The sequence below is a fragment of the Pelobates fuscus genome, chromosome 6, assembly GCF_036172605.1.
Source record: "Pelobates fuscus isolate aPelFus1 chromosome 6, aPelFus1.pri, whole genome shotgun sequence".
Taxonomy (NCBI): Eukaryota; Metazoa; Chordata; class Amphibia; order Anura; family Pelobatidae; genus Pelobates; species Pelobates fuscus.
In genome coordinates this window covers 245748098-245820186 of record NC_086322.1, presented here as the reverse complement: position 1 = coordinate 245820186, position 72089 = coordinate 245748098, and the positions used below count along the sequence as shown (strand labels likewise).

The window sequence follows — 72089 nt, the reverse complement described above, 5'->3', positions numbered from 1 at the left end:
TCTATAACAGTGAAAAAAATATTTTTTTTTAAATGCACGCTATTGTGACACCAGAAATAAGTGGCAATGTGCACTGGCAGAGGTTGGCAGAGTACACGCTGTAGGCCTGACACCTGCTTGAAGACAACTAACTGCTATTCAATCTATAACAGTGAAGAAAGTTTTTTGGTTTTAAATGCACGCTATTGTGACACCAGATATGAGTGGCAATGTGCACTGGCAGAGGTCTGCAGAGCACACGCCCCTGATACACACTGACATAGAGCAGAATAGAGACTGTTCCCCGTCCTCAGAGACCATGATACACACTGACACAGAGCAGAATAGAAACTGTTCCCCCTACATAGGGTAACTTGGCAGGTATGGATTGACACCTGTCCTCAAAGCCCCTGATACACACTGACACAGAGCAGAATAGAGACTGTTCCCCGTCCTCAAAGCCCATGATACACACTTTTTTCCATTGTCACAAACCACTTTGCCGATATCCAGTTGCTGCGGAGTCAGCCACTTTTCCACCTGTGCGTTCAGGGCGGACAGGAGTGCTTGTCCGGTGTGACTCTCTGCTTTTAAGCAAGTCAAACCCAAGACAGCGTGACACTGCCGTATCCGGGATGTGGAATAGTACCTGGGGAGCTGGGGGGTGCCGTTGATGTGGAGCAAGACGCAGCAGCAGAAGAGGACTCAGCCAAGGAGGTTATGGAAGAGGATGGAGTAGGAGGAGTAGAGGAGGTGGCAGCAGGACTGCCTGCAAGTCGTGGCGGTGTCACCAACTCCTCTGCAGAGCCATGCATTCCATGCTTGGCAGCAGTCAGCAGGTTTACCCAATGCGCAGTGTAGGTGATATACCTGCCCTGACCATGCTTTGCAGACCAGGTATCAGTGGTCAGATGGACCCTTGCCCCAACACTGTGTGCCAGACATGCCATTACTTCCTTTTGCACAATCTAGTACAGGTTGGGGATTGCCTTTGTTGAAAAGAAATTTCGGCTGGGTACCTTCCACTGCGGTGTCCCAATAGCTACAATTTTTTTGAACGCCTCAGACTCCACCAGCTTGTATGGTAAAAGCTGGCGGGCTAATAGTTCGGACAAGTCAGCTGTCAGACGCTGGGCAAGGGGGTGACTTTCTGACATTGGCTTCTTACGCTCAAACATGTCCTTGACAGACACATGACTGTGGGCAGATGAGCGGGAACTGCTCAAGGCAGGAGACGGAGTGGCGGATGGTTGAGAGGGGGCAAGGAGGACAGCAGTGGTTGTTGTGGCTGAAGATGCTGGACCAGGAGGAGGATTGCGGCTTATAGTTTGCGTGCTGCTTGTACTCATGTGTTGATCCCATAGGCGTTTGTGATGTGAGATCATGTGCCTACGCAAAGCAGTTGTACCTAGGTGGGTGTTGGACTTCCCACGACTCAGTTTCTTTTGGCACAGGTTGCAAATGGCATCGCTGTTGTCAGAGGCAGACACACAAAAAAAAATTCCACACTGCTGAGCTCTGCAATGACGGCATTATGGTGGTGGACACAGCATGCGTTGATTGGCGTGCTGTCGGGCTGACCCCAGGTGCCGATGCATGCTGTCTGACTGTGCCACTAGCTCCTTGCGATGACCTCCCCCTGCTTCCAACTCGTCTCCTCCTCCTCTCTGTCTCCCCATCTGAACTTTCGCCCTGTTCTTCTTCTTGCCGAGCGGGCACCCACGTTACATCCATGGATGCATCGTCATCGTCAACCGCTTCACTTGTATCTGACAACTCAGCAAAGGAAGCAGCAGCGGGTACAACATCATCATCATCACACCGTACGTCCATGTGTGTTATGCTGCCTGCCTGAGACATATCCCTGTTATCTACATCCTCTGGCAATAATGGTTGCGCATCACTCATTTCTTCAAACGGATGTGTGAATAACTCCTCTGACATACCAAGTAAAGCGGCTGTGGTGCTAGTTTTGGTGGTGGCGGCAGGCGGGTGAGTGGTATCTTGAGAGGTGCCTGAAGCTAAGCTGGAGGAGGATGGTGCGTCAAGGTTCCGAGCGGAAGCTGTAGAAGATTGGGTGTCCTGTGTTAGCCAGTCAAATATGTCCTCAGAACTTTTCAAATTCAGTGTACGTGGCCTCTGAAAACTGGGCATTATTCTAGGGCCAAAGGGAATCACAGCACCACGACCACGATGGCCCCTGCGGGGTGGCCTGCCTCTTCCTGTCATTTTTGGGGGGATTAGTGGTACTATGCGTGCAAGCTACTGTGAGACCAGATATGAGTGACAATGTGCAATGGCAGAGGTCTGCAGAGTACACGCTGTAGGCCTGACACCCGCTTGAAGACAACTAACTGCTATTCAATCTATAACAGTGAAAAAAATATTTTTTTTTAAATGCACGCTATTGTGACACCAGAAATAAGTGGCAATGTGCACTGGCAGAGGTTGGCAGAGTACACGCTGTAGGCCTGACACCTGCTTGAAGACAACTAACTGCTATTCAATCTATAACAGTGAAGAAAGTTTTTTGGTTTTAAATGCACGCTATTGTGACACCAGATATGAGTGGCAATGTGCACTGGCAGAGGTCTGCAGAGCACACGCCCCTGATACACACTGACATAGAGCAGAATAGAGACTGTTCCCCGTCCTCAGAGACCATGATACACACTGACACAGAGCAGAATAGAAACTGTTCCCCCTACATAGGGTAACTTGGCAGGTATGGATTGACACCTGTCCTCAAAGCCCCTGATACACACTGACACAGAGCAGAATAGAGACTGTTCCCCGTCCTCAAAGCCCATGATACACACTTTTTTCCATTGTCACAAACCACTTTGCCGATATCCAGTTGCTGCGGAGTCAGCCACTTTTCCACCTGTGCGTTCAGGGCGGACAGGAGTGCTTGTCCGGTGTGACTCTCTGCTTTTAAGCAAGTCAAACCCAAGACAGCGTGACACTGCCGTATCCGGGATGTGGAATAGTACCTGGGGAGCTGGGGGGTGCCGTTGATGTGGAGCAAGACGCAGCAGCAGAAGAGGACTCAGCCAAGGAGGTTATGGAAGAGGATGGAGTAGGAGGAGTAGAGGAGGTGGCAGCAGGACTGCCTGCAAGTCGTGGCGGTGTCACCAACTCCTCTGCAGAGCCATGCATTCCATGCTTGGCAGCAGTCAGCAGGTTTACCCAATGCGCAGTGTAGGTGATATACCTGCCCTGACCATGCTTTGCAGACCAGGTATCAGTGGTCAGATGGACCCTTGCCCCAACACTGTGTGCCAGACATGCCATTACTTCCTTTTGCACAATCTAGTACAGGTTGGGGATTGCCTTTGTTGAAAAGAAATTTCGGCTGGGTACCTTCCACTGCGGTGTCCCAATAGCTACAATTTTTTTGAACGCCTCAGACTCCACCAGCTTGTATGGTAAAAGCTGGCGGGCTAATAGTTCGGACAAGTCAGCTGTCAGACGCTGGGCAAGGGGGTGACTTTCTGACATTGGCTTCTTACGCTCAAACATGTCCTTGACAGACACATGACTGTGGGCAGATGAGCGGGAACTGCTCAAGGCAGGAGACGGAGTGGCGGATGGTTGAGAGGGGGCAAGGAGGACAGCAGTGGTTGTTGTGGCTGAAGATGCTGGACCAGGAGGAGGATTGCGGCTTATAGTTTGCGTGCTGCTTGTACTCATGTGTTGATCCCATAGGCGTTTGTGATGTGAGATCATGTGCCTACGCAAAGCAGTTGTACCTAGGTGGGTGTTGGACTTCCCACGACTCAGTTTCTTTTGGCACAGGTTGCAAATGGCATCGCTGTTGTCAGAGGCAGACACACAAAAAAAATTCCACACTGCTGAGCTCTGCAATGACGGCATTATGGTGGTGGACACAGCATGCGTTGATTGGCGTGCTGTCTGGCTGACCCCAGGTGCCGATGCATGCTGTCTGACTGTGCCACTAGCTCCTTGCGATGACCTCCCCCTGCTTTCAACTCGTCTCCTCCTCCTCCTCGTCTCCCCATCTGAACTTTCGCCCTGTTCTTCTTCTTGCCGAGCGGGCACCCACGTTACATCCATGGACGCATCGTCATCATCAACCGCTTCACTTGTATCTGACAACTCAGCAAAGGAAGCAGCAGCGGGTACAACATCATCATCATCACACCGTACGTCCATGTGTGTTATGCTGCCTGCCTGAGACATATCCCTGTTATCTACATCCTCTGGCAATAATGGTTGCGCATCACTCATTTCTTCAAACGGATGTGTGAATAACTCCTCTGACATACCAAGTAAAGCGGCTGTGGTGCTAGTTTTGTGGTGGCGGCAGGCGGGTGAGTGGTATCTTGAGAGGTGCCTGAAGCTAAGCTGGAGGAGGATGGTGCGTCAAGGTTCCGAGCGGAAGCTATAGAAGATTGGGTGTCCTGTGTTAGCCAGTCAACTATGTCCTCAGAACTTTTCAAGTTCAGGGTACGTGGCCTCTGAAAACTGGGCATTATTCTAGGGCCAAAGGGAATCACAGCACCACGACCACGATGGCCCCTGCGGGGTGGCCTGCCTCTTCCTGTCATTTTTTGGGGGATTAGTGGTACTATGCGTGCAAGCTACTGTGAGACCAGATATGAGTGGCAATGTGCAATGGCAGAGGTCTGCAGAGTACACGCTGTAGGCCTGACCCCCTCTTGAAGACAACTAACTGCTATTCAATCTATAACAGTGAAAAAAAAAATTGTTTTTAAATGCACGCTATTGTGACACCAGAAATAAGTGGCAATGTGCACTGGCAGAGGTTGGCAGAGTACACGCTGTAGGCCTGACACCTGCTTGAAGACAACTAACTGCTATTCAATCTATAACAGTGAAGAAAGTTTTTTGGTTTTAAATGCACGTTATTGTGACACCAGATATGAGTGGCAATGTGCACTGACAGAGGTCTGCAGAGCACACGCTTTAAGGACACTGACTGCTATTAGCTTACACTGGAAAACTTTTTTCTTTGTAAAAGCGCGCTATAAAGACACCAGATATGAGTGGCAACTGTCAAAGTACACTGGCAGGGGTCTGCAGGGCACACGCTGAAGGCCTGAAACACCCGCTTTAAGGACACTGACTGCTATTAGCTTACACTGGAAAACGTTTTTTCTTTGTAAAAGCACGCTATAGAGACACCAGATATGAGTGGCAACTGTCAAAGTACACTGGCAGGGGTCTGCAGGGCACACGCTGAAGGAAGGCCTGACACACCCGCTTTAAGGACACTGACTGCTATTAGCTTACACTGGAAAACTTTTTTGCTTCGTAAAAGCACGCTACAGAGACACCAGATATGAGTGGCAACTGTCAAAGTACACTGGCAGGGGTCTGCAGGGCACACGCTGAAGGAAGGCCTGACACACCCGCTTTAAGGACACTGACTGCTATTAGCTTACACTGGAAAACTTTTTTCTTTGTAAAAGCGCGCTACAGAGACACCAGATATGAGTGGCAACTGTCAAAGTACACTGGCAGGGGTCTGCAGGGCACACGCTGAAGTCCTGAAACACCCGCTTTAAGGACACTGACTGCTATTACCTTACACTGGAAAACAGTTTTTCTTTGTAAAAGCACGCTACAGAGACACCAGATATGAGTGGTGGCACTGACTGGGCAAATGGGCACAGTATCCACTGTGAGCCTGACACAGAAGCTGGCAGGCAACTAACTGCTATTCAATCTATTACAGTGAAAAAAATGTTTATTTTTAAATGTCAAGCATAAGCTATTGTGAAAACAGATATGAGTGGTGGCACTGGGCAAATGGGCACAGTATCCTCTGAGCCTGACACAGAAGCTGGCAGACAACTAATTGCTCTTCTTCAATCTATTATAGTGAAAAAATATGTTTTCTTTTTAAATGTCAAGCTTAAGCTATTGTGACACCAGCAGTGAGTGAGTGGTGGCACTGGGCAAATGGGCACAGTGTGCACTGTGAGCCTGACACAGAAGTTGGCAGGCAGGCAACTGCAATTACATTACAAAAAAAAAAAAAGCAGACTGATGTTCTAGCCCTAAAAAGGGCTTTTTGGGGTGTGTCCTTACATCAGAGATCAGATGAGTCCTTCAGGATTGTAGTGGACACTGAATACCCTAGCCTAGCTATCAATTTCCCTTTCTAATCAGCAGCAGCTACACTTTCCCTCCTCTCACTAAGCATGCAGCTTCAGAATGAATCTAAAATGGATGCTGGGAGGGAGGTGGGAGGGTGTGGAAGGGAGGGTCTGCTGCTGATTTGCTGGAATGTGTCTGCTGACCGTGAGGCACAGGGTCAAAGTTTGCTCAATGATGACGAATAGGGGGCGGATTGAACCGCCCATGTGTTCGCCCGCGGCGGCGAACGCGAACACGCTATGTTCGCCGGGAACTATTCGCCGGCGAACAGTTCGGTACATCACTAGCTACCACAATAAAAAAAAAACAAAAACATAAAATACAGTGTTGCCTACCTCATCCTCCTCCTCCACCGCCACGGTCACCGCCTCCTCAACCTATGGGTCACTTAGTATATACTAGGTACAAATTAGCAGAGGCTTGTGAAGGCCTTTTCTCCATGCATCAGGACTGCAAGAAATGCACTGCAGGCCGCAAATGTTTCTTTATTTGTATGTCTCAATATTTTGTGGGCTACCACAATGAAAAACAAAAACATAAAATACAGTGTTGGCTACCTCATCCTCCTCCTCCACCGCCACGATCACCGCCTTCTCAACCTATGGGTCACTTAGTATAAACTATGTACACAATAGCAGAGGCTTGTGAAGGCCTTTTCTCCATGCATCAGGAGTTGAGCTCAGTTTGAACAATGAAAGAGAATACTCTACACTCCAACCCTCTCTCAAATTGATAATTATGTTGATCCTCCTGACAGCCATGCTTTAGATTTTGATTTATGTTCTTCCAAAGCTAAAATCAAAGATTCCATCTAGTACTATGTTATGGCTCAGCTGTATTTAATTTTTTTTTGTTATTTTAAGTGACTTCCCTATCCACAATTGTTTGCAGGGCACTTGTCCTACTCGTACCCCCATTTTACTTCCTTTTGCAGCTCTCTAGCCCTTTCCAGGAGTTTTTTAGAGGCATTTTTAGGTCAAAAGTTTGGGTCCCCAATGACTTCAATGGGGTTCGGGGTCAAGTTCGAGCCCAAACCCGGACTATTTTTTCCAAAGTTCGTCCGAACCCGAACATCCAGGTGTCCGCTCAACTCTAACCGTGAGTCATACCTACATCTACATTCCGGTCCGCCCCCCACGACGCTTGGAGTCTTAGCCGGGGACCGGAACGCACGTAGACTTACGGTTACTTTCAGCTGAGACCACCCACGGGCTCCACGATAGCACACCTCGGGGAGCGTTTAATTGCATGGCCACGTTTTTTCTCTCTCTCAGCGTTCCGGCGGGTGAACGAGGTGGGGGGGGGGGGGGGGGGAGAAATGTGGTGGAATCTCAGTAAAAATAAATTTACTAGGACAAGATTGCCACGTGGTATGTGCACTTGCATATGTTGATGTATCAGTTAGTCAGTTACACGTAGCTAAGATACAATCAGTAGTGTAAGGAGCAAGTGTAGGAATACAGGATATACGAGTATTTCCCCTCCTCCATTGTGCTGGGCAAGCCATGTGGTCAAACAGGAATTTAGTCTCTATTCGGTTGATTAGATAAGAGTATGTGTAGGTTGAACTGATTATGGGAGGAGCTACATGCCTATATAAGGGACCTACACTGCATGATCAGGACTCAGACTTTGCTGTTTTTTGGTGACATTAGTCCCTCTGAGTCCCAGTCGGTGAATCGAATAAAGAATCTCTTCCTTCCTGAAGAAACCTGTGTCCATCTCTCTGTGCTTGGCTTCCGTCAGTTTCTCCGGTATCAGAAACACACAGTCAAACAGAATAGAGTAATGTTTCTATGAGCATGCTGGCAATGTATAGCTGTAACATACAGAACTATTCATGTATCTATGGAAAACGCAGCGCTGCATATCTGTAGTAGGCTGAATGTCTATATCTGTTGCATGCAGAGCAAAATAAATCCTTGACATACTGAGCATGTCTGAAACGGGCAGAGCTGTCACGTTTAACATTTGTTATGAAGGAACACAACTGCAGATTTCTTAGAGCTTGAATATTTATTAGAACAATTATAAGATATTGTGACTTTAAGTCCAGAATTACAGGCACTGTAGCTTTAAATAATAAAAGGTTTCTTAAGTCCAGAATTACAGGCACTGTAGCTTTAAATAATAAACGGTTTCTTAAGTCCAGAATTACAGGCACTGTAGCATTAAATAATAAACGATTGCTTAAGTCCAGAATTACAGGCACTGTAGCTTTAAATAATAAACGGTTGCAATTAGCAGGTTCTGAATCCTTTAGAGTCTGTTTGTTGAGTTAACAAGTTAGGTGATAAGCAATTACAATAGTTTGTTCTGAAGCAAGACAGGTGCAGCTAACTTGAATAGTGGATAGGTTGAAGATAGCTGTAGCTGGGTTGATTGATAATAAGACTTTGGTAACACGAAATAAAGGCTTTAGATATGTAACTCTTATCACACAGGTTTAATGTTACTTAGCTTCCGGTAAAGAGAAAACAGGTTCCCAAGTTCTCCTCAGAGGCGGTTATATCCGATGATATGTGTGTAGAGAGTTCAGGCTTTAGTCGAGGATGAGGAGAGGTGAAGGGGACGTGAGTAGTCTTCCAGTCCGGTCCGGTAACAGATGGCTTTCACAGAGAAGTTTGTAGCCGGTTCGTGAGTGCGGTACGTAGTTCAATAATCCAGCGTCTATCAGCTGGTGCGGTCGCATTAAGTAAGGAGACCGTGTCATAAGGGGGTGTGGCTAAGCTCCGTGGAACCCGGAAGTAAGAGGATACCAGAATTAAGGCATGACAAGAGCTATATATGTCTATAGAGCATGCAGAGTAATATATATCTATAACATGCAGGCAATATGTGTCTGCACCATGCAGAGCTGTATGTATCTGTAGCATACAGAGTCATGTGTTTATGACATGCGGGGCTATATGCCTGTGACAGGCAGAGCTATAGGTATCTGTAACTTGCACAGCCATATATATGTTACATGCAGAGCCATATATATATATATCGGTAACATGCAGAGCAATAGATATCTGTAACATACAAGGCTATACATCTTTAACTTGCAAAGTTTATATACGTGACATACAGAGCAATATATATATAACATACTGAGCATATATTATGTAAACATACTGAGCTATATGTATCTCTAACATGCAGAGCTGGAGATATCTGTAACATGCTAAGCTATACATCTGTAAAAGACAGAGAAAAATATACACACAGAGCTATATATATCTCTAACGTGCAGATCAATATCTATCTGTACCATACAGAGCTATATATATATATATATATATATATATATTTGTGTACGGCACATTACGAGGACGTTAGACAATGAAAAAAGAAGCAGTATTAGTACTAGCAAGACGTGAGGTTAGGCCTGTAAAAGAGGGCAAAAATGATTAGAAGCGATTTCTGATAATTCATACAAGTTTATTTAAATACAAACATTCTTTAGACATATTATGGAAAGCCATTCTTATTTCATTTTCAGGGTTAGGAATGTACCTATTGTATGCAGATGACTTCCATCTTCCCATGCTGAAGCGGCACCAATGCGAAAGGAATGACCCGTGAATGCGTGTGGGTTATGTCCAAGCCTGAGTAATAGAGTACGAATGTAATACATAAATTGTTTGGTTGTTAGGGGCTTCCCTTGAATGGCCAACAGTGGACTAGCTGGGTTGGAAGTGATTTGGGACATCACTAGTCTATCTAAAAGTGGTACAGGACACCATTTGGTAAAGGTATTTAATTTCTACCGGAGGACATGTTTGGCTTGTTTTAGTATGGGAAATGGATAAGATATAGTGGTCTTGTTCTTTGTGTAGGTGTTTCTTTTGGAGGCAAAGCTTAGAATCGGTTGCTTTTTCCACTGAGAACTCTTTAGGTCTCAAAAACCCGTACAATAGGATACATTTCAAAAAGAGCGGAGGTGTTATTGAAATTTTCGAGAGAGGTGGTCTCAACTGGCCAAGAGTCATATAGCCACTCATCACCGAAAATGGCTGCATACCCTAACGCACCTGAAGCATCGGTCCAAATTACAGGGGAATCGTCAGATATGGGTGGAACAAACAGCGACCTGCCATTCCAAGAAGATAGGAATAGCTGCCACATTTGCAGATCAGCTCTAGCCGAATCGTTAAGGGAAGTCGTGGAGTCGTCGGGTAGGCCGTGTAACAGAGAGAGGATTCTGGATATGAAGGATCTACCCTGAGGAATAATTCTCATGGCAATGTTTAGTGAACCGAGAAGTGATTGTAGTTGTTTCCTAGTGCAAGTGCCTTGTGACGTGCAAGTGTTTATGTAAGAAAGTATCCGGTCTACTTTCTCTTGAGGCAGGCTGGCTTGCATAGAAACTGAATCGAGTGTAATACCCAGGAATGTGATTGCCGTGTTGGGACCTTCAGTTTTGTCTTGTGCAACCGGGACTCCTAAGTCTTTGAAAAGAGTGAGCATGTGCTGTAGGCTGTGGGGTGTGTGTTGGTGAGGTTCGATGGTTAGGAAGTCGTCTATGTAGTGAATGACTACTGGACATCTGCACGAGTTGAGTAGGAGCCAGGTTAAAGTTTCGGCAAATATATCAAATAACTTGGGGCTACTTTTGGACCCGAAAGTCAGTCTCGTGAGGAAATAGTAGCTTCCTTCCCACTTAACTCCGTGCAGATGGATGGGAAGCAGTTTAAAGGCGTTTGTGATGTCTGATTTACTTAACCAAGCCACCCTCCCGGCATGAATTATTGCTTGGATGGCATCGTCAATCCTGGCGTATTGCAGGGAAACGTCCTCTGAAGGAATCAGAGCATTAAGGCTAGGAGTTGGGGATGAGTGTGGAGCGGAGAAGTCAATAATCAGTCGCTTTTTGTTGTTATATTTGCCTGTGGCGATACCTAGTGGGTTTGTCCTCCAGGAAGTGAAAGGAGGAGTAGAGAATGGGCCTATCATAAAACCATTTGATATTTCTTTGTGTAACAGTTCGCGTATACTGTCTGGGTCTGTGAGTGCCGACTGTAAGTTGGGGCATTCTAAAACCCCTGTGGGGAGTGACACGAAGCCTGTGTGGAACCCATTAGTAAACCCTGCCGTGAGAAAATCAACCAAATGAACAGAAGGATGCTTAGACAGGTAGCGTTGCAACTTAGGTACGTTTATTGGCGTGGCAGATTTGTTAGGGTACAGTCTGTTGGGGCACATTGTTTTGGCATGTGCTCTAAAACATATTGAGCATACGTGTAACAGCCTACACGCACTATAACTGCAACCACCTGCATTAAAATTGTTGCAGACTTGAGCTTTACCTAGAAAAACAATAGGCCTACCCAGTTTGTCTCTCACTTCCCTCTGTGAAGTGTTAGATTGATAACCAGAATTTGCATTACTGGTAGAAGGGGTCGCTACGTTTTCAGGACAGAAGTTAACTGAATGAGCAGCAGATGAGCATATAGCGCAGGACGGGGTTTTAAGACCTGCAAAATGCATCAGGAACAACTCTGTGTCTAGCTGTGCCCAATCAGTAATCGTATTGTATTGGGAGAGAGAAGCAGCGGATCTTGAAGAAAATGACTTGTGATAGTCATAAAATGTGTAGCCGCCGTACTTGTATGCTAGCTCAATCACTTTATGAAGATATAAGTCAAGCTCCTCTCTCTGTAGTGGGAAAGCTGTACAGATGACATCTCTGTATAAGCCAAATGCGAGGACAAACTCGGGGATATTGAGTTTCCTATTAAGTCTAGGGTCTCTAGATTTCATCACTACTGACAGGTCTTCGAAGGTATAGGCCCTGTTTTCTACCACGTCTTGTGAAGCAATCAGTAGTGATGCTAGGTTTATGTCCTTCCCCTCTATAATGTCCCGTCTTAGAGAATGAGGAATGAGATGAATAGGGTTAATGATATTAGTGGCTCTACTAGTTGGTAGAGGGTTATCTTTACCTAAGTTAGGTATGGGCTCAGTAGCTGGCACTGGAACCTCTGGAACGGTTGTGATACTGTTTGACTCCAGATTGTTAATCGTTGCTACTGAGGAAACAAGGGAGGACATCATATTGTGTAATTCTGCCAGGCTATTTTGCACATTGAAAACCGTACTAGGGCCTGGCCTTTCGTTGTCATCAGTAACGTTTAACAATCGAAACAGTTCAGCTTTCCTGGCTGTAGCCGGGAAAGGAATGTTCCTTCTTTTAAGTTCTGAGGTGATCTTGGGGATAGTCCAGGACCGATAGCTGGAAGCTGGACTTGGTGTATCGGTACGTCTCTGTGAGCTGGATAGTATTGCGTTATATAGGGCAAGTTGTACCTCCCACAATTCCAGGCCAAGCAAATATATATATATATTTGTGGTCAGGGCATAAAGCCGTAGAATTAGTAACATAAAACAAACAGTGCATGGAAAACGTCAGTTGTGGTGTGCTGTAACTGACGAGGTAGTAGGCCTGAAATAAAAGAGGGCAAAAAGATGTAACCAGTTTATTCAGCATACAATACAACATGTATCTGGTGTAAGCCGTGGATTTCCATCCGCCTAATATCTTAATGATGTGAGCCGGAATATTCCTTTTAGAAGCGGTAGTAGCTGCTCCTATTCTAAAGGAATGACCTGAATATTCAGCTGGGTTCAAGCCTAACCGGACCGACAACATCCTTACATAGAGCATGAATTTGCTCGTAGTGAGCGTATTCCCGTGTAAGGCTAGCAGTGGTTGGGTTGGAGCCGAAGGAAAGGAGGAGAGGTATTAATTGAACACTTCCACGGGGCACCACCTATTACCAGTGGGGTAGTAGGTGATAGTGACCATCTGACCCTTGGCACTTGTCTTTGTATGGTGTAGGGACAGTAAATAGTGATTGTGTGCTCTTACCAGGTTTGACCTTGTGATAAAGTTGGGGGTGCAGTAGTTAGAGGTGGTAAATTCCTTGGGCCGAAGGAAACCGTAAAAAGCTAAATAAATGGCTGTCTTAATGACCTGATTAGAGTTTCAAATGGTGAGGTGTCTGACAGGTTTGACAGTGACTGTAACAGGAGATCGTGGATGGGTAATCTGGATGGTGTGGGTGTAGGGGTGGAGTCCTTGATACCTTTAAGTATAGCTTTAACTTGGTAAGATGACAGAAAGCGTTGTTTATTAGGCCAAGTAGTGAGTATGTGATGTTGAATACCAGTGATGTATAACTTAATAGTGTTGAATGATAGTGTTAGGTGAAGGTGGCAAAAGGAAATTAACGCAATCATTGTTTCCATGGAAAATTGGTCTGTGATATTAAAGTCAAGCAGAAATTTACTGAAGATATGAAAGGCCCTGCCGTATGCCTTCCTGGTGTTAACCGAAAGACCCATTTAAGAGAGTTGCTGCCCGTGAGTTAGTAGTTCCTTTAGTCCCAAACCATCTCCTGCCACAGTAGCGCTGGAGTTGGTATCAGGGTAGCTGTTGGTAGTGCCGCCCGGAACTCCTGAAATCGAGACCGTGATAAATGATCAGCAGTGGTATTCAGAACCCCAGGAACATGTATGCACGTTAAGAAGAAACTGTGTTTTGCAGCTAGCCACGTGAGAGTCCTCATAAATCGCATGATGGCCAGGGAAGTGGAACGTCCCTTGTTTACAATATGGCATGTTGCCATATTGTCTGAGAAGCAACGCACCATATTCCCTGACCAGCAAGTACCCCATTTAACTGCTGCTGCCACTATTGGGTAGAGCTCAAATAACGCAGAGGTGTCTTTAAACTCGGGAATCTCATAATTTCCCCAGGCCATATACCCCACATCCATTCATTGCCAAAAATTGTGGCAAATCCCGAAGCAGCTGCTGCATCTGTCCATACAGACACTGACTTATCCGTCCATACTGGAATTAAAATGCTTTTCCCATTCCAGTGCAGCAAGAATTCCCTCCACATGCGTAGGTCCGCGGTAGCGTGAATGTAATGCGTGAGGAATCAGATTGTAATAGGGGAAATAAGCTCAGTAATCATGATATAAACGCTCTCCCTTATGGTATAATTTTCATCGCAAAATTAAGTGAACCCAACAGGGATTGCAACTCCTTTCTATTACAAGAACCACCTGCTAGGTAATGGTCAATGGCTGAAAGGATGCGTTCAATTTTCTCCCCGGGGAGGCTAGCCGGCATATGTCCAGCACTACCCCTAAGAAGTTAATGATCATATCCGGACTTTCAGTCTTTGCGGGTGAAATAGGTACCCCAAGTTGTGAGAACAGTCGTTTTGTAGAAAGGAGGCTACTGGGAGGTAAGAGGTTACTTTCTACGGACAAAAAATCATCTAGGCAATGGATAATGGTAGGGCATTTACATATGTTAAGCAGCATCCAGCACAACGTCTCAGCAAATATATGAAAAATCCTTGGGCTCATCTTAGAACCAAACGTGAGATGCGTGAAAAAATAATATGAATCATGCCACTTAACACCATGTAAATGCCACAGGGACGGATGGATAGGAAGTAACTTAAATGCGTTCACTATGTCCGTTTTACTAAGCCATGCCCCCACACCAGCCGAGAGGATGGCCGTGATGGCATGATCAATGGTTGCATATTGGAGAGAAAATTCCTCAGATGCAATAAGCGAGTTAAGACTTGGGGTAGGTGAATCGTGGGGAGCAGAGAGGTCCAGAATCAACCTTTGCTTATTGGAGGATTTACTTGTGACCAGTCCTATGGGGTTAGTTCTCCAAACCGCGAAAGGCGGGGAGTCGAAAGGGCCAATTAAGAATCCTTGGTCAATTTCTTTCTGGAGAAGTAGGTCAATTGTGTCGGGAGCTGCCTGGGCTGTCTGTAAGTTTTTACATTCTAAAATCCCAGTAGGCATGTGCACAATACCAGTATGAAACCCCAAAGTGAAACCTGCCACCAAAAAATCTACGAGATGTTGAGATGGGTGATCACACAATAACTCTTTCAGCAGGGAGACATTAAGAGACGAAAGGTACTGCTTGGGATATAATTTATTCGGACATATGACCTTAGAGTGAGCCCTGAAGCATTGGGAGCAGACATGAAGAAGTCTGCAAGCACTGTAGCCGCAAGTGCCTGTGTTAAAATTATTACAAATCTGAGATTTTCCCAAAAACACAATATCACGTCCAAGTTTATCCGTCAGTACCTTGCCTGTTCTCCCAGTGGGCATCATATTTGTAGGGGGGAATAAAGCATTCACCTCTGGGGAGTTAGGGCCCAAATGTGTTATTTGTGCATCCAACTCCCACACGACCAAAGCTGGGGTTTTGAGGCCTGCAAAATGTCAGCAAAAAAGCTCCGTATCAAGCACCCCCCAATCAGCTTGATAATTAAACTGGGATAGAGCGGCCGACGCCTTTGCGGAAAATGCACGGTGGTAGTCGTAAAAAGACGTGCCACCATACTTGTGCCCAAAATCCACCAGCTTGTGGAGATAGAGATCCAACTCTTCCCTCCTATCAGGATATACGGAGTGTTACGGTTACTCCGAGGCTAGCTGGAAGCTGGACCGCTTGGATGATCTGGATCCCAGTTTGGAGAGAGAGAGAAGGCGCTTCCGCTAGACGACCAAAGGATTCCTGTAAATGTAGAACAATCCCATTAGCTATTGTACAGCTAGGATTCTCTCCCCCACAAAACAAGTCGAGGCTGCGATTTGAAGGTCAAACAAGAACTGGCTTTAATGGCACACAGGGATCGGTATTTATGCAAAATCTCAGGTCCAGGGGCAGCCCCCTCTGGACCTGATGGGATACAGGAATAATACAAGGGATCAACCAATCAGAATACAATGCATCGTTTGAATTTGTTACCGCCCAGCTTGGAGATAATGAATCCAACGGCTTTGACAATACAATTATCTCCAAGCGCACAAATACCAAGTTTTTATTACACACAAAAAACAGCTTAAAAATATATAACTTCAAAATTTTCAGCTACATTTCGGGACTTCCACCATTCATTCTGTAACCCTGGTCTGGGTGCAATAGTTCACCGAAGAGCGCCTCAAACCCACGAACCCTATGCTTAGTTTATTTGTTACAAAGTCTGTTCGCATATTTGGTCCCTGAGCCTGAGATGGCGGCCATATTTTTGAGTGATTCATTAGGCAGCCTCGGCATCAAACTCGTGGAACGAGTACCGGCCAGAGTTGTGCACGAAACCCCGCTCTCTGGCTGGATGTTTCGGCTGTTCGGGAGATGAACGTAGACCGCCGTGAAGGGGGTACTTAACCTGCGGTTATCCGCAACACTCAACATTCTAATTGAGGCCACACACCAGGCTGTAGGTGGTCCCCATTCGTGACCCTTTCAGTAGTTTGAAAGGTGACCAGGGTTAAGTGCAAGTAATCCGTTCGTGAGTTGAGTACAGGATTCCAGAACCGAAGCAATATTATAGCAAAGAACAACATAATGCTTGTCTGTAACAGTTTTGTAACATCTATCTATATCACGTCTCTATAGATTCCGAAAGCCAACTCAAATTCTTGTATGGATAGCTTGAGATTCAATCTGGGGTCCCTAGATTTTAACACTACCGACACGTCCCCATATGCATACGTTTTATTTTCAAGGACATCTTGAGAAGCAATAAGAAGTGATACCAGATTGATATCCTTCCCTTCCAAGATGTCCTTCTTGATGCTGGCAGGCACCATGTGTGACGGGTTAATAATACGCGGGTCTTTCATACCAATATTATCCGTTAGGTGGTCTGGGCGCACCGTAGCGACCGGATGCCCCAGTTCTGAGGGTGACCGTTGCTGGCTATCTGCATCCATCTTATCAAGTTTGGCTGTAATATGGCCCAAGGAAGTCAGGACTGAAGCTAAAACAGTATGTAGATCAGCTGACTGGCTACCGCTAGACCCTTCATCCGCCCCCGAATTATCAGTCTGGGCATTCAATAGTCTATATAATTCGGCTTTCCTTTTCCTCAGTTCAGCAGTGATCCTAGGAATGGTCCATGCCCTGAGTGATGCGGGGCTTGCCGTGTCGTCACCCCGGGAAGGAGTGACTGATCTAGCCGGTGTACTGGGCATGGACAAATCTTCCCCGCCTTCATGTAGTTGTGACATGCTACAAAACAAAATAACATGTTACCTGGGGCACTACCTGACTGGCTGATGTAACTAATGCCAAGCGGCGAAACTATTACGTAATAACGTGACGGGTGAGGCCCTGCTAGTTCCCAAGCGGCTTTGAGAGGCACTATCTATGATTTGGCTCGTGTGGGGTACGTCGCCATTGACATTATGGTGGGGTGATGGCCTCTCTGTGACTTGTAAAAGCATAAGACAGAATGGGAGTGACAACTGAGGCCCTCTCTATGCAACCAAGCGAGGCGGCTACCCATGAATTGGTCCGAGGGAATGTCGTACCTCCGAAATGAGGATGGGTGTTGGCCTCGCGGGACCACTAACGTAAGGCTTAGAAGGCCAGAAAACTTACCTAGAGGGTGCTGTTCTTAAATGCCAGTATAGCCTTGTACTATGAATCCGAAAGGGTAGGGAGGATGGGGAAAAATGTACAGAAATCATGACGTACCTGATAAGCAAATTGCAAGGTAGAAGTAAGAGGTGAAACAGGCGTTCTGTAGTAACCTATGAAAGTAATAGTGAGTTCCAGTGTTGTGATAATATGCAACCCTCCTACCCCCCTGCTAACCGGATACCTACCGGTATATATTCCAACCGTAGGGGACTGGAACAAAATACTCCAAAGGAGTAAGGATGACCTACACCTTACAGAAAAACACATAAGTACCCGGCCCTTGTGTGATCAGGAGAGGATAACAACAAGTGATTACTGACCTATACGAGATGAAAGTTGGTGTAGTAGCAGCACACTGTGGATGCTGTTGAGACTGAAACAAAAGGTCCATAATTACTGACATGCTACCGATTCCTCAGAACCTAAATATATATGTCCTATAACAATTGCAAAGAAGAAAAGATCACAGGCACTCCAAATGTTAAGCCGTATGCAGCTTTAATGTAACAAAATGCAACGCAACGTTTCGACCAACAAAGGTATTTTTAAAGCTGACACCACATGGTGATAAATGAGTTTATATAGCACACAACATGACACACAGGAAATCAATCCATAATTCAATTAACTAATTAACAACGTTTGTTAATTGATACAACAAAGTTTTTTTTTCAAACAACATATATCAAGAAAGTGATATTATAGAAGAGAGAGACAAATATAGGTATTCATTGTGTCAAATTCATCAAAAAGTAATACATCAATCATCAGTTGTAAAGACATAAATTATTAAGCAATGCTGTACAAATTAGAAATAGTCTGGAATGTATATAAATATGAATAAGCATCCTATTGTGACATCAAAGATCAGTACTTATTACCAGTAGTCTACATCAGTAGCTTACCTATGAGTGCCCAGAAGAAGGAGGAGAAAACAAAAGAAATAAACTAAAACAGAAAAAAACAAAATGTATGATGAGCTTCCCTTCTGTCATCCGAACGCGGTCCATCATTTATTATGCCCTCAATTACTATGCCCTTGAATGTATTATAGATGACATGTTCTGACTTTAACTTAGGGCACATTTAGAGATTTGGCTGGATGCTCTGGGAGATATATCTTATAACATGCATGCACTCGCATGCCTTGCAACACATTGCGCATGTCCGGTTTCTCTGTCTGCACAGAGCCATGTGATTATGACCACTATGCTGATTCCGTATCTGACGGACTGCCGCGTGTGCGTTTCAGTGAGGTCACGTGCGGCTCACATACCCGGAAGTGGACCGCGTTCGGATGACAGAAGGGAAGCACATCATACATTTTGTTTTTTTCTGTTTTAGTTTATTTCTTTTGTTTTCTCCTCCATGTTCTGGGCACTCATAGGTAAGCTACTGATGTAGACTACTGGTAATAAGTACTGATCTTTGATGTCACAATAGGATGCTTATTCATATTTATATACATTCCAGACTATTTCTAATTTGTACAGCATTGCTTAATAATTTATGTCTTTACAACTGATGATTGATGTATTACTTTTTGATGAATTTGACACAATGAATACCTATATTTGTCTCTCTCTTCTATAATATCACTTTCTTGATATATGTTGTTTGAAAAAAAAAACTTTGTTGTATCAATTAACAAACTTTGTTAATTAGTTAATTGAATTATGGATTGATTTCCTGTTTGTCATGTTGTGTGCTATATAAACTCATTTATCACTGTGTGGTGTCAGCTTGAAAAATACCTTTGTTGGTCGAAACGTTGCGTTGCATTTTGTTACATTAAAGCTGCATACGGCTTAACATTTGGAGTGCCTGTGATCTTTTCTTCTTTGTATATTGTCCTGGGATTGCTGGTCCTGATCTGGAGCACCCTTGGCCGTGTGGATTGAGTGCGGTTCCCACCATCTACTCTGCTTTATAACAATTGCAGACATATTATACTTTAGCGGTATATATAGTGTATGTGTTTGGACCTTTAAGAGCTGGAGACGTACAAGCTCATAGAAAAGGTATTCCATCTCTAGCAACCATCTGCTGATTTATACAAAATTCAATTGAAGCATATGAGTGCCACATACCTATCAAGCCATACACCCTACCAGAACCCCTATTATCAGTAGTACACTATCATTATCCATATGTGACAAAATTCCCAGCACAAAGTCATAACTATTATGACCACCAGGGGTCAGTCATGCATGCAATTAACACTATATAAACATGTAACTACAAACTGTGTAAAAATAAGACCTGCTATAACAAATCCGGCTACCAGAGGTCGTCCTAACACCGAAACTCTATCACTAAAATAAGACAGTGTTCGGCAAACGAACGGCCTAAGCAAGCCATAATTGTAAACTACCGAACGACCGAGTAATCTAACGAATCGTCAAACGTTTAACCGAATGCATAGAAGTGTAAGTATCCGAAAAGTGAATACACAGCGTGAGCCCGTCGACCCCCCCACCGTCATCGGCCACGTCGTTAGTGTGACGGCTGTAACTTACGATTTTGGGACAGGATGCAAGCCTGGAAGCCTCCGATACCGTTTCTCTGACTGCAAAGTCAGACAGCCACGCTAGGTGAACCAGGAACCGTTTGGACCTCCAGGAAGCTGCCCATGAGCTAAAGCTAAGTAACAGCTGTTTGGTCAAACCGGAAGTGACGACCACACACAATCACCAGACCTAAGACGGTACTGAGGGAAGGGCTGGTGCTCCTTAAGAAGGGGAACCAAGCCCCTCCCACAACTTCAGGCCCTGCCTTCCATATATGCTCAAAAAAATAAAGGGAACACAAAAATAACACATCCTAGATCTGAATTAATAATTTGTTCTTTACATAGTTGAATGTGCTGACTACAAAATCACACAAAAAATAAAAAATGGAAATCAAATTTTTCAACCCATGGCGGTCTGGATTTGGAGTCACACTCAAAATTAAAGTGGAAAAACACACTACAGGCTGATCCAACTTTGATGTAATGTCCTTAAAACAGGTCAAAATGAGGCTCAGTAGTGTGTGTGGCCTCCACATGCCTGTATGACCTCCCTACAACGCCTGTGCATGCTCCTGATGAGGTGGCAGATGGTCTCCTGAGGGATCTCCTCCCAGACCTGGACTAAAGCATCTGCCAACTCCTGGTGGATGGAGCGAGACATGATGTCCCAGATGTGCTCAAATGGATTCAGGTCTGGGGAACGGGCGGGCCAGTCCATAGCATCAATGCATTCGTCTTGCAGGAACTGCTGACACACTCCAGTCACATGATGTCTAGCATTGTCTTGCATTAGGAGGAACCCAGGGCCAACCGCACCAGAATATGGTCTCACAAGGGGTCTGAGGATTTCATCTCTGTACCTAATGGCAGTCGGGCTACCTCTGGTGAGCTTATTGAGGGCTGTGTGGCCCCCAAAGAAATGCCACCCCACACCATTACTGACCCACTGCCAAACTGGTTATGCTGGAGGATGTTGCAGGCAGCAGAACATTCTCCACGGTGACTCCAGACTCTGTCACGTCTGTCACATGTGCTCAGTGTGAACCTGCTTTCATCTGTGAAGAGCACAGGGCGCCAGTGGCAAATTTGCCAATCTTGGTGTTCTCTGGCAAATGCCAAACGTCCTGCACGGTGTTGGGCTGTAAGCACAACCCCCACCTGTGGACGTCGGGCCCTCATACCACCCTAATGGAGTCTGTTTCTGACCTTTTTAGCAGACACATGCACATTTGTGGCCTACACATGCACATTTGTGGCCTGCTGGAGGTCATTTTGCAGGGCTCTGGCAGTGCTCCTGTTCCTCCTTGCACAAAGGCGGAGGTAGCGGTCCTGCTGCTGGGTTGTTGCCCTCTTATGGCCTCATCCACTTCTCCTGATTTACTGGCCTGTCTCCTGGTAGTGCCTCCATGTTCTGGACACTACACTGACAGACACAGCAAACCTTCATGCCACAGCTCGCATTGATGTGCCATCCTGGATGGGCTGCACTACCTGAGTCACTTGTGTGGGTTGTAGACTCCGTCTCATGCTACCACAAGAGTGAAAGCACCACCAGCATTCAAAAGTGACCAAAACATCAGCCAGGAAGCATAGGAACTGAAGTGGTCTGTGGTCACCACCTGCAGAACTTCTCATTTATTGGGGTGTCTTGCTAATTGCCCATAATTTCCACCTGTTGTCTATCCCATTTGCACAACAGCATGTGAAATTGATTGTCACTCAGTGTTGCTTCCTAAGTGGACAGTTTGACTTCACAGAAGTGTGATTGATTTGGAGTTACATTGTGTTGTTTTTTTAGCAGTGTATATATATATATATATATATATATATATATATATATATAACATACAGGGTATATATTTGGGTGTCCTGTTCCATATATACATTTTATTCCATTCAAGGGTCTACTCAAGTGTGACACAATCCTGGTCATAATGTTGTTAATTTAGTATTACTTGGCTAGCGTATTGGGCCAGAGCTGATTATGATCCACTACGGATTGTTGTATGCTTAATTTTGCGAGTTCAGGGAGGCTTTATAGAGCAACGTTTGCTCTTCAGACCTCATTATCAAGTTTACAGTGAGTAAGGGAGGGGCGGGGGGGGGGGCAAGGGGGGCTTTACTCATAGCCCCTAGTGGGGGAGTACCTCGTTTTGTACAGATTATGACATACATCGCTTCAGAAGGCTCCAGTAGGCCGTAGCAAGGGCTCACCCCTCACCGGCCACTCATCCAAGGCAAGGAGCATCTGGCTCAGCAGCTACCGGTCTGCTGCAGTTCCAAGAACCCGCCCCAGTAGGGCTCACAGTGATGGGGACTCTCCATGCCCCCCTCTAGGCCCAGAGGTAGAGGTTCCCATGCGGACAGATCGTCAGCCCTCCAGGTCTACTAAGCGTTAGGGGAGCATGTCCTTGACTTACTGATGGGGTCCCCCAAGCCCCTGTCATCCAAAATGGTCTCGCTGCTTTGTCCAGAGCCCAAGCAGGGTCGGAAACTCCAACAGTGCAGCCGCATATAGGCCGGAATAACTGCACACCGGCCGGGGGGGGGGGGGGGAGCGGGGCCGCTGCAGTCATATGCCTCCATGCAATGATTAATCTCCGGTGGAGCCAGAGTCTGCCCATCGTGGCATCTCACTTTTCCCGGATCAGGTATTAGGCTTAAAGTTTTCCTCATAGGCCCCACCGAGGCTCTCGGTCTGAGGTAGGCCTGAGTTGGCAGCATTTGCTTGCCGAGCCACGTATGCGGCCCCAGAGGGTATCATATGAGAGCTGGGAATTTCCTCCCCTCAACTCCGGCAAGAACGCGTGCTTTTATGCACTCGGTGAGGGGCATTTTGGCGGATTTCAGGGGCTCATAAGCGGAGCTGTGCAAGATGGCCCCCATGTGGCTAGACGGTTCGGCCCCGCCCCCCCACCCCTCCTTCCAGTATTTACTTTGGGTGGAAGTCTCAGTTTCTGTGTTGGGTTGTGACCAGTTTCTGACCTAACTGACAAGCAAGTGGGTTCCAGGTATGTTTTGCCTATTTCCCCACAACATTTCCCCCCATGCTTTCGGTTAGTTGTTACTGGCTTATTCATGGCTTAGTCTGCCACTAGTGTTAGACATTTCTGGCTTCTTTGCCTTAGTCACAGTGGTCCCTCGAGGCCAACACCCTTCCTCCATGCTTGAGGTATTTTCGCCCCTCGGGCCAAATCACAGATAGCCGCCTCCCAGATAACTCCCTTTCTGTCTTACGCTTTAAGTGTCACCAAGAGGTCAACACCCTGCCACAACGTTCGGTGGCTAAAATATCCCCTTGCGCCAACGTATAGATAGCCTCTCAAGCCACTTGGCATCTAGCAGGGCCTCACCTATCACCGTACCGAGTAAATTGCTTTGCCACATCCAGAAAACCAAGCTGTTACTGATTTATGTTTGATATTTATTTTAGTATGTCTCAGATCCCTGAAGAAGCAGACAATTTATATTTCCCCGGTACTCCTGTCAAGCCCTACTTCTATCAGGTCATGGACCATTCCTCGTATCACTGTGGAACTTTGAAGATGCACTTTCCCTGCCACGGCCAGGAAAGCAGAACTATTTAAACTTATGCGGACAAGTATCGACAACTCAGGGCCTGGAGAAAGAACAAGTGGTGCCGACAATTTGTATCTTCATGCCATGATGGCCTCACTTGTAGCTTCTATGGGGAGGGTCAATAATAGACTGGATAGGATCGAGGCTCCGAGAATTATCTTCTTTGCCCTTAGCTGCTGGTCTCACCGGTTCGCCACTGTTGCAAGCTTGTAATTGTTATGGTTGCCCCAGGCTAGCTGAGGGTTGGACCGTAGAAAGGATGCTCCTAGTGCTCACCAGCACCGCACCAGACACCATAAGCACTGCAGAACCCACGAACCGCCGCAGCTTGGTTGGGTTCTCGCCGTCTCCTACCCACCCTGGACCTACAACAAGGCTCCAGGTTCCAGTGGGTGAACCTCTCTTCCTCCCAGAGAGCAAATCAGGATCAGGTCCAAGCTCTTACAAGAGCTCAGTGAAGCTAAGGGAGTATGCAGAGCTGTCAGGATTACAGAATGATCCAGCACGTAGAATTGTGTAACACAGAGGACTGATGGGTAACGTATACCGGACCTTAGAATGGCCAGACTAACGTACCAAAGAATAGTCAGGTCAAGGGATACAGAAAGAGACACAACGATAAGGAAAAGCCAGGAGTCAGGGATGCCAGAAAACAGGGAAGTCAAAAACAATGCCAAAGTCAAATAACCAGAATCAATAATGCGCTCTCGGACAACCACAAGGGAAACCACGACAGGGCACTTAGCAGGATGAGAACTGGGCCTAAATACCCCTCCTCTAGATCTGATAGGCCTTTGACCCCAAAGGCAGTTACCAGGTTCCCAATGTTTGCAAATAGATTACTGTGTGGAGAGCGCTTATAGATACAATTAGGTGTAAAGAACAGCTGCACACTCTAGTGGGTGCTCTCTTACCCCCACTAAATGCAATATGGAACCAAAGTGAGTTTAGTGCAGTCTGGATAGAGCATCTAGACTATACTAGTCAAATGAGTGGAGCACTGAGAGTGTACACTTACCCTAAAAAAGGGTTTAGAATTCAGCTGTGCATTGGTACGTATACATGAAACAAAAGAAATAAAACACAATATAGTGTGAATCCACAGATGATAGTGTATTATAGCGAGGTTTTAAATGGTTAAACTCACATGGATTAGAGCCTCAAAAGGACAGGCTTGAATCACTTGCACATTGGTTTCATATGGGGGACACTGAACCCTCTTGTCTGGAATGGTTTTCCTCAGGAGAAAGCACAAAAAAGGAGATTTCCTTTTTTTTTTAGAGCCAATGAGAACCTGGCTCTGGATAATAGACCTGGGTGCCTGTAGAGGGGGGCACTTGCCCTTGGGATTTATAGTGATGTCATACACTCTGTACACCCGCATAGATGAGAGGAACTTGATCTCTACTTACATAAGCTGGTGTACTTAGGTAAAAAATACGGTGGCTCGTCATTTTATGATTACCGCCGGTCCTTTTCGGCTAAGGCGTCTGCAATTCTGGCTCAGTTCAACATCAAAAGTGGCTGGAACCGAATGGACAATGATCTGTTTTGCAGGCACTTTGCCGGACTAAAGACACAAGCTTGTGCAATTTGTGTATCCACCTCACATGACTCGGACTATTGTCCCATCTTACCCGAATCCACCCCTATGATTTTTCAAGTGGCACATACAAGGACCGACAAATCAGGCAAGGACAAGCTTGGCCGTCCTATTGTTTATTTGGGTAAATCACAGGTGTGTAATAATTTCAATGTAGTTACGTGCGGTTATAGTGCCTACCGCTTGTGTTCTCACTGTGCACGTGTTCTCACTGCTTTAGGGCTCATGCGAAGTCCCTGTGTCCAAATAAAACTCATGCTAAACTTTACCTGACTTCAGTGAATATTGGCTCTCTGGCTCGCGCGTAGCTACTCACCCTTCCAAACACCTAGTTAATTTCTTAACAGTTGGAGCCTGGTTGAGTAAAACGGACACTATTAATGCCTTTAAGTTGCTTCCCATACATCCATCTCTATGGCATCTGCACGGTCTTAAAAGGAAGGGCCTGTACTATTTCTTTTTTTACAAGACTCACTTTCAGGTCGAAAAGCAGCCCAAAAATTTGCGACACGTTCGCTGAGACCTTGTGTTGGCTTTTGCTGAACAAATGCAGGTGCTATACAGTGATACACTATTTGGATGATTTTCTGTTTGTCGAAAATAATTCCTCTTCACCTAGTGATTTAATCAAGGCCATTTCGTTTTTTCATACATTCCCAGAAGACCCAGGCACTTTTTTTGGGGTATCCTACTCGGTTCTGTGGCCATGGAAGCCAGTCTCCCTTTAGGTAAATTTGATAGCATCTGCAGGCTATCTGCAAATATTTTACAAGTGGGGACCTGCAATCAGAAGGAATTGCAATCTCTGTTGGGTTCGCTAAATTTTGCCATACGAATTATCCCACTAGGTAGAGCCTTTATTTCGAGACTCCTTTGCCTACTCCCCAAATTGTCCAACTATTTTAGTCTTATTTCCCTGGATTCCCAGGCTACGGCTGATCTACTAATGATCTTACAATGGAATGGGAGGAGTATGTTTCTCCCACAGCTGTCTATACACTCTCACGTCATTTGGACGGATGCTGCAGCATCCACAGGTTTTGCGGACAAATTTGGCGACAAGTTGCTCTGAAGTAGCTGGCCAGAGGAGGTGCAGCTTATTGAAGGGTTCTCCCGCACCTCAACCTTATTTAAGGTATACCCTTTCGTAGCATCAGCTGTGGTTGCTCAGTGCATTGCTTTTCCGACAACCTAGCTACCTGCCATATTATTAACAAAGGGCATTCCTCCTCACTAACTATAATGGGGTTTATTAGGAGACTGTCATGGTTGGCAGTCTGTAATCAATTCTATCTGGTTTGTTGTCATGTTCCCGGGGTTTTCAATACTGCAGCTGACAAGTTGTCTCGCTTTGACTACCAGGCCTTCAGAGACACATTACCCACGGCCTCACTGACAGCCACTGCTGCCCCTCATTTCAGGAGCTAGTCAGGATTAGAAGAGTTATTGGTTCATAGTCTCATTTTGACTAGCTTGGCCCGTTCGGATAACACGCAACTGTCTTATAATAGAGTGTTCTCATTGTATAAAAAATGCATGTTGTAACACAACCTGGTTCAGTTATTTGATATCTCATCTCTAGTAGCTTTCGCATCTTTTTGCCATCTTAGACTCAAATTGTCACATAACACTATCAAGCTGTATTTAACCGGCATTCAGCACTATATGTATACAGTATATCCAAACAACCCTAGTTTTCTGTCTTCATACCATATCAAGACCATACTGAAAGGCATACAGAAAGTTAGTAACACTACTCCACTTCAAAGGTTACCCATTCACAAACAGATATTCAAGGATATGTCACACTTATTAGACATAACCCCTTTCGAACAAATCACAAATTCAGTCATCAAGACAGCTATCTACTCTGCCTATTATGGATTTATTAGACAACGCAAATTCACCATACATAGTAACAGAAACTTACAAGACTGCCCTAAACATTCTAATCTAGTTAAACAGCAAGATCACTATGTCCTATCTTTGCCCATTACAAAAACAAGTCAGCTGGGTCAATCAGTTCAGATCACATATTATCCCACTCTAAATAAATGGTGCCCGGTTAAGGTTCTGGATTCATATCTCCAAACATTACCACCCCAGTCAGATATCCCTCTGCTGGTCCTCCACAGGGCCGTCCTGACCACCTCAAAGTTCATGCAGTATGTACAGGTATTACTGACTAGACAAGGTTGGAACGTTTTCAGCACACTCTTCTAGGATAGGGGCTGCTTCTACGGCATTTAGACAGTACATACCATGTCATCAAGTCTTAGGGCATTGGAAGCAGGGCCGGATTTAGATGAAAAGAGGCCCTAGGCTATTCCACTTATGAGGCCCTTTCACCTCCCATTTTTAAGTTTGTAAATTACATGAGCGACAATAAAATACATAATTACTGTGATATATATCAATATGTTAAATGAAACATGTTGTGATTGGTACTAACCTTTATAAAAAATGTGGCACGGATAATAAATTAAAAAAGTCGAGATGAGGAGAGGGGGGGGGGGTGATTGTGAGAGGGAGGGGGGTGATGAGGAGAGGGGGGTGATTGTGAGAGGGAGGGGGTGATTGTGAGAGGGAGGGGGTGATTGTGAGAGGGAGGGGGGTGATTGTGAGAGGTTCGGGGTGATGAGGGGGGGTGATGAGGAGAGGGGGGTGATTGTAAGAGGGAGGGGGGTGATGAGGAGAGGGGGGGTGATTGTGAGAGGGAGGGGGTGATGAGGAGAGGGGGGTGATTGTGAGGGGGGTGATTGTAAGAGGGAGGGGGTGATGAGGAGAGGGGGGGTGATTGTAAGAGGGAGGGGGTAATGAGAGGGGGGTGATTGTGAGAGGAAGGGGGGTGATGAGGAGAGGGGGGGTGACTAAAAAAATTACCTTAAATCCCTGGTGGTCCAGTGGGGGCTGCCTGGTGGTCCGGTGGGGTACCTGGTGGTCCGGTGGCCCTCCTCAGAGCTGCAGACCATGGATCTCGCGAGACCCAATCAGAGCGTTGCCTAGTAAGTGGCACCCGGGGCGGACTAGTTAGCCTATGGGAAAATCTGGCCCTGGTTGGAAGTCATCCGCTTTCTCTCTGTACATACCACAACCTGTGCTAGAAATGAGGTCAGCTTTTGTTAAACTGTCATCTTGAGGTATATTCTTTGTATTATGTTTCCATATATGAATAAATTATTCTTTGGCAAGACACTTTTATGTTTGCCCATTTTATTACTGGCCTGCCACATACTTCAGCTTCGGCACACATCAACTGACTTGGTCATATATACAGGTTACATCAACACACAGTATACGTTAACATTACAATGGTTGCACGGAACACAAATGTGAAGGCTTTGCCTGGAGTTGTGGGAGGGGCATGTGGGACCTACTTAAGGGACTCCCCCTTTACCTACATTACTGTAGTGTTCTGACGCTCTGCATGTCCCACCCGCCACTCCCTTAACTCTTTCTCTAATGGAGTGGGCCCACTTTATTACTGACCTACCGCATACGTCGGTTTCTGCACACATCAACCGACTTGGTCATATATACAGGTTACATTATACATTAACTTTACAATGGTTGCACCAAACACAAATAAATAACTATATATACACACACACTGTCATGTTTTTTCTTTAACAAATGCCAAACAAAAAAATAAGAACCACTCACTTTTTATTTTGAGGCAGTTTCAGCACGGCAGCAAAGCAGAGAGATAAACTGCCAGTCCTTGAAAATAGAAGTTTAGGTGATGTGTTCAGGGTTGGTTAATAGGAGATCAAGCAGTATTGAAGGAAATTCAAAAAACAGAGTCAAGGCCAGTCTGAATTAGTTAACCAGGTAATCCAAGTTATAGTTTATGAAGAGGAGATTCAGAAGGGATCCGGTGATGGAACACACGGTCTCTCTAAGAGTCATCCAAAGGATTAGGAAGGAAGTTCCTCGGAACCTTTCCGCTTGTTCTTCAGAAGGAAAGGTTCCGAGGACTCCGATGCGTTGTACCTTCTCTGTAGGTGGACATGTTCTGTAGCTTATTAGTGTCAAGATGAATGCCTAAGAAGGTCAGTTTGTGAAAGTGGAACCCATAGTGAGGAAAAGTGCCATCGTCTGGTGAATACTAACCAGAGCGGAGTGAGGGCGTTCTATCGTGAGAAAGTTATCTAAGATAACTGGTGACTTCAGGACATTCACTAATATTGAGTGTTAGTCAACATAGTGTGTTAGCAAATAAGACAAACAGCTTGGGGTTACTCTTTGCTCTAAAAGTTACACGTGTGGGAAATTCATGACAATCCCTCCATAAAATGCCATGAACATGCCCTTGGGATGGCTGAAGGTAGAAGCTTGGAGGCATAGGAAATGTCTGTCTTGCCCACCCAAGCTCTGGTCAACCCCTTTGGCATAGTGCTGGGAGAATTCCTTAGAGGAAATCAATGAGTTGAGGCTAGGGGTGGGTAATTAATATGGTTGAATACCTTCTTAAGCAATGTGATTGTGTTGCGGGGTCTATTAATCACAAAAGTCTGAAGGCTAGGATGAATTCTGGGATAGTGAGTTTCTGATTGAGTCTGGGATTCTGGTGTATAGAATGACGTACAGATCATCGTAGTAGTAAGACTTTGCCTCCCACGATGTCTTAGAGTACATCAGTAAGGAGACTAAATTAACCTTTCCAGATGTCTTTGCGTATGGTCAGGGACACAAAGTATGAGGGAGTAATAATGTAAACCGATGTGCTAGGGGAGGGATTTGAAAGGATAACATAACCATGAGAGGGATTTGGGAGTCCTGTGGCTGGGATGTGCATCAATGCCTGTGGAGATTCCAGTCTCTGTAGTCCATCGTTGATGTTATGTATGGAGGCAAGTAGAGTGGATATCAATGGTTTGACTTCATGTGATTTGGACTAGTGGGCAGGGGCCACTGAAAGGTGTGGCAAGAATGTTGGCCTCTCGGGGACTGTAAAAAGAGTCAATACAAGAGGCCATGCTGGGTGAGGCCCTAACTCGTAACCTAGAGAGGTTGATGTGAGGCGTTAGCTATGTGTTGGGCCAAGGGGCGTATAACTCCATATGCGGATGAAGATGGGTGTTGGCCTCACGGAATTGATAATGATGAGGCTAGTTACTGGCATAGCTGGGAACCAGGCCACCAGTTGACATACCGGATCCGAGAATGGGACGGGTGATGGGTAGTAGCGAGGTGGGTAAACATACCTTGCTTGGGGTAGAATGTGGTTTCCTTGCCAGAGGAATGAGATATTGGAGAACCTAAAGGGAAATGAAGGTGGGAGGCAAGTTGGAACTGGAATTGGGCTTGACTTACTGTGAACGAAATACACATAATCGGGGTGGTTGTTCTTGAGGCTGGTATATGAATAGGTAACCTGAGGACAGGTATATGAATAGGTACCCTGAGGACATAGTTGTTAGAATCCTGACCCTACGATGGTGGGTACAAGATTCATAGAACATAAATCAAATATCCCTATAAGTAAGTAGGGTGAGGATCCTAGGCCACTACCAGAGACCATGGGGAGTGTTTAACCAATACTGCGACAATAATGGGGGATAGGCAGAGTCATGAGTGACTGCTAATTGGTCCTGTGACTTCTGTAGCGAAAATACATATAGGGGATATGGAATACCAAGCTATGAGGGCAGTTTTGAGCTATCCCGGTAGGACTTAGAATATTTAATTATGGTCGTGCCAGCATGGAAAGGGGAATTAAGGGTCCCCGGGCGTGGGCCTGTGTACGGCCTGGCGGAGGAATTGTGTGCCAGCTTTGACTGATGTAACATAGAACAGTTAGGAGTGGATTTGCTGTAGGTTTGGTGATACTATGCCTGGATAGCAAGGGTCGGTTAGGATGATGAACTTGCTTGAGTAGAATATAGCAGCGATGAGTAAATAACCTTTTGCGTAATACATGATTATTTTGACGTAGAGTCAGGGGGAACATATGATGGTATGGTAAAGCCTGGTACACTAGGGTTTGTCCCAGGGAACATGACTATACATATACTGAACATAGGAGTGTGGCGTGATACAAAAAAGGTTTAGAGAATAAGTGGTCGTCCGCCAAATATGTAATATACCTATCATGGGAGCAAGTATACAGATTGGCCATAACACATGGTAACAAATGTGATCTTGATGACTGCCTCAGAACAGTACCAAGTCCATGAGTGATAAAATAAGACATATGCAATACATGATGGTAATGCAATATACGTAGTGAATATTAAATGCTTACCAGAGCTGAATTAGTAATGGGAAACTGACCATATCCGTGCACAATCGTAAATAATAACAAGAAATATAGCAAACATAACCGAACTACAGGGGGCATGTAAGGATAATTAGTAGCAGGCTAAATACTTTCAAAAAGAACCTGGACATTCATGTATTAGGGAACAGTGTAAAACTAACTAATTGGTACTATGATTGTGGTGGCCGCTAGATGGAAGCATGTAACTGAGATAGACTGGAGACTAGTTCGGTAGAAATTTGACGAAAAGAAACTAGTGAATAGGAATGGAACAGAGCAGGCAGGAGTAGGTGAACTGACTTAAGTCCTGAACGGGAAAAAGTCCAGAATGGACGGCATGTAAGAACGTAAACGTGTGAACAATTGTGTTTTCATGGATTTGGCCCATACAGGGTGGTACAAGAAACAAACAACTTGACTCGGAAGCTTGCGGTGAGGTGAGAGGTCAGCTATGCGGCTGGAAAGTACCCAGACTTGGTGGACACGGAGGTTTGGTCCAGGGTAAGGCCCGGGAAGCTGGTAAGGGGTCTCATAGCGCCGGCGGGAACGAACGGCCAGTTCTGGAGAGGAGGTGAGAGTAGTCTGACTGCGTGTGGCTGGAACAGCGTCATGGGAGTTGTTAGAGCAGGGACAAATTGGTCCGATCGGCGTGGGAGTCTCTGACAGCATGTGGCTGGAGCAGCGTGATGGGAGTTGTTGGAGCAGGGAGAACTTGGTCCAATCAGCTTTGGAGTCTTTGACCGCATGTGGCTGGAACAGCATGATGGGAGTTGTTGGAGCAGGGAGACCTTGGTCCGATCATCTTGGGAGTCTCTGACCGCATGTAGCTGGGACAGCGTGATGGGAGTTGTTGGAGCAAGGAGAACTTGGTCCAATCGGCTTGGGAGTCTTTGACCGCATGTGGCTGGAACAGCGTGATGGGAGTTGCTGGAGCAGGGAGAACTTGGACCAATCGGCGTGGGAGTCTCTGACCGCATGTGGCTGGAACAGCAGGATGGGAGTTGTTGGAGCAGGGAAAAACTTGGTCCGATCAGCGTGGGAGCCACAGTAGGCCCAGACCAGCTTGTTTGGAGTTTTAGGCAGTCTGTGTTGATGACCTTTGAACCGGAAGTAGAAATGAACCAGGCAGCATCAGCCCTGTGGTGTAGGGGGCCTGAGTTTAAATAGCCGGGTAACCCCTCCCACAACTTCAGGCTACGCCTTCCAATATATATGTGTGAACATTTATTCATACTTACCGTAATTTTCTTTCCCTGGCCATAGGCCATGGGCTGAGATGTGTACCTCTAAAGTATTGTAGCTTAAACCTTTATCGAGACCTAGTTGTAGAAATTCCAGAATATCTTTGGTAAAGGCTGTCTGAATATCTACCTGTTTAGATGTTGCCCAATGCGGAAAAGACATCCCAGATTCTGTAATATGTGGTGGAAGTTTAGCGCTTTCTAGCCTGCAACAGAGTGTTGATTACCGATTGAGAAAACCCTTTTTCTTTTAACCCTTCCCTTTCAAATGCCACGCAATCAGATTGAGGGAGGCCAGATCTGGGTGGAGAACTGGGCCTTGTTGTAGAAGAGAGAGAATCTTCGGGAGCTGCCAAGGTTTTGCTTTGCAGAGACTCAACAGTAGAGGAAACCATGGTCTGCGAGGCCAAAAGAGAGGCTAAGAGAATGATGGATACTTTTTCTTGTCTCAGCCATCTCAGAAGGATAAAGATGAGAGGAATAGTAGGAGGGAATGCATATCCTAGGTTGAATAGCCATTCGCTTGACAGAGCATCTCTTCCTATTGCCTGTTGGTCAATAAATTTGGAGAAGAAATCTTTTACTTTTCTGTTCTTGTTTGTTGCCATTAGGTCTATTTGTGGTATTCCCCATCTCACTGTTATCATCTTGAATATATTGATTGATAGGCTCCATTTTCCTGGGTCTATTTCCACTTAGGAAGTCGGCTATTGAATTTTGTACTCTGGGAAGATGAACTGCAGATAAACCTGCTAGATGTACCTGCGTTAATGACATCAGTGGTCTCATTATCGTCATCATCCTCTGACTCCTGGTTCCTCCTTGATGGTTTATGTAGGCAACTACTGTTGCGTTATCTGTTCTTATTTTGACCTATTTGTGGAGGAAAAGAGGAAGGAAATGTTTCAGAGCTTTGTGTACCACCATGAGTTCCAAGAGGTTGGAGGAAGTGTCTGTTGTTGGGAAATACCATTTTCCTTGTATGAAATGTTTTGAAGATGAGCTCCCCATCGACTTGCATCCGTAGTCATAACAGTCCAAGGGATGTTCCCCAGGGGGAATCCTCCTAACAGGGACTTTTTGTGAAGACACTACATCAGAGACTGATGAACCTGATGAGGAATGTTGATGGGTTGTTGTAGATTTCCTGTTCTGAATTGGTGAATACAAATTTTCTGGAATTTTCTCATCCTCTATTGTGCCCATCTTGTGAGACCTATGGTTGAAGACATTGAACCTAGAAGACTCATGCATTTCTCCGCTGAAGTTACATTGGACACCAACATTTTTCTGACTTTCCTTATCAGCTTTGTACCTCTTTCTGGAGACAGCTGTACTGTGCCTTTGAGTGTATTGAACATGGCTCCCAAATCTTTCATGTTCTGAAATGGTTGTTGTGACAAAAGGCCTTTTGTCACTGTTTTTTTTATGTGACAATTTGCCCTGCTTCCTTGGGTTGTGGAGAAGCCTACCCTGGTGTGTATGGCCCTTTAAGAACTGTCTGGGGACATATTCAGACTTTGGTGAACAGTGCCCCTTTAAGACTGTGTCCCCAGACCCCTAAGATACTTTGTTTGTGACTTTCTCCCACTTGGTTCAGTAAATGGGCTTACTGAACCAAGTACCACCCAGGCGGACTACCCAGAAGTGGAAGCGTGCACCTAATTTACCTCCCAGTCTGGGAGCCTGCTGTAGGTAAATTGCTGACTGTTGGGGGGGCCGCCGTTCGTACAAACTAACACGTGGCGGTGGCCATCTTTATTCATTTAAACGCGGTCAGCAGTGTGTGCAGTCAAATTCATGGAACTGAAATCGGCTACACATTTCAACGAACACCGCTGACCCTTACCTTCTCCTCCACTGAGTTTTCAGCCACAGAGACTAAGTCCCGTTTGGCGATTCGAACACACGTTCCAATGGGACTTAGTCATTTTTTCAGTGTAAAATAGACCGACGGCACAGCCCAAATCTATGGAACTGTTTTGGGCAGGAAAATGTGTCAGTCACAAAGGACTTCCAGCTAACTTTTTAACTACTGGAGGAATTTGTATGATGTTTGAGAGTGTTTATATTTTAAGTATGCTGAGTAAGAATATATGCTGAATAAGGTATTGTCATGCATGAAAAAGGGCATTCATTCTCGGGACGAGAATATCATTTTGCCTCTCTATAAATCACTGGTAAGACCACATATTGAATATGCTGTGCAATTTTGGGCACCTGTTCTAAAGAAGGATATCATGGCACTAGAAAAAGTGCAGAGGCGGGCTACAAAATTAATAAAAGGAATGGAACATATCAGCTATGAAGAAAGGTTAACAAATTTAAACCTATTTAGTTTAGAAAAACGTCGCCTGAGAGGGGATATGATAACATTATACAAATATATTCGGGGCCAATACAAACCATTGTGTGGAAATCTATTCACAAACCGGACTTTACATAGGACACGAGGCCATGCGTTTAGACTGGAAGAAAGAAGATTTCGTCTAAGGCAAAGGAAAGGTTTTTTTACTGTAAGAACAATCAGGATGTGGAATTCTCTGCCTGAAGAAGTGGTTTTATCAGAGTCCATACAGATGTTCAAACAGCTACTAGATGCATACTTGCAAAGACAGAATATTCAAGGATATAATCTTTCAATGTAGGGTAATAACTGCTTGATTCAAGGATAAATCTGACTGCCATTCTGGGGTCAAGAAGGAATTTTTTGTCCTAGCTTGTTGCAAAATTGTGCTTCAAACTGGGGTTTTTTTTTTTTTTTTGCCTTTTGGATCAACAGCAAAAAACAGGTGTGAGGAAGGCTGAACTTGATGGACGCAAGTCTCGTTTCAGCTATCTAACTATGTAATATGTAATATGTGCTTTTTATGAAGATTGGATGTATAGTGTGACGAAGTGCCCTTTGCCACTTGTGCCTGGAGAGGACTACTTGCCAGCATCTTACCATGCGACTATGGCCCCTGGGAGATTTGGCCCTTCAAATACGGTATTTGGGCATATTGTATTCTATTGGACTGTGTATGGCCCTTTAAGAACCGTATATGGACTTATTTAGACTTTTGGGAAAATACCCCTTTAAGATGGCGTCCCCAGTGTCCCCAGACCTTTAAAATACTTTCCTTATGGCTTTCTCCCACTTGGTTCAGTAAATGGGGCTTATTAAACCAAGTACCACACAGGCAGACCACTCAGACGTGGAAGTGTGTAGGCAATTTACCTCCCAGGCTGGGATCCTGCTGTAGGTAAATTGCCGACCACTGGGTGGCCGCAGTTCGTGCAAAAGAACACTAGTGATGTCGCGAACACGAAATTTTCGGTTCGCGAACGGCGAACGGGAACTTCCGCAAACGTTCGCGAACCGGCGAACCGGGCGAACCGCCATTGACTTCAATGGGCAGGCGAATTTTAAAACCCACAGGGACTCTTTCTGCCCACAAAAGTGATGGAAAAGTTGTTTCAAGGGGACTAACACCTGGACTGTGGCATGCCAGGGGGGGGATCCATGGCAAAACTCCCATGGAAAATTACACAGTTGATGCAGAGTCTGGTTTTAATCCATAAAGGGCATAAATCACCTAACATTCCTAAATTGTTTGGAATAACGTGTTTTAAAACATCAGGTATGATGTTGTATCGATCAGGTAGTGTAAGGGTTACGCCCGCTTCACAGTGACAGACCAAACTCCCCGTTTAACGCACCGCAAACAACCGCAAACAGTCCATTTGCACATGTTTTAGTGCAAACTAGTCTAACTACTAATATAGTTGAAACATGCTACTTTTATTCATGCCAGACAACCATGCAGGCCAGACTAACAAACATGCCAGGGCCAATCATAGTTAACCACCTCAGATAGTAACATGGCTCCCTCTTTATACAGAATAACATGGCTCCCTCTATATACAGAGTAACATGGCTTCCCTCTATATACCGTGTAAACATGGCTCCCTCTATATACAGAATAACATGGCTCCCTCTATATACAGAGTAACATGGATCCCCTCTATATACAGTGTAAACATGGCTCCTCTCTATATACAGAGTAACATGGCTCCCTCTATATACAGTGTAAACATGGCTCCTCTCTATATACAGAGTAACATGGCTCCCCTCTATATACTGATATCGGAGAAACTGACGGAAGCCAAGCACAGAGAGATGGACACAGGTTTCTTCAGGAAGGAAGAGATTCTTTATTCGGTTCACCGATCGGGACTCAGAGGGACTAATGTCACCAAAATACAACAAGTTCTGAGCCCCGGACAATAGTGCAGGCTCCTTATATAGGCACATAACTCCTCCCATATTAAGCTCCACCCGCACATTCTCTTAACCAATCAAAACAAATAAGAATTAACTTCCTGTTTGACCGCATGGCTTGTCCAGCACAATGGAGGAGGGGAATACTACATCCTGTATTCTCGCACATGCTCCGTACACTACTGATCCTATCTTGCCACGTGCAACCAACCGACCGATACGTCAGCATATGCACGTACACATGCCACGTGGTAATCTCGGCCTACTAAATTTATTTTTACCGAGATTCCACCACATTCCCCCCTTTGATGCCTCTTGATATTTCACAATTACTTGAGGCATCACTTAACCTTGGTTTGCATACACCTCAGGTTACCAGGAACCAGACCAAACTTTTCCTATGATGTGAATCCCTCAACACTCCTCTTCCTGCATTGGTTCTCCCTGATCTAGAGCCTCATATTTATATATGGCCATTATCTGTGCTGCAGCCTTCCTTTCTGCTATATTTTCTATCAGGCTTTGCACAGACCTAATTACTAAGGGGATAAGACATGGCAGGAGTAGACACAACATTAAAATCAGTATGACTCCGCCTACCAATGCCTTAAGCCCTCCAAACTGCTCATACTAGTTACCAAACCAACTACTTGGATTATACCCTTTCCATACCTGAGTAGGCACATGCGCTAGTTTAACCATATGGCTAGTAAGCTCAGCTATTGCTTGCCCTTCGTCATCTATTTGAAGACAGCAATTGCTCAGGTTAAACTTCCCACATACACCTCCCTCTACTGCCAATAGGTAATCCAAGGCTAATCTATTTTGGTACACTGCTGTCCTCATCCTGGTATTATGCTTCGCTAAAAGATTGAGCGCTTGTGAGGTCTCATTAGTAATTATCTCAACCACCGCCTGTAACCTTATAATGCGGTTGAGCATATAAATTGGGGTTCTATATCCGAAAGTACCATCCTCTGCCCACGTGGCTGGCCCATAATAATCTATAATACGCTGGGGAGGCCATTCATCATCTTCCCAGGCGCCTATCTCTATGGGTCCCCTTTTCTTCCTATGATTCACATCATACACTTTAACACCCAAAGTCTCACCTGTTTCAATAGGTAACAAGAAGAAGGATGCTTTGAGCATACCTAACACACATGCCCCCTCCCAGTCCTGTGGCAACTCCGAATAGGCCTTCTTACCACAGATCCAGTACAAATTTGCTGGGGCTTTCCAACTAGATGTGATAGATAAATCAAACCATACGTCCTTTAAATTGGCATATCTTGCAAACGGGTTAGATGGTTCTGAGACATTTGTGTCAGGATCGGGACAGGGATCCAACACGCAGAGTACAAACAGTAGCCAGATACGTATACCGGACCTTAGAATGGCCGGACTAACGTAAGTAGTACAGTATAGAATGGTCAAAGACAAGCCGAGGTCGAGGGTAACAGAAGACAGGTAAGCGAGAGACAAGCCGAATCAAGGGTAACAGAGATAAGCAGAGTAAGGTAAACAAGCCGGGTCAAAACCAAAAGGGATAATAGAATACACAAGCACTGAGTGACTAGAACAAGCTAGAACCACGACAGGGCAATGAGCTAATGAAAGAAGCTCTGTTAAATACCCTGTTCAGAGCAGTAACCACGCCTCCGAGGCGTCCTGATTGGTCCTGCAGCAATTGAGTGCCAGGTCGTTCCGGAGGAGTGTCCTGATGACAACTTCCTGCCTAGATGCTGTAAAAGGCAGTCACTCCCTCGCGGCCGGCCTTGCATGACCGGATAGACCGTGGAGAAGGGAGCCATCAGGCCGTCTGGATGGAGGAACAGCTAAGTCTCTACCTCTTTCAGAGGTAGAGACCACAGGTACCCTGACAGTACCCCCCCTCTCAGATACGCCCACCGGGCGGAATACACCAGGGCGAGAAGGGAATCGAGAGTGAAACGCCCTGCGGAGACGGGGAGCATGCACCTCCTCCTGAGGTACCCAACTTCTCTCCTCAGGACCATAACCCTTCCAATCGACCAGATATTGCAGTTTCCCCCGGGAGATTCGAGAATCAACGATGGAATTGACCTCATACTCCTCCTGACCCTCCACCTGAACTGAGCGGGGAAGGGCGATCGTGGAGGAGAACCTGTTACATATTAATGGTTTTAGCAAGGAAACATGAAATGAATTAGGAATGCGTAAGGCATTAGGCAACGCTGAACGATACGCAACTGGGTTAATTTGAGACAGTACCCTGTACGGTCCAATATATCGAGGAGCAAATTTCATGGACGCCACTTTTAACCGAATGTTTCTAGTACTTAACCATACTCTATCGCCTGGAACAAACACCGGTGCTGCCCTTCTACGTTTGTCAGCGTGTTTTTTAACCAGCGTAGAATTGTGCAGAAGGATTTGTCGAGTTCGATCCCACAACTTTCTTAAATTGGCAACATGAACATCCACCGACGGTATCCCTTGAGAAGAAGACTCCGAAGGAAGGATGGAAGGATGAAAGCCATAATTCAAGAAAAAAGGGCTAGAATGCGTAGAATCACAAATGAGATTGTTATGTGCAAACTCCGCCCAAGGAATCAAACCGACCCAATCGTCCTGGTGTTCTGAAACGAAACAACGTAAATATTGTTCAACTTTTTGGTTAGTGTGTTCAGCCGCTCCATTGGACTGAGGATGATAGGCAGAGGAGAAATTCAACTTGATGCCTAGTTGGAAGCAGAATGATCTCCAAAAACGGGAAACAAATTGGGAGCCTCTGTCAGAGACAATTTGGGAAGGTATCCCATGCAAACGGAAAATCTCCCTGGCGAATATCTCCGCTAACTCGGGCGAAGATGGGAGTTTAGGTAAGGGAATGAAGTGAGCCATTTTAGTAAATCTGTCTACCACAGTGAGGATGACAGTCTGCTTTTTAGAGATAGGCAAATCAACAATGAAGTCCATTGCCAGGCAGGACCAAGGCTTTTCAGGAACCTCTAAAGGGTGCAGAAATCCGCATGGAAGCGAATGGGGTAGCTTGGTCTTGGTACAAACTTCACATGCCCCGATGAATTCTTTAATATCCTTGCGTAAGTCAGGCCACCAAAAATCTTTAGAGACCAGCGCATAAGTCTTGCGGATGCCAGGATGCCCAGCCACCTTGCTGTTATGGAGACAGCGTAGCACCTCCAGTTGGAGAGCGGCAGGAACGAAGTGTCGATCCCCAGGGGTCTGTTTGGGTGCCAAATGCTGAAACTTCATGATCTCAGAAAGCAATGGAGAGTGAATCCTGAGATTCGTGTTCGCGATGATATTCCCCTTAGGAACTATGGAGGACAGAAGTGGTTCAGTTATAGTGGATGGTTCATATTGACGAGACAAAGCATCGGCTTTAGAGTTCTTAGAACCAGGTCTATACGTAAGTACATAATTAAAGTGAGTGAGGAACAAGGCCCAGAGAGCCTGCCTGGCGGACAAGCTCTTAGCCTCCCCAATATAAGACAAGTTCTTATGATCCGTTAGAATAGTAACAGGGTGTAGTGTCCCTTCCAGTAAATGTCTCCACTCCTTTAAAGCCTTAATGACCGCTAACAGTTCCCTCTCCCCGATGTCATATCTGCTCTCAGGCCCAGAAAATGTTTTAGAGAAGAAACCACAAGGGTGTAACGGTTTATCCACCCCTAACCTTTGAGACAGAACAGCCCCAACTCCTGTCTCAGAAGCATCGACCTCGAGCAAGAAAGGCAGAGTCGTATCAGGATGAACTAGAATGGGAGCTGAGGCAAAAAGTTCCTTGAGAGTCTTAAAAGCACCAAGAGCTTCCTCAGACCAGAACTTAGTATCAGCCCCTTGTTTGGTCATATTGGTAATAGGCGCAATGATAGAGGAGTAACCCTTAATGAAGCGCCTATAGTAGTTGGAAAAACCAATAAACCTTTGGATAGCCTTGAGTCCTTTGGGCAAAGGCCAGTCTAAAATAGATTGGAGTTTACCAGGATCCATTTTAAAACCTTCCCCAGAAATCACGTACCCAAGAAAGTCTACCTGAGACTGATCAAAACTGCACTTCTCCAATTTGCAGTATAGACCATGTTGCAGAAGTTTGTGTAACACCTTTCTGACCTGTCTATGGTGAGTCTCAATCTCCTTAGAGTGTATTAGTATGTCGTCCAGGTAAACAATAACACAATCATGCTGAAACTCCCTAAGTACCTCATTAATCAAATCCTGAAATACTGCAGGAGCATTGCATAGTCCAAATGGCATAACAGTGTATTCGTAATGGCCATACCGGGTATTGAATGCCGTCATCCACTCGTGACCTTGCTGGATTCTCACCAAATTGTAAGCCCCTCTGAGATCTAACTTGGTGAAGATTTTGGAGCCCTTAAGACGATCAAATAACTCGGTAATCAGTGGGATAGGATAGGCATTTCTGACAGTTATTTTATTCAAGCCTCGGTAATCGATACAAGGTCTCAGCGTGCCATCCTTCTTCTTAATGAAAAAGAACCCCGCCCCGGCCGGAGAAGAAGACCTCCTGATGAATCCCTTTTCTAAATTCTCCTGAATATACTCTTCTAGAACCGAGTTTTCCTGAACAGACAAAGGATATACATGGCCCCTCGGAGGCATAGTCCCGGGTAGAAGCTTAATTTTACAGTCAAATGACCTGTGTGGCGGCAAAGAATCTGCATTCTTCTTGTCAAACACTGCCCTTAAGTCTAGGTAAAGGTCTGGTATTTGTCTTTCTGTGGACTGAGTAGGATTCTCCTGTATGTTAATATTAGCTAATGGAGAAACCTTGCACAAACACCGATCCTGGCAGCCCTGGCCCCACGAGAGTATCTCCCCTAACTCCCAATCGATAATAGGGTTATGTTCTTTCAACCATGGATACCCCAGAACTATGGGAACGGAAGGAGACGAAATGAGCAGAAGAGATAACTTCTCCACGTGTAGGATACCAACATTTAAATCAATGGGTATGGTCTCACGAAAGATAACAGGGTCTAGTAGTGGTCTACCATCTATGGCCTCAACGGCCAAGGGTGTCTCCCTTAGCTGGGATGGGAAATTGTTTTTACTAGCAAAGGCTTGGTCGATAAAATTCTCAGCAGCACCGGAATCTATCAAAGCCATAGCCCTTACTACTTCCCTCCCGCAAGTTAAGGAAACTGGTAGCAGAAGCCTGTGATCTTTATAATTAGGAGTAGAGGACAATATAGAAACACCCAAGGCCTGTCCTCTAGAGAGATTTAGGTGCGAGCGTTTCCCGGGCGGTTAGAACAGTTCGAGAGTAAATGACCCTTAGCTCCACAATACATACACAAACCCTCTCTTCTCCTGTATTGTCTTTCCTCCTCAGAGAGGCGGGTATACCCTATCTGCATAGGTTCAGGAAGCAAAGATACAGTGGAGTCAGGACTTGGAAAAGCGGGGGCTAACCTAAAAGAAGGTCTCCGGTTCCTCTCTCGAGTGTTCTGTCTCTCTCTTAAACGTTCATCTATACGAGAGATGAACGAAATTAAATCCTCTAAATTCTCGGGGAGTTCTCTGGTAGCAACCTCATCAATGATTACTTCAGATAAGCCATTCAAAAATACATCCATATACGCCTGCTCATTCCACTTGACCTCTGACGCCAGAGACCTGAACTCTAGTGCATAATCCACCAGTGTTCGGTTCTCCTGTTTCAGACGCAACAGTAATTTGGCTGCATTAACCTTTCTACCTGGAGGGTCAAATGTTCTTCTAAAAGCAGCTACAAAGGCGTTATAGTTATAAACTAATGGGTTATCGTTCTCCAATAATGGGTTGGCCCATCTCAGAGCTTTCTCAATAAGTAGGGTGATAATAAATCCTACCTTTGCCCTATCTGTAGGATAAGAGCGAGGTTGCAATTCAAAGTGGATACTAATTTGGTTTAAGAAACCACGACACTTCTCAGGAGCCCCACCATAGCGTACTGGGGGGGTAATGCGAGAAGAAGCACCCACTGTGGCTACCTCTAGACCTGAACCGACAGGAGAAACAGGGGTATTACGTATCTCCTCTGGTGGGTTATTGGCACGAGATAATAGAGCCTGTAGCGCAAGCGCCATCTGATCCATTCTGTGATCCATGGCTTCAAACCTAGGATCAGGAGAAGCCAGCTGACAGTTTGTACTTGCAGGATCCATTGGCCCTGTCGTAATGTCAGGATCGGGACAGGGATCCAACACGCAGAGTACAAACAGTAGCCAGATACGTATACCGGACCTTAGAATGGCCGGACTAACGTAAGTAGTACAGTATAGAATGGTCAAAGACAAGCCGAGGTCGAGGGTAACAGAAGACAGGTAAGCGAGAGACAAGCCGAATCAAGGGTAACAGAGATAAGCAGAGTAAGGTAAACAAGCCGGGTCAAAACCAAAAGGGATAATAGAATACACAAGCACTGAGTGACTAGAACAAGCTAGAACCACGACAGGGCAATGAGCTAATGAAAGAAGCTCTGTTAAATACCCTGTTCAGAGCAGTAACCACGCCTCCGAGGCGTCCTGATTGGTCCTGCAGCAATTGAGTGACAGGTCGTTCCGGAGGAGTGTCCTGATGACAACTTCCTGCCTAGATGCTGTAAAAGGCAGTCACTCCCTCGCGGCCGGCCTTGCATGACCGGATAGACCGTGGAGAAGGGAGCCATCAGGCCGTCTGGATGGAGGAACAGCTAAGTCTCTACCTCTTTCAGAGGTAGAGACCACAGGTACCCTGACAATTTGAAGCCGACCACCAAGTTGTATTCTTTGTATCATCATCATAAGCTTTTTGCCCTAGACAAGTTAATTCTCCTACAGAAGTATTAAACGTCATTCCTTTCCTTGCTATGCAAACATAACCTATGATGGAGGTCTTTAATCTCCACTCAGATTTACCTCTAACACTCATCTGATAATCGGCTTGTGAAGATATTAATTGTTCAACTGCCTCAGAACCGGACATTACCTCCTTTGCTTCCCAAGGCTTCCCATTGGTCTCCCATGTTAGTACCTCCACACACATAACAGTTGGTTACATTAAGACTACCGGCAATACTTTCAGCTAAATATATGAACAGGTTTTTAGCGTTATGGGGGATCTTATTATCTATTCTCATCTCTTCATAAAACGAATGGAATACCTGATGAGTTTGGGAGGTTACCGTATCGGTCTCTATCCCTATAAACAATACTGTCCCAGGGTCTAAACCCGTCCCGTATATTTGAAACCCAAATAAGTTACCATATCTATCTAAGAATTGGTCAGGATTGTTTATAAGAATATGGACTGGATTGCATTCCATAGACTTACAGTATGGATTGGTAGGCAACTTAGTCACAATCATGTCCTTGTATGCTGTCTGTCCCCAAGTTGCCCACCCCACACAAGACCAATATGGGCAAAAATTATAATCCCTATTTGGGCATGTAGGACTCACATACTTATTTTTACTACTGGGACATATATATTTATCATTAGACCCATACATTCTCTCCCATCAAAGATCCCCACATACATTCCACGGCTTTCTACCACTTGATATTGCTTTACATGCATCAAATAGCAGAACACCCGAAGAATGTACGGATTCTAACATCGTTTTATTTATTAGGGTCCCCTGAGGATCTCCATTCCTGAGAGTCAACCAAATTGTACGGGGTTGATACTCTGGATTGAAGCACTTAGGTTCTCCTATCCCTAAATGGCATACACTATACTCTACATTTAAGTATCTACACCTGGACACATCACCTTTACATTCATATTGCGAATGCCAAATTAGGGTCTGGGAAATATGGTTACCTGTTCTTGTAGTCTTAATGCATACCTCACAGCTAGGAGTGTCGGTACCTCTACCTTCCTGAATATAAAAAGACATATAAATAAACATTATCATAAGCACATCTTTCGTCGACATCCTCAGTCTTCGTCCGTGCGATGGCACCTCAGCTTCCAGGTTGTAAGGGCTGCAGGGAATGGAGTTCTGCTCGTCTTCACAGGGGTCCCTTCGAGACTTTCCTGGCTTTTAAATTACACGTTGGTGAGCAGACAGGCTTTATTATGGCCGTCTAAATACTCACTTACCAATCTCTGAAACAATAAAATTTGTAATTTACAAGTTTCCTCGTCACTCCGACTGAGTCGTGCGCTTTAACCGGATCTTGCAGGGATTCTCTGGATCTGATGTAGCTTGCCAAGAATCTACCGCTGCTGGTTTAACCCTGGAGTGATGAATCCACGGAGTCACTTCAGCCACTTTTATCGCTGTAGGGGTAGACAAAAGAACAACATAAGGACCTCTCCACTTGGGCCCTACTCTTTAATCCACACTTGGTCTCCTGGGTGGTAACTATGAACAGGGGGATAAATATTCACAGGTAATCTATCTTGTACCCATTTCTGTACCTCCTCCATAGTCTTACCCAACTCTACAACCTGCTGCCGGGTAATTCCTTCTCCCAACTGACTCAAATCCCCCCTTAAGTTACCAAGTACGGGAGGTGGACGCCCATACATGATTTCAAAAGGAGAGAGACCCATCCTTCTGGTAGGTGTACTGCGAATTCGCAACAGAGCTATGGGCAAAAGAACGTTCCACTTAAGTTGGGTTTCCTGACACATCTTTGCCAACTGATTCTTAATAGTTCTATTCATTCTCTCTACTTTACCAGAACTCCGAGGTCTATATGCCGTATGAAGTCTCCACTTTATACTAAGCATATGAGTCAGTTGTTGTAGGCACTGATGAACAAAAGCTGGACCATTGTCCGATCCTACAGAGCAGGGTAGTCCATATCGGGGTATTATTTCTCGTAGCAGGCATCTCACAACTTCTCCTGCTTTCTCTGTACGAGTAGGACATGCTTCTACCCAGCCTGAATAGGTGCACACAACTACTAGTAGGTAGCGATGTCCACCAGATTTAGGCATTACTGTATAGTCAATTTGTAGATCGGACATAGGGAGTCCCCCCATATACTGAACTCCTGGTGGCTTTACTGGTCCTTGCCTTGCATTATCTTTAGCACACATTACACATCTTCGTACAGTGGCTTGAGTTAAGTTGGACAATCTTGGTATGTAGAAATGTTTTCTGAGAGATTCTTCTGTACTATCTCTTCCAGAATGCGTCCCGTTATGATAGTTTTGGACGATTTCTACCGCTAGTGATGCTGGAATGACTATTCTCCCATCTTCTAACTGATACCATTTGTTCTCCAAATACTTTCCAGATTCAGTCTTTAACCACTCTTCTTCTTGAGCTGTATAAACTGGAGTCCATTGAGACAGTGGAGTTGGAATAAGAGCAGCTATATGTCTGTCTTCCTGATTCAGCGGCACGCTTAGCTGCACTATCTGCCATCCGATTTCCTTTGGTTACATCACCATCTCCTCTCAGATGCGCTAGACAATGTATAATACCGACTTCTTTCGGTTCCCATACTGCTTCCAATAGTTGTAGTATTTCAGCTGCGTACTTGATTTCTTTGCCCTCTGAATTCAATAGTCCTCTTTCTTTATACAAAGCTCCGTGGGCATGAGTGGTTAAAAACGCATACTTGGAGTCCGTGGAGATGTTCACTCTTAAACCTTCAGCCAATTGTAACGCTCGTGTCAGTGCTATTAATTCTGCCTTTTGTGCCGATGTTCCTTTTGACAGTGGCCGAGCTTCTATCACCTTATCTATCATTGTTACTGCATATCCTGCATAGCGAATCCCTTCTTTCACATAACTACTGCCGTCTGTATAATATTGGACATCGGGGTTCTGGATGGGAAAATCATGAAGATCTGGTCTACTTGAAAATACTTCATCCATTACTTCCAAACAATCATGTTGACTTTCAGTAGGTTGCGGCAGAAGGGTAGCTGGATTTAAGGTATTTACAGTCTCTAAATGCACTCTTGGGTTTCACACAACATTGCTTGATACTTGGTCATACGGCTGTTACTAAACCAATGATTTCCTTTGTAATCCAACAACGTCTGTACTGCATGTGGAACTCGTACATAAAGTTCTTGACCCAGAGTGAGTTTATCGGCTTCAGCTACCAGCAGGGCGGCTGCAGCTACGGCTCTTTGACAAGGTGGAAGACCGCTGGCCACTGCGTCCAGTTGCTTAGACATGTAGGCAACAGGTCTTTGCCATGATCCCAAGTACTGTGTCAATACTCCCACAGCTATTCTTCTTTGCTCGTGTACATACAGGTAGAATGGTCGTGTGTGATCAGGTAGACCTAATGCTGGGGCACTCATCAAAGCCCTCTTCACATCTTCAGATGCCGTTTGCTGTTCTTGAGTCCATAGGAAGGGGTCGTGTTCTGTACCCTTGATAGCTGTATACAGAGGTTTTGCCAATATCGCATAACTGGGAATCCATATCCTACAGAAGCCTGCTGCCCCCAAGAACTCTCGCACTTGTCTTCTATTCTTGGGTGTTGGTATTTGGCACACAGTTTCTTTTCTCTCTGGCCCCATTATTCTTTGACCTTCAGAGATATGGAATCCCAGATATTTGACAGTTGGCAGACACAACTGAGCCTTCTTCCTAGACACCTTGTATCCTGCCTTCCAGAGAATGTGTAGTAGATCGTGTGTTGCTTGCTGACAGACTTCTCTTGTAACTGCTGCTATCAACAAGTCGTCTACATATTGTAATAATACACACTCTCCTGGGATGGACTTGAAATCCAGTAGATCTTGACTCAGAGCTGAACCAAATAGGGTCGGTGAGCTTTTAAACCCTTGGGGTAGTCTTGTCCAAGTCATCTGGCGTTTCGAGCCCGTTACAGCATTTTCCCATTGGAAAGCGAAGATACATTGGCTTTCTGCGGCAATTTGAAGGCAAAAGAAGGCATCTTTGAGGTCTAGGACTGTAAAATAGGTAGCCCCGCCCGGAATTAAAGCAAGCAGGTTATACGGATTGGGCACAACTGGATGTATACTAACAACCGCATCATTGACTGCTCTCAAGTCCTGCACAGGACGATACTCATCTGTACCGGGCTTTTGAACAGGCAGCAATGGGGTGTTCCAGGGGGAAGTACAGTATTTTAGGACACCATACCGTATGAACTTATCCAGATAAGATTGAATATTTTTCTTAGCCTTCTGCGGGATGTGATATTGCCGTAGGCTCACTGGATAAACCCCAAGCTTTAGTTCAATTCGAATAGGTGGAATATTGCGGGCCAGTCCTGGTGGGTTGTTCTCTGCCCAAACTCCTGGTATGTTGAATAAGGATTCATCACTCTTAGGGTTTTGGCTAGTCAACGCTGTATAAAGTCGCCACTCTTCTTCCTTTGGTACGGATAATGTCATAATGTCCATTAAACTTTAAGGATGTTGTTCCGTTTGGTAGGAATGTAATCTGCGCTTGTAATTTGGATAGCAAATCACGTCCCAACAATTGGACTGGACATTCAGGCATGTAAAGGAATTGATGTTTTACTACGTGGCCTCTCAATGTACAGAGTCGACTTTTAAGAACCGTTTTTTCAGCACTCCTTCCAGTTGCTCCTATTACGGTAATAGTTCTTCCAGATGGAGGAGCAACTAGATAAGTCACCACCGAATGTTCAGCACCAGTGTCGATCATGAATGCACTCCTTTTTCCCCCTATTGATACATCGACCATAGGCTCCGCTCGACCAAGCCCGGTCAGTATCAATAGCTCTCCATGACCGTGTCAGCCAATCCTACAAAGTCCCTATCTTCTCTATCGCGGGACCTTTGCGCTGCGGGATAGTATCTATCTTCTCTTACACTTCCTCTGTTATTACTATTACTCCCTCCGGGACCTCCTCTACCTCTCGCTCTGCCTCTAAAGTTTCCATAACCTGCCCTGGGTGGGTCTCTCTCGTATTGCTCTCTTTTTGGACACTCGCTTCTCCAATGCCCTTCTTCTCTACAATACGCACACTGATTCCTACTCAGGGGTTCCCTATTCCACCTACTATCGCCTCTATCTGGGCCCGTCTATCTACGCCTGCGATCGCTACCGCTAGCATATCCGCCTTTTTACGCATCTTGCGCTCTTCCTCTTTCTTACTTTCTGATTCCCTATTCATATACACCTTATTTGCTACCTCCAATAGTTGGGTGATGGACATTCCTGCGAACCCTTCTAACTTCTGTAGCTTGCGCTTAATATCTCCGTAAGCTTGGCTGACAAAGGCAGAGTTTACCATTCGGGAATTCTCAGTGTCTTCCGGATTAAAGGCGGTATTCAGGCGGTATGCCTCCAATAATCGGTCATAAAAGACACTGGGCGCTTCATCACTTTTCTGAATCACCTCAACCGTCTTCGACATATTTATGGCTTTTCTCCCTCCGGCTTTCATGCCAGCAATTATAGCGTCTCTATAGGCTTTTAGTTGAACCATATCTGCGCCATTAACATCCCATTCGGGATCAGCATTAGGATAATGAGTTGCGGCCCATGCTGCTGGATTTGCTTGGTTTAAAGTACGGGCTTCTTCCTCCAGCGCTTTAATAGCCGCTTGGTTTATCCTAGTCCTCTCCTCGTTGTTAAACAATGTCATTAATAATTGCTGGCAATCAGCCCAAGTTGGATTATGCGTCTGGACTATCGAGGTGAACAGGTTGGTCATCGCTTGTGGCTTTTCAGTATACGAGGAATTGTGGGTCTTCCAATTCAAGAGATCGGTAGTCATGAACGAGACATATACGAACACTGGGTCAGCATACACCATTTGACCTAAATCATTAAGGTAAAAGGCTGACCCAGGATTCAAACGAAGAGGCATCTGGTAATGTTTAGGTTTTTGGGTTCCAGTCAGTTGTCGGGTTAGTATAGGGCTTCGTGGAGGGGCGTCGGTTAGGGGTTCCGGTCGGGGGGTAATAAGACGTGGGGATGTAGAAGCTTTATTATAGGGAAGGCCGGTGAATAAAATATTCCGAGCCGGGCTAGAGGAAGCCTGACCGGAAGCTTGAAGTGGCGCCAAATCAGGATGGGTGGGTTTAACGGGGGTTGGTTCCTGAAGGGGAGGTTTAGTATGACGTGGGGTGGATTCTGAGCTGGAGGAGGAAGTAGATGGGGACAACGGGGGAGGGGGTGTGGAACTTCCTGTACTTGTATCACTTCCCCTTGCAGAGAAGTAAGGGGGCGGCATAGGGATCTCGGACTCAGGGGGCATGTCCAAAATAGGCTTAACCGTGGTCCTAGTGGACAAACAAGTCCTGGCCACCATGAGGCGACATTGCTCCTCGTGGCATATCCGGATCCATCTTGGCGAGTCGTTTACGGCCTGCCTCCAACAATCAATGTATGGAAACTGTCCGTAAAGTTCAGGCCTACCTGATACAGCCATGTGTACACGCTGTACCAGATTTAGATCTAAACTGCCACGTGGCGGCCATGCCGCAACCAAAGTAGGCCATTCCCTAGTGCGCAAAGTGTCCAAACGTGCAGGAGACATTTTAATCCCAAAATCACATACTGTAAATCCCTTTTTAAAATTCTTTACCATACATCCTAAGGGATCCAAAATCGTCGACTCCGACGCACCCATACTTATCAATGGAGCGTCGTTGACAACGAATGCTATACACACGCTCTATTCAACAGTCACACCCGTTTCTTCCGGCAACAGCACCACGTGGTACAGTTACCAAGTGAAACGTACACAATAACACAATAAAAACACTCAGGGAATTCCCGTACACACACAGCTGTTACACGAGTCACTAAGTAATCGAAATTATGCCCTTTGGCGAAACTATACCGTCACCCACGCTATAATTCTCTATATATGAATTACCCGTCTATAACACACCCCAGTAACATCGTCTTTTACAAACAGCGGTTACAGTACGGTTAGTAGTGATGTACCGAACTGTCCGCCGGCGAACAGTTCCCGGCGAACTTAGCGGCGGGCGGACACATGCGCAGTTCGATCCGCCCCCTATTCGTCATCATTGGGCAAACTTTGACCCTGTGCCTCTCGGTCAGCAGACACATTCCAGCCAATCAGCAGCACTCCCTCCCTTCCACACCCTCCAACCTCCCTCCCAGCATCCATTTTCGATTCATTCTGAAGCTGCATGCTTAGTGAGAGGAGGGAAAGTTTAGCTGCTGCTGATTAGATAGGGAAATTGATAGCTAGGCTAGGGTATTCAGTGTCCACTACAATCCTGAAGGACTCATCTGATCTCTGCTGTAAGGACAGCACCCCAAAAAGCCCTTTCTAGGGCTATAACATCAGGCTGCTTTTTTTTTTTTTTGTCCTGTGTAATGTAATTGCAGGTGCCTGCCTGCCAGCTTCTGTGTGAGGTTCACACTGGATACTGTGCCTACTTGCCCAGTGCCACCACTCATATCTGTTTTAACAATAGGTTAAGCTTTACATTTAAAATAAATATTTTTTTTTCACTGTAATAGAAGAGCAGTTGCCTGCCTGCCAGCTTCTGTGTGAGGTTCACATTGGATACTGTGCCCACTTGCCCAGTGCCACCACTCATATCTGTTTTAACAATTGGTTAAGCTTTAGATTTAAAATAAATAATTTGTTTTCACTGTAATAGAAGAGCAGTTGCCTGCCTGCCAGCTTCTGTGTCAGGTTGGATGCCTTGCCCATTTGCACAGTCAGTGCCACCACTCATATCTGTTTTAACAATAAGTTAAGCTTTAGATTTTAAAGAAATCATTTTTTTCACTGTAATAGAAGATCAGTTAGTTGTCTGCAAGCGTCTGGGTGTCAGGCCTACTTCAGCGTGTGCTCTGCAGACCTGTGCCAGCGTGCTTTGACAGTTGCCAATCATATCTGGTGTCTCTTTAGCGTGCTTTTACAAAGAAAAAAGGTTTCCAGTGTAAGCTAATAGCAGCCAGTCAGTGTCCTTCAAGCGGCTCTGTCAGGCCTTCCTTCAGTGTGTGCCCTGCACAACCCTGCCAGCGTACTTTGACAGTTGCCACTCATATCTGGTGTCTCTATAGCGTGCTTTTACAACCAAAATTTTGTTTCCACTGTAATAGAAGAGCAGTTGCCTGCCTGCCAGCTTCTGTGTGAGGTTCACATTGGATACTGTGCCTACTTGCCCAGTGCCACCACTCATATCTGTTTTAACAATTGGTTAAGCTTTAGATTTAAAAGAAATAATTTGTTTTCACTGTAATAGAAGAGCAGTTGCCTGCCTGCCAGCTTCTGTGTCAGGTTGGATGCCTTGCCCATTTGCACAGTCAGTGCCACCACTCATATCTGTTTTAACAATTGGTTAAGCTTTAGATTTTAAATAAATAATTTGTTTTCATTGTAATAGAAGAGCAGTTGCCTGCCTGCCAGCTTCTGTGTGAGGTTCACATTGGATACTGTGCCTACTTGCCCAGTGCCACCACTCATATCTGTTTTAACAATAGCTTAAGCTTTAGATTTTAAAGAAATCATTTTTTTTCACTGTAATAGAAGAGCAGTTGCCTGCCTGCCAGCTTCTGTGTCAGGTTGGATGCCTTGCCCATTTGCACAGTCAGTGCCACCACTCATATCTGTTTTAACAATTGGTTAAGCTTTAGATTTTAAATAAATAATTTGTTTTCATTGTAATAGAAGAGCAGTTGCCTGCCTGCCAGCTTCTGTGTGAGGTTCACATTGGATACTGTGCCTACTTGCCCAGTGCCACCACTCATATCTGTTTTAACAATAGCTTAAGCTTTAGATTTTAAAGAAATCATTTTTTTTCACTGTAATAGAAGAGCAGTTGCCTGCCTGCCAGCTTCTGTGTCAGGTTGGATGCCTTGCCCATTTGCACAGTCAGTGCCACCACTCATATCTGTTTTAACAATAGCTTAAGCTTTAGATTTTAAAGAAATCATTTTTTTTCACTGTAATAGAAGATCAGTTAGTTGTCTGCAAGCGTCTGGGTGTCAGGCCTACTTCAGCGTGTGCTCTGCAGACCTGTGCCAGCGTGCTTTGACAGTTGCCAATCATATCTGGTGTCTCTTTAGCGTGCTTTTACAAAGAAAAAAGGTTTCCACTGTAATAGAAGAGTAGTTGCCTGCCTGCCAGCTTCTGTGTGAGGTTCACATTGGATACTGTGCCTACTTGCCCAGTGCCACCACTCATATCTGTTTTAACAATAGCTTAAGCTTTAGATTTTAAAGAAATCATTTTTTTTCACTGTAATAGAAGATCAGTTAGTTGTCTGCAAGCGTCTGGGTGTCAGGACTACTTCAGCGTGTGCTCTGCAGACCTGTGCCAGCGTGCTTTGACAGTTGCCACTCATATCTGGTGTCTCTATAGCGTGCTTTTACAACCAAAATTTTGTTTCCACTGTAATAGAAGAGCAGTTGCCTGCCTGCCAGCTTCTGTGTGAAGTTCACAGTGGATACTGTGCCCTCTTGCCCAGTGCCACCACTCATATCTGTTTTTAGAATAGCTTAAGCTTTAGATTTAAAAGAAATATTTTTTTTTCACTGTAATAGAAGAGCAGTTAGTTGTCTGCAAGCGTCTGGGTGTCAGGCCTACTTCAGCGTGTGCTCTGTAGACCTGTTCCAGCGTGCTTTGACAGTTGCCAATCATATTTGGTGTCTCTTTAGCGTGCTTTTACAAAGAAAAAAGGTTTCTAGTGTAAGCTAATAGCAGCCAGTCAGTGTCCTTCAAGCGGCTCTGTCAGTCCTTCCTTCAGCGTGTGCTCTCCAGAACTGTTCCAGTGCACATTGCCAATCATATCTGGTGTCTCTATAGCGTGCTTTTAAAACCAAAATTTGTTTTTCACTGTTATAGATTGAATAGCAGTTACTTGTCTTCAAGCGGGTGTGTCAGGCCTACAGTGTGTGCTCTGCAGAACTGTTCCAGTGCACATTGCCAATCATATCTGGTGTCTCTATAGCGTGCTTTTAAAACCAAAATTTGTTTTTCACTGTTATAGATTGAATAGCAGTTACTTGTCTTCAAGCGGGTGTGTCAGGCCTACAGTGTGTGCTCTGCAGAACTGTTCAAGTGCACATTGCCAATCATATCTGGTGTCTCTATAGCGTGCTTTTACAAAGAAAAAAGGTTTCTAGTGTAAGCTAATAGCAGCCAGTCAGTGTCCTTCAAGCAGCTCTGTCAGTCCTTCCTTCAGCGTGTGCTCTCCAGAACTGTTCCAGTGCACATTGCCAATCATATCTGGTGTCCCTATAGCGTGCTTTTAAAACCAAAATTTATTTTTCACTGTTATAGATTGAATAGCAGTTACTTGTCTTCAAGCGGCTCTGTCAGTCCTTCCTTCAGCGTGTGCTCTGCAGAACTGTTCCAGTGCACATTGCCAATCATATCTGGTGTCTCTATAGCGTGCTTTTAAAACCAAAATTTGTTTTTCACTGTTATAGATTGAATAGCAGTTACTTGTCTTCAAGCGGGTGTGTCAGGCCTACAGTGTGTGCTCTGCAGAACTGTTCCAGTGCACATTGCCAATCATATCTGGTGTCTCTATAGCATGCTTTTAAAACCAAAATTTGTTTTTCACTGTTATAGATTGAATAGCAGTTACTGTCTTCAAGCGGGTGTCTCAGGCATACAGTGTGTGCTCTGCAGAACTGTTCCAGTGCACATTGCCAATCATATCTGGTGTCTCTATAGCGTGCTTTTAAAACCAAAATTTATTTTTCACTGTTATAGATTGAATAGTACCACTAATCCCCAAAAAAATGACAGGCAGAGGCAGGCCACCCCGCAGAGGCCGTCGTGGTCGTGGTGCCAGCTTAGCTTCAGGCACCTCTCAAGATACCACTCACCCGCCTGCCGCCACCACCAAAACTAGCACCACAGCCGCTTTACTTGGTATGTCAGAGGAGTTATTCACACACCCGTTTGAAGAAATGAGTGATGCGCAACCATTATTGCTAGAGGATGTAGATAACAGGGATATGTCTCAGGCAGGCAGCATTAAACACATGGAGGTACGGTGTGATGATGATGATGTCGTACCCGCTGCTGCTTCCTTTTCTGAGTTGTCAGATACAAGCGAAGCGGTTGATGATGACGATGCGTCCATGGATGTCACGTGGGTGCCCGTTTGGCAAGAAGAAGAACAGGGCGAAAGTTCAGATGGGGAGACAGAGAGGAGGAGGAGACGAGTTGGAAGCAGGGGGGGTCGTCGCAAGGAGCTAGTGGCACAGTCAGACTGCATGCATCGGCACCCGGGGTCAGCCCGACAGCACGCCAATCAACGCATGCTGTGTCCACCACCAGAATGCCGTCATTGCAGAGCTCAGCAGTGTGGCATTTTTTTGTGTGTCTGCCTCTGACAACAGCGATGCCATTTGCAACCTGTGCCAAAGGAAACTGAGTCGTGGGAGGCCCAACACCCACCTAGGTACAACTGCTTTGCGTAGGCACATGATCTCACATCACAAACGCCTATGGGATCAACACATGAGTACAAGCAGCACGCCTACTCTAAGCCGCCATCCTCCTCCTGGTCCAGCATCTTCAGCCACGTCAACCACTGCTGTCCTTCTTGCCCCCTCTCAACCATCCGCCACTCCGTCTCCCGCCTTGAGCAGTTCCCGCTCATCTGCCCACAGTCATGTGTCTGTCAAGGACATGTTTGAGCGTAAGAAGCCAATGTCACCAAGTCACCCCCTTGCCCAGCGTCTGACAGCTGGCTTGTCCGAACTATTAGCCCGCCAGCTTTTACCATACAATCTGGTTGAGTCTGAGGCGTTCAAAACATTTGTAGCTATTGGGACACCGCAGTGGAAGGTACCCGGACGGAATTTCTTTTCACAAAAGGCAATCCCCAACTTGTACTCGATTGTGCAAAAGGAAGTCATGGCATGTCTGGCACACAGTGTTGGGGCAAGGGTCCATCTGACCACTGATACCTGGTCTGCAAAGCATGGTCAGGGCAGGTATATCACCTACACTGCGCATTGGGTAAACCTGCTGACGGCTGACAAGCAAGGAATGCGTGGCATTGCAGAGGAGTTGGTGACACCGCCACGAATTGCAGGCAGTCCTGCTGCCACCTCCTCTACTCCTCCTACTCCATCCTCTTCCATAACCTCCTCGGCTGAGTCCTCTTGTGCCGCTGCTTCTTGCTCCACATCAATGGCACCCCCCCAGCTCCCCAGGTACTGTTCCACATCCCGGATACGGAAGTGTCACGCCGTCTTGGGTTTGACTTGCTTGAAAGCAGAGAGTCACACCGGACAAGCACTCCTGTCCGCCCTGAACACACAGGTGGAAAAGTGGCTGACTCCGCAGCAACTGGATATCGGCAAAGTGGTGTGTGACAACGGAAAAAATTTGATAGCGGCATTGAAGTTGGGCAAGTTGACACATGTGCCGTGCATGGCACATGTGTGTAATCTGATCGTACAACGCTTTGTGCATAAGTACACAGGCTTACAGGACGTCCTGAAGCAGGCCAGGAAGGTGTGTGGCCATTTCAGGCGTTCCTACACGGCCATGGCACACTTTGCCGATATCCAGCGGCGAAACAACATGCCAGTGAGGCGCTTGATTTGCGACAGCCCTACACGTTGGAATTCAACACTCCTAATGTTCGACCGCCTGCTCCAACATGAAAAAGCTGTTAATGAATATTTGTATGACCGGGGTGCTAGGACAGCCTCTGGGGAGCTGGGAATTTTTTTGCCACGTTACTGGACGCTCATGCGCAATGCCTGTAGGCTCATGCGTCCTTTTGAGGAGGTGACAAACCTAGTCAGTCGCAACGAAGGCACCATCAGCGACATCATACCATTTGTTTTCTTCCTGGAGCGTGCCCTGCGAAGAGTGCTGGATCAGGCTGTAGGTGAGCGTGAAGAGGAAGAGGAAGAGTTGTGGTCACCATCACCACCAGAAAAAGCCTTATCAGCATCGCTTGCTGGACCTGCGGCAACGCTGGAAGAGGATTGTGAGGAAGAGGAGTCAGAGGAGGATTGTAGCTTTGAGGAGGAGGAGCAAGACCAAACACAACAGGCATCCCAGGGTGCTCGTTGTCACCTATCTGGTACCCGTGGTGTTGTACGTGGCTGGGGGGAAGAACATACCTTCAATGACATCAGTGAGGAGGAGGAATGGGAAATGAGTAGCTCGGCATCCAACCTTGTGCAAATGGGGTCTTTCATGCTGTCCTGCCTGTTGAGGGACCCTCGTATAAAAAGGCTGAAGGAGAATGACCTGTACTGGGTGTCCACGCTACTAGACCCCCGGTATAAGCAGAAAGTGGCGGAAATGTTACCGAATTACAACAAGTCGGAAAGGATGCAGCATTTGCAAAATAAATTAAAAAGTATGCTTTACACAGCGTATAAGGGTGATGTCACAGCACAACGGGAATCTAACAGGGGGAGAGGTGGAAGTCATCCTCCTCCTCCTCCCACGACCACGCCGGCAAGGACAGGACGCTTTAAAGACGTGTTGTTGATGGAGGACATGCGGACCTTTTTAAGTCCTATGCATCGCCACAGCCCTTCGGGATCCACCCTCAGAGAGCGACTCGACCGACAGGTAGCAGACTACCTCGCCTTAACTGCAGATATCGACACTCTGAGGAGCGATGAACCCCTTGACTACTGGGTGTGCAGGCTTGACCTGTGGCCTGAGCTATCCCAATTTGCGATAGAACTTCTGGCCTGCCCCGCTTCAAGTGTCCTGTCAGAACTTCAGTGCAGCAGGAGGTATTGTCACTGAGAAGAGAAGTCGCCTAGGTCAAAAAAGTCTAGATTACCTCACCTTTATTAAGATGAATGAGGGATGGATCCCGAAGGGACTGACACTGGGCGATACATTCGCTTAAAAAAGGCCTGATGAGATGAGCTGCCTTGGGCTAAAAATGGTCCACACGCTGCTGTATTTTAGCTCTGAATGACGTTTGACTTGCGTGACTTATCCGCCACCAACTAGGGTTCAAGCCGCCATGTTTTAGGGCACTTTCTGCCTGTGAAACAAACATCAATTTTTCTGGCCGCTGCTACAGCAGCGGCTGCAACAATACCAAATTTTTCAGGCATGTGTACATGCCTAATTTTTAGGCCCACTGGTGCAGCACTGTGGCTTCAAAAACCAAACCAAAAAAAAATCCTCCAAGATGGCACCAATATACCAGTGGTCTAAGCATCTTCCCACCTTGGCCTAAAAAGGGGAGGTGATTCAACAATTAAAAATCTCTGCCATTTACACGTCCACTGAGAGGAGACGCGGAAGGTATTAAACTGATATGAACAATACTCCACTCCTATCAGTAGGACCGTCCCATTGTGATTTATGCCCCCCACCCACCGCGCAGGGATGGGGGCCGGGGGGGAGGAAAGTAGGCCCCCCCATTGTGATTTATGGCCCCCACCCACCGCGCAGGGGTGGGGGCCGAGGGGGGGAGGACAGTAGGTCCCCCCATTGTGATTTATGGCCCCCACCCACCGCGCAGGGGTTGGGGAGGACAGTAGCTCCCCCCAGTGTGTATCATGGGCTTTGAGGACAGGTGTCAATCCATACCTGCCAAGTGACCCTATGTAGGGGTAACAGTCCCTATTCTGCTCTGTGTCAGTGTGTATCATGGTCTCTGTGGACGGGGAACAGTCTCTATTCTGCTCTGTGTCAGTGTGTATCATGGACTCTGTGGACAGGAAACAGTCCCTATTCTGCTCTGTGTCAGTGTGTATCAGGGGTTTTGAGGACAGGTTTCAATCCATATCTGCCAAGTGACCCTATGTAGGGGGAACAGTCCCTATTCTGCTCTGTGTCAGCGTGTATCATGGTCTCTGTGGACGGTGAACAGTCTCTATTCTGCTCTGTGTCAGTGTGTATCATGGTCTCTGTGGACAGGGAACAGTCTCTATTCTGCTCTGTGTCAGTGTGTATCAGGGGTTTTGAGGACAGGTGTCAATCCATATCTGCCAAGTGACCCTATGTAGGGGGAACAGTCCCTATTCTGCTCTGTGTCAGTGTGTATCATGGTCTCTGTGGACGGTGAACAGTCTCTATTCTGCTCTGTGTCAGTGTGTATCATGGTCTCTGTGGACAGGGAACAGTCTCTATTCTGCTCTGTGTCAGTGTGTATCAGGGGTTTTGAGGACAGGTGTCAATCCATATCTGCCAAGTGACCCTATGTAGGGGGAACAGTCCATATTCTGCTCTGTGTCAGTGTGTATCATGGTCTCTGTGGACGGTGAACAGTCTCTATTCTGCTCTGTGTCAGTGTGTATCATGGTCTCTGTGGACAGGGAACAGTCTCTATTCTGCTCTGTGTCAGTGTGTATCAGGGGTTTTCAGGACAGGTGTCAATCCATATCTGCCAAGTGACCCTATGTAGGGGGAACAGTCCCTATTCTGCTCTGTGTCAGTGTGTATCAGGGGTTTTGAGGACAGGTGTCAATCCATATCTGCCAAGTGACCCTATGTAGGAGGAACAGTCCCTATTCTGCTCTGTGTCAGTGTGTATCAGGGGTTTTGAGGACAGGTGTCAATCCATATCTGCCAAGTGACCCTATGTAGGGGGAACAGTCCCTATTCTGCTCTGTGTCAGTGTGTATCATGGTCTCTGTGGACGGTGAACAGTCTCTTCTGCTCTGTGTCAGTGTGTATCAGGGCAGGGCTTTGAGGACAGGTGTCAATGTTAGGTGATTTCTGCCCTTTATGGATTAAAAGCAGACTCTGATTCAACTGTGCAATTTTCCATGGGTTTTTTGCCATGGATCCCCCTCCGGCATGCCACAGTCCAGGTGTTAGTCCCCTTGAAACAACTTTTCCATCACTTTTGTGGCCAGAAAGAGTCCCTGTTGGTTTTAAAATTCGCCTGACCATTAAAGTCAATGGCGGTTCGCGCGGTTCGCGCAGTTCGCCGGTTCGCGAACATTTGCGGAAGTTCACGTTCGCCGTTCGCGAACCGAAAATTTCGGGTTCGCGACAACACTAACGGTTAGCATAGGTCAAAGTACAATTTAAGGTCACAATACAATTATTAGTGGTTATGGTGTTAAACATGCAATAGACGACAGTTATTAGTACTTATATACAGTGTCAGTAAATATACAGGGTTATGGTACCGTGCACTATAATACAGCAACACACTATTAACACTCTCGCTAGACGGAAGAGCTCACGCTATCTAACAAGATATACACGTTACTAAACAATCTTTATTACATATACAATCCCAACTAATCTATTGGCCAGTACCTTGATGGACTACCTAAAACTATCTACATCCGTTTTGGTTAGCCACACTGCCCAAGCACCACATATAGCGAACTAGAGGGCGGAATTTACAACAGAACCCTTTTAGTCTTTCTACTCTATCAATAGTCTAGTGGGTTCCAAATTTACACGCCTTCCCACTTAGCCAAGATAGGTTGAGAGCTAGCGGACCGAATTTACACAGACGCCGCTTAGTCTCCCGGTCCCTCCGACCTAGCGAACAAATTGTACACCCTAGAACGCTAGTCTAGACAAGACACCGGTGTCCGGCTAGGGCTATTTACACAGTACCCCGCCTGACTCCAAACCAAATCAAACGGTCTTACTAAAGAGCGTTCGATTGAGCGATGCGCCTTCGCTCCTTCCCTCCGACAGAGGGGGCAGATTCCATACACAGATTAACCCCTTATGGGCCTACCGCACAATCGGTATACCCCTAGTGGGTCCGCCGTCTAAAACAGCGGTCGTCTTACCTCCTCGTTCCTGAACCTGAGTTCACACTCATCGACGGGGACACCCCAGCACTTCTTACGTAGAGGCCGATGATCTCCTGGACAACAGACCAGTGGCGGTGAGACGAAGGGAGGTCCACGCAGAAGTTCAGGGGTGCAGCCGTAGAGAACGTGGGCAAAGATAGACCGTCTCACGCCTCTGCTTCTCAGCTACCGTTGAACGATGAGCTTCCCGGCCAATGCACCAAATGATACCGGAGAAACTGACGGAAGCCAAGCACAGAGAGATGGACACAGGTTTCTTCAGGAAGGAAGAGATTCTTTATTCGATTCACGGATCGGGACTCAGAGGGACTAATGTCACCAAAATACAACAAGTTCTGAGCCCCGGACAATAGTGCAGGCTCCTTATATAGGCACATAACTCCTCCCATATTAAGCTCCACCCGCACATTCTCTTAACCAATCAAAACAAATAAGAGTTAACTTCCTGTTTGACCGCATGGCTTGTCCAGCACAATGGAGGAGGGGAATACTACATCCTGTATTCTCGCACATGCTCCGTACACTACTGATCGTATCTTGCCACGTGCAACCAACCGACCGATACGTCAGCATATGCACGTACACATGCCACGTGGTAATCTCGGCCTACTAAATTTATTTTTACCGAGATTCCACCACAATACAGAGTAACATGGCTCCCTCTATATACAGAGTAACATGGCTTCCCTCTATATACCGTGTAAACATGGCTCCATCTATATACAGAATAGCATGGCTCCCTCTATATACAGAGTAACATAGCTCCCCTCTATATACAGTGTAACATGGCTCCATCTATATACAGAATAACATGGCTCCCTCTATATACAGAGTAACATGGCTCCCCTCTATATACAGTGTAAACATGGCTCCTCTCTATATACAGAGTAACATGTCTCCCTCAATATACAGTGTAAACATGGCTCCTCTCTATATACAGAGTAACATGGCTCCCCTCTATATACAGAGTAACATGGCTCTGTCTATATACAGAGTAACATGGCTTCCCTCTATATACCGTGTAAACATGGCTCCCTCTATATACAGAATAACATGGCTCCCTCTATATACTGTGTAAACATGGCTCCCTCTATATACAGAATAACATGGCTCCCTCTACATACAGAGTAACATGGCTCCCCTCTATATACAGTGTAAACATGGCTCCTCTCTATATACAGAGTAACATGGCTCCCTCTATATACAGTGTAAACATGGCTCCTCTCTATATACAGAGTAACATGGCTCCCCTCTATACAGGGGCGTACCTGGAGCATTTGGCACCCGGGGTGGATCGTTTATTTGGCACCCCCCTCCCCAAATGTAAAAAACAACTGCAATTTTTTTTAAATGTATGTGTATGCAGTGTGTGTATAGTGTATGAAGTGTATGCAGTGTGTGTATAGTGTGTGCAGTGTGTGTGTGTATAGTGTGTGCATAGTGTATGCAGTGTGTGTATAGTGTGTGTGTTTAGTGTGTATGCAGTGTGTGTAGTGCATGTAGTGTGTGCAGTGCGTGTATAGTGTGTGCAGTGTGTATGCTGTGTGTGTAGTGTGTGTATATTGTGTGCAGTGTGTATGCAGTGTGTGTAGTGTGTGTATAGTGTGTGCATAGTATATGCAGTGTGTGCATAGTGTGTACAGTGTGTGTATAGTGTGTGTATATTGTGTATGCAGTGTGTGTAGTGCATGTAGTGTGTGCAGTGTGTGTATAGTGTGTGCAGTGTGTATAGTGTGTGCAGTGTGTATGCAGTGTGTGTAGTGTGTGTATAGTGTGTGCAGTGTGTGTGGTGTGTGTATAGTGTGTGTGTATAGTGTGTACAGTGTGTGTATGCAGTGTGTATAGTGTATGCAGTGTGTGTATAGTGTGTGCAGTGTGTATGCAGTATGTGTATAGTGTGTATGCAGTGTGTGTATAGTGTGTGCAGTGTGTATGCAGTGTGTGTATAGTTAGTGCAGTGTGTGTATAGTGCATGCAGTGTGTATGCAGTGTGTGTAGAGTGTGTATAGTGTATGCAGTGTGTGTAGAGTGTGTGCAGTGTTTGCAGTTTGTGTAGAGTGTGTATAGTGTGTAGAGTGTATACAGTGTGTGTAGAGTGTATGCAGTGTGTGTATAGTGTGTGTAGTGTATGCAGTGTGTGTGCAGTGTATGCAGTGTGTGTGCAGTGTATGCAGTGTGTGTGTGCAGTGTTTGCAGTGTGTGTGCAGTGTTTGCAGTGTGTGTGCAGCGTTTGCAGTGTCTGTAGAGTGTGTATAGTGTCTGTAGAGTGTGTGTAGAGTGTATGCAGTGTGTGCAGAGTGTATGCAGTGTGTGTATAGTGTGTGTAGTGTGTATGCAGTGTGTGTGCAGTGTATGCAGTGTGTGTGCAGTGTGTGTAGTGTGTATGCAGTGTGTGTATAATGTGTGTAGTGTGTATGCAGTGTGTGTAGTGTGTATGCAGTGTGTGTAGAGTGTATGCAGTGTTTGTAGTGTGTATGCAGTGTGTATAGTGTGTATGCAGTGTGTATGTAGTGTGTGTATAAATGTGTAGTGTGTATAGTGTGTGTAGTGTGTGTAACGGATCGCCTGGCACCCCGACTGGGTACCTCCGTTAATGGATGCTCCTAGCGCTTCCTGAGGACTCCAAGCACTCTGGCAGACACCACAATCACCGAATCAGAGAAGCATATGAATCCTCTCAAGCCTCTGAATGCTGTAGACAGTTGAATAGGAACCATACGAATAGGTTTGCACTCCTAGCAGTCAAACTGGAACAGCATGCAATAAATCCTCCCCCAATAATGAGACGACACTTCACTTTGAGGGTTAAACAGGAACTCTGGACTGGCTCATCCAGCCTGGCTGTTATTTCCATCTCACACATACAGGCCACACCCAGGGGGAGGCATAAAATGACCAATAGTATCACGGGTGCAACCCACACATCCCCTCCCCTTAGTGTAACACATAATCCCATTATGCATACAGTTTAAAATATACTTTTTACACAACTTTCATAACTCTAAAACCATACATCACATTCACATAAAAATACATATCCACAATCAATCATATCCACAATTCAGGGGAACAACATATTAAAAAATGGCATGAATCCGACCAGGGGTTCAAAAGTTACTAAAAGTATCTTTTGTCCCTTACTAGCCGCATGGCAAACCGGTTTAGACAGGTTTTACATAGGACTCTATCCTGGAGACAAAGAGGAAAGTAATCCAATTATCCAGGGCTAGAAGCAGACTCCATTAACCACATGGTTACAGAAAGACATAAAACACTTTAAAATACAGAAAGTTACTTTTTATCCATAACACACAGACATTTCACATATCCCCAGATAGCTGGGATCTGAGCGCACAAAACTACCGAATAGCGCGCAGATGAATAGGCTCCATGGTAGTATAGCTATCTGGGGTATCACCGCTCACACAGGGCCATAATCACTGAATAAAAGTCCATACGTTTTCAGGGGCCATAGTCTTAAAGGGTATTGTTACCCAAAGTCTCAATATGTCCCCAGACAGTTCTTAAAGGGCCAGCAGCAGTACAATAAAATACCATTCACTGTGCTTAAAGGAGTCCTCAGAAATAATCACCCCTAAATCCCTTTCCTCAGATGTTGAGGTTAGGACTCTATCAAATATTCTGTACTCTGCCCTTGGGTTTTTACGTCCAAGATGCATTATCTTGCACTTATCCACATTAAATGTCAGTTGCCACAACTCTGACCATTTTTCTAGTTTACCTAAATCATTTGCCATTTGGCTTATCCCTCCTGGAACATCAACCCTGTTACATATCTTAGTATCATCCGCAAAAAGACACACCTTACCATCAAGACCTTCTGCAATATCACTAATAAAAATATTAAAGAGAATGGGTCCAAGTACAGATCCCTGAGGTACCCCACTGGTGACAAGCCCAAGCTTCAAATATACTCCATTGACTACAACCCTCTGTTGCCTGTCACTCAGCCACTGCCTTACCCATTCAACAATATTGGAATCCAAACTCAAAGATTGCAGTTTATTGATAAGCCTTCTATGTGCAACAGTGTCAAAAGCATTACTGAAATCTAGGTAAGCAATGTCTACTGCACCTCCCTGATCTATAATTTTAGTTACCCAATCAAAAAAATCAATAAGATTAGTTTGGCATGATCTCCCTGAAGTAAACCCATGTTGTCTCTGATCTTGAAATCCATGTGTTTTTAGATGTTCAACAATCCTATCCTTTAACATGGTTTCCATCACTTTCCCCACTACTGAAGTAAGGCTTACTGGCCTATAGTTGCCCGACTCCTCCCTATTACCTTTCTTGTGAATGGGCACAACATTCGCTAACTTCCAATCTTCTGGGACTACTCCTGTTAACAATGATTGGTTAAATAAATCTGTTAATGGTTTTGCTAGTACACAACTAAGCTATTTTAATAGCTTTGGGTGTATTCCATCAGGTCCCATTGACTTATTTGTCTTTACTTTTGACAGTTGAAATAGAACCTCTTCCTCTGTAAACTCACGTGTAATAAATGACTCATTTATCCTTTTTTTTAACAGAGGTCCCTTTCCTTCATTTTCAGCTGTAAATACCGAACAAAAATATTCATTGAGGCAGTCAGCTAGACCTTTATCCTCATCTACATACCTTCCTTCTTTTGTTTTTAATCTAACTAATCCTTGATTTACTTTTCTTTTCTCATTTATGTATCTAAAAAAAGTTTTGTCCCCCTTTTTTACTGACTGTGCTATTTTCTCTTCTGTGTGTGATTTGGAAGCTCTTATAACTTGCTTAGCCTCTTTCTGCCTAATCTTATAGGTCATTCTGTCTTCCTCACTCTGGGTTTTTTTATAATTACTAAATGCTAACTTTTTGTTTTTTACTATTTTGGCCACATCTGCGGAGTACCACAGTGGTTTCTTGAATTTTTTGCTTTTACTGACAAGCCTAATGCAATTTTCTGTTGCCTTCAGTAGTGCGGCTTTTAAATAATCCCATTTATTTTGGACTCCATTTAAGTTGCTCCAGTCTGATAATGACTCCTTTACACATATTCTAATTTTAGAAAAGTCTGTTTTTCTAAAGTCTAAAACTTTTGTTTTTGTGTGGTGTGACTCAGTCACTGTTCTTATATTAAACCACACTGACTGATGATCACTGGATCCTAAACTTTCACCTACAGTAATATCTGATACCAAATCTCCATTTGTTAACACTAAATCTAGTATGGCCTCTTTACGAGTTGGCTCCTCAACGACTTGTTTTAGAGACAATCCCAGTAGGGAGTTTAGAATTTGTGTGCTTCTGGCACAAGTAGCTATTTTTGTTTTCCAATTCACATCAGGAAGATTAAAGTCACCCATGGTGATAACTTCCCCCTTCATTGTCATTTTAGCTATTTCTTCAACTAGTAGATTATCTAACTCTTCAATTTGTCCTGGGGGCCTATAAATCACACCTACACGAACTACTGTGTGATTACCAAATTCTAACGTAACCCAAATGGACTCTATGTTCGTATCACTAACCTTTATTAGGCTAGATTTTATGCTATCCTTCACATACAGGGCCACCCCTCCCCCTTTCTTGCCTTCCCTGTCTTTTTTATATAAAGAGTACCCTGGTATTGCTATGTCCCAGTCATTTTTTTCATTATACCATGTCTCAGTAACAGCGACTAAATCTACACTATCAGTTGCCATTATTGCCACAAGTTCATGGATCTTATTCCCTAAACTGCGAGCATTTGTAGACATGACTCTAAGCTTATCATTTTTTAACACACTTGCTACAGGCACCTTCTGTCCTTGTTTTGGGGGACAATTGGATTGATGTTTTATCACCCTTTTGCCCCCCCCCTCCTAGTTTAAATACATCTTAGCAAAACCTCTGAACTGCTCACTGAGAACATTTGTTCCCTTTTGAGAAAGATGCAAACCATCTTTTTTGTACAGTTTATTTCCGTTCCAAACAGAGCTACCATGAGCAATAAAGCCAAATCCTTGCTCCCGACACCATTCACCAAGCCACAAGTTAAAGTCCCTAATACGCATCCGCCTGTCATTCTGAGTGTTATGCACAGGCAGAACTTCAGAGAATGACAGTGTGGAAGCAACCTGCCGTATATCATTGGCAAAAACACTAAAAACTTCCTTAACCTCTGAAACCTCATTGCAAGCCAAGTCATTTGTCCCTAAATGGACAAGTACATCCAATTCCCCTTCCTGCTTTGCTTGCTTAACAATATTACAGATACGTCTCCTGTCTCTGTGAGCAGTAGCTCCGGGAAGACACCTCACAAGACCACCATTGTCCATCTCCACACCTCTTATGATGGAATCCCCCAACAACAACTGCTTTATATTAGGCCTCATCATAGTCTTCAAGCCTCTCTGCACAACACCACTGGCCTCAATGCCTCTCTCCACAACAGCACTAGCCTCAGTGCCTCTCTCCACAACACCTCTAGCCTCAGTGCCTCTCTCCACAACACCTCTAGCCTCAGTGCCTCTCTCCACAACACCTCTAGCCTCAGTGCCTCTCTCCACAACACCTCTAGCCTCAGTGCCTCTCTGCACAACACCACTAGCCTCAGTGCCTCTCTGCACAACACCACTAGCCTCAGTGCCTCTCTGCACAACACCACTAGCCTCAGTGCCTCTCTGCACAACACCACTAGCCTCAGTGCCTGTCTCCATGACACCATTACACTCTGAAAGTGCAGAAAATGAATTATGTAGAACAACAGACTGTGCAATATGCCTTTTATCCACAACTCTAAGTCTACCAGATCCTACAGTAATCCATCTGCCATTCCTAGTATGTCTCTGTGGCAGTGGCTTTGCAGCAGTTCCAGCCTGAGTTTGTTTACCAGATAATTTACAAATCTCAGACTTCAAAAATACAATCTCCTGCCGCAAGATAGAGAACTGTCTACAGATTAGACAACAACCAAACCTCCAAAAAGTGGAACGTGAAACAAATGCAAAGCAACTATTACACTGAACTAAGTCTGCCATTCCAATGAGGTGAATAATTTAAATCAAACGAATCTTAACTTTTTATTTATCCTCATGAATACCTCAGATTACCTCCAGAATATCTCCAACCACAGACACTTAGAAGCAACACTTAGAAGAAGCAACCAAACTCTATTAGCCAAGCTAATGACAACAGCCCTTATATACTCCTAAAATCACCTCCCACTAGGAATGTTTAACACCTGGGTAGGCCTCTGCTTATTAGCAAACAATAGCTAATTTACACAGCAATCAATAGCAAGTAGCTACCTAATCCAATCAAATGCCTTATAATTACCAACAGGAAATCAAACCTTGTGCAATCAGTAACCTTTTCCTACAGATGAATCTTACCTGTAACAGTAAAAAAGAAAACTCTTAGCACAACTCTTAGACAGTTGAAGCTTCTGTAAAACTCTCCAGAATATCTCCAACCACAGACACTTAGAAGCAACACTTAGAAGAAGCAACCAAGCTCTATTAGCCAAGCTAATGACAACAGCCCTTATATACTCCTAAAATCACCTCCCACTAGGAATGTTTAACACCTGGGTAGGCCTCTGCTTATTAGCAAACAATAGCTAATTTACACAGCAATCAATAGCAAGTAGCTACCTAATCCAATCAAATGCCTTATAATTACCAACAGGAAATCAAACCTTGTGCAATCAGTAACCTTTTCCTACAGATGAATCTTACCTGTAACAGTAAAAAAGAAAACTCTTAGCACAACTCTTAGACAGTTGAAGCTTCTGTAAAACTCTCCAGAATATCTCCAACCACAGACACTTAGAAGCAACACTTAGAAGAAGCAACCAAGCTCTATTAGCCAAGCTAATGACAACAGCCCTTATATACTCCTAAAATCACCTCCCACTAGGAATGTTTAACACCTGGGTAGGCCTCTGCTTATTAGCAAACAATAGCTAATTTACACAGCAATCAATAGCAAGTAGCTACCTAATCCAATCAAATGCCTTATAATTACCAACAGGAAATCAAACCTTGTGCAATCAGTAACCTTTTCCTACAGATGAATCTTACCTGTAACAGTAAAAAAGAAAACTCTTAGCACAACTCTTAGACAGTTGAAGCTTCTGTAAAACTCTCCAGAATATCTCCAACCACAGACACTTAGAAGCAACACTTAGAAGAAGCAACCAAGCTCTATTTACTATTCAACGTCTTCTTTTTTCTAAAAAATCTTCATTTTTCAGCCCCAAAAAAGGCCAAATAAAAGCCATCATACCCGTCGAACTTAAAAATAAAATAAAAAACCTGAGCGCCAAAAAAAAATGCATCCATCTTCACCCATGGAGGGCTCTGCGCAGCCTAGGGTATTAACATATGCCCTATTGTTACAATTGTTACTTGAAAAGCATGAGGAATGCCGTTGGGGTACCACATGCTCATTTGTTATACCCCCATGCACTACAAAAATAAAGAATTAAAATAAATAAATAAATAAATAAATAAATAAAAAAAAATAATAAAAAAAAATGTATGCAGCTTCCAAATGAATCTAAAATGGATGCTGTCCAGGAGGTGGGAGGGTCTGCTATGGAGGGTGTGCTGCTGATTGGCTGGAATGTGTCTGCTGACTGTGAGGTACAGGGTCAAAGTTTACTCAATGTTTGACTGTATATTACATGTTTGATTGGCTGTTCCACAAAACCCTGTGGGTGGTACTATTGTGTAAAAATGTGTATATAAGAAAAATAAAACCACAGCTCTGTCTATTCCTGTTTGACCCTCAACATAGAGCCTCGTCTCATGATTGGGGGGATACGACTGCATCTACACTGGGGGATTGCTATACTGTACATACTCCCCTAGCTATAATCACGGAGCTTTTTTTCCAGCATCGCTCTCTGCAGAAAGAGAGGTTCGGTCTGCAGTGCTGATGGTGTCAAGTGGAGTGCTTGGAGTCCTCGAGAAGCACTAGGAGCATCCATCAACGGAGATACTCGGTAGGAGTATTAGGAGCTCCGTTACAGTTGTAGATGACTTTTCTCCTGGTTGATCTTCCAACCATGAAGTTGAAGGAAAAGAATACAGCTTTGCCCATGGATCCGAAGGGTATCATTGTTTTCTTCCAGAATAAGGATGTCGTCTAGGTAGTGGTAAATGGCTATGCCCTTCTTTCGGAGTTCTGCGATTAAGACTACCAGAACTTTGGAGAATGTTCTTGGAGCCATGCTGAGACCGAATGGGAGGGCACGGGATTGAAAATGTCCTTTTTCTACCCCAAATTGAAGGACCTTTTGGTGATCCATAGCGATGGGAATACGAAAATAGGCGTCTGGCAAGTCTATAGAAATCAGCCACTGACCTGGGAAAACTGTCTTTATGATGGATTGGATGGATTCCATCTTGAACCTGCGGATATTTAGGAACTGATTTTAACCTGTGTAAGTCCAGGATTTGTCTCCATCCTCCTGAAGCTTTTTTGGTGAGAAATAAATGGGAATAGAAACCTTGTTAACCTGTTGAAACTGAGGAACTTGTATGATGACCCCTTGGAGTGTAGAAATGAATTATTTTAAGGCTTTTCTTTTCTCTCCTGGCCATTTTGTCCTTTGAAATGAGTGACTTGGAGGAGTTCTGGAAAATTCTAAAAGGTATCCTCTTTTTATAATATCCAATACCCATATGTGGATTGCTCCTATGCTTTTTGAAATAATAGCAGACGTGCCCCCACTCCACCTGACTGGGGGGGTAACCCGTCATAAGGATCTGGTATTCTTATGGAATGAAGAGCCTCAAGACTTTCCTCCTCTTGTAGATGACTGACCTCCTTTCCATGGCTGGGATCTTCCATACTCTCTTCCCGGCTTGTAAGATCTTGTGTCATGAAAGGAAGAATAATCTGGGTATCTTTTGGAATGAAAGAATCCTCTGGGTTTGCAATCTTGTGGAATACGCTTCTGCCTTTGGCTGCTCTCTTTATGCATTCAACCAAGATTTTTCCCAAATAACATGTCTCCGTGGAAGGGTAAGGCACACACACTTGATTTCGAAGATGCATCTGCCGTCCAGGATCTTAGTCATAGTGCTCTTCTAGCTGAAACGGAGAGTGCCATATTTCTGGCAAAGGCTTTGACCAAAAATACACATAGTATGATGTTATATATAAGATATACATATATACATATTATAAATAGATATAATACATGCATATATATATATATATATATATATATATATATCTCATATATATATATATATATATATTTTATTTATTAAGTATATATTTTTAAACTTTTTTCAAGCTTTTAAAAAACTTTTTCCACCAGCAGGGGGACTGCTTTTAGAGCAGTCACATGGCCCCTGGGGGTCCTAAATTGGAGAGGGGGGACTGTCTATTTATATTTACTTAGTGCCTCGACCCCTCAAGGCACTCAGTACAGGCAGAGCATCGGAAGCCTGCCTGATGGCTTCCAATGCTCTGCCTCTCTGCTGGGCTCCACGTGGAGCAACCCGGAAGTGTTCGGAGAAAACACAGAACAAGGTCGAGATCTCAAAGGCGTGCATATTTCGGAGCCGGATGACATGACAATTTAATCCCATGGAGCAGTCTACACACCAGTGGGTCTTGACCAACCGGTAGGCCCCGAATTGGAACGTGGGCCACCGAAATGGCCGAACATGAAACATTGATGGAATGATAGGCTAGACCTGATGAAAACATATGAGATAAACAGTTTAACACTATGAAAATAGTTAATGGATCGGAGTCTCTTTCCAAACACCAGCCAGTCCATTTGTTCCAGGCTGTGAGGTAGTTGCGCCTAGTGCTAGGTGCCCACAAGTCTCATAGCAGGTCCCTAGTGACCTGTGATAGACCGTTGACCAACCAGGATCCCCCGAAATTGTCCAAGCCATGAGTTCCAGGTGGTCTTGGAGGATGAGGGGCTGAGGTGCCCCCTGAATGTCGGTCAGGAGATGAGGGACGAAGGAATGCAGAGAGGGTCTTCAGACGATAGTTCCAATAGGTCCGGGAACCAAGCCAGGCTCGGCCATAATGGTGTAATGAGGAGCAGAGGGGTTCCCTGAACTCGAACCTGGTGTAGGACTCTCGCCAACATGGAGAACGGAGGTGGCTTTTTTTGGTGGCCATCTCTAGAGAAATGCACCCACCACTTAGCATTCTGGATCCGGAAGCCAGCTGAAGAACCTGGGAAGTTGGTGGTTGGTCCGGGAAGCAAATAGGTCAAGTTGGAACGGACCCCTGAAGTCAACTAGTCTGTGGAAGATCGTCTAATGGAGAACCCAATCGCTGCTGTCCCTCCAATGTCGTGAGTACCAATCTGCCGTGCAGTTTGATATCCCTGAAATGTATTCCGCCCGCAACGTGATGTTTTGGG

General features: G+C 45.2%; 1 pseudogene; it reads right to left on the bottom strand.

The window, feature by feature from the left end:
• Positions 1–29105: 29105 nt before the first annotated feature.
• On the bottom strand, positions 29106–48502 carry LOC134615237 (uncharacterized; annotated as a pseudogene).
• Positions 48503–72089: the final 23587 nt, after the last annotated feature.